Source organism: Aulostomus chinensis, chromosome 12 (assembly GCF_037954235.1).
Source record: "Aulostomus chinensis isolate RoL2024-O1b breed Wild chromosome 12, RoL_Achi_v1.0, whole genome shotgun sequence".
Lineage (NCBI taxonomy): Eukaryota > Metazoa > Chordata > Actinopteri > Syngnathiformes > Aulostomidae > Aulostomus > Aulostomus chinensis.
The window spans coordinates 9424652-9496740 of NC_141331.1; the positions used below are offsets into that span (position 1 = coordinate 9424652).

Below are 72089 nucleotides of genomic sequence, written 5' to 3' on the forward strand. Positions count from 1 at the left end.
GCATTTTCCTCCGTCTGCACCCACCCTCAGATCTCTCTCTCTCCTCTCCGTCTTCCACTGTGATTTTGTCTCATTTAACATTCTTACAGTTTCTCTGTTTGGCGGTAAAGCATCAGCGGTATGTAATAATGGATTTTCGGGGAACCAACAACAAGGACTGTTTGACTGTCTTTACAGTAAATTCATTCATGAACAAATACTCCCATAAATCAATGTGGTTACTTTACTGCTAAAAGTCGCTGTTGTGAGTGTGGTTCTCCTGTTTGTGGAGCATCTTCAGTGGTCCTTTAGCCATCCAAATGTTGATTATGTTGATCGGAGATACACTTATGGAATAAATTACCTTCTTCCTTTCTATTTCTTTGCTCTGGAGCTCATTGTAATATCTCTCCATTTATTCAACAACCACACAACCTTCCATCCATATCCATCATCGTTCCACCGCTCCGATGTTATTGTTATTGGGGGGAAGACTCCTCCTCCCCCCCCCCTTAAAGACTCATAAATCAGCTCTGTTTGTTCCTTCACATACATCAAATGCTCATCTGCCAATTTATTGCTTTTGTTCCTCCTCCCCATACTCGCCTGTTTATCCATGCAAACTTCAGTTTAATCCTCTTATCCTCTGCTAATCTTTCTTTTCACATTAGGTGAACTCACCTGCTGCAAGGGAAGGAGAGAATGTCATTAATCTTTGACACCTGAGGTGTGTCAGCAGGTTTGCCGTGCAGTCTGTTATTGCGCTGATTGCATTTGTGCAAAGTGCATGCATGTGTTGTGTTTGTCGTCCCAGAGGGAGCAGTCACAGCTCGTCTACAATTTATGTCTGTAATTACAAGGCGCACGGTGAGGAAACGCTGCACCAAGAGCGTTCGTGAATACTTTTGCATCAGTTTCAAAATATGACATTTACAGTTATTATATTAGGGACCATCTGGAACCCTGAACCACCCTAAAAGTCTGCTGCAGGATTGCATTAGTTGGTTTTAAAAGGCCCAGGTCCTAGAATGACACCTACTTTATTCTATCCGCTGAAAATTGAAGGGTTTCCCTTTAAACCGCTTGTGATGACAACGGCAGCACTCCCGGATTCCCAGGCACGCTTAGCGTCATCAATCCAAGACAACAACATAAGGCGAGGGGCGGTGGCTAATGTTGTTTTGTAATTGAGGAAACTTTATTGTATTTTAATCACTGCCAACAGCTTCGTGAAATAACAGTCGCTGCTGGAAATCATGGTTTATGATGTGTCGCCAGTTGCTAAGTGGCTAAGTTGGTGCACAAAGACACTTGGCTAAGGTTGGAAAATCACAGGATTTGAACGCCCGTCTCTCCTTTTCAAAGTGTGGTGTTTGCTGTGATCCACTGTACTCAGAATGAAACAACCCACAGACACAGAGAAGTGGAATAAACCTGATCCTGGTCACAGCAATGAGCCGACACGCCGGGACGTGCGAAGACCCGGTTGTGTTTTCCTGAGCCGATGCACCTGAACTCGCTGCAACTGATCATGTGACTATTGACTCCAAATTATTGACTTCTGACATGAGCTGCTCTACGATTTTGATTGTAATTCTTGAGTAAAAGACGACAAATTTGACAGCGGGGGCTCTAATTGTTATTATCGTTGTTGTTATTGGTAGTAGTAGTAGCAGTAGTGGTTTTGCTCAGGTTACTACAACTGCTGCAGTGATATCTTTACAACTGCTGCAGTGATATCTTTACTGTGAATTCTTTGGGCAAGGATGGCCATGAATATTGATAATCTGATACTGTGACACCCTGACTGGGATTTCTAATATCCTCCATGACATGACGCAATCAGCAAAGTATGAACTGTAACTGCCTTCGTGTATTCCCACACCCAGTTAACAGATTGTTTTAACATGAGAAATATATTTTAATAAATGCTCTGTGACTAGACCTTTTACTGGTAAATGACTTAGATCCATGGTATTTCCTTGACTTCCCCAAGTCTTCCTTGTTCGTCTAGTATGTGCGGTGGTGATTTCACTAGCGACAGCAACAGACTGCAGCGTCTGACGTCAAATGCTGTGGAGCTCAGGAGACTAACAACAGAGTTTTACACATCGCTTCAGGTGAAGTTTGTACCTACAATTAAATACCCGGCCAAAGCCTCTCGGGAGCTAAAACTCTTAATTGCAGAGGTGGAGAGATTTGTTCCTTTGCATCCTGTTTAAACATCTCTTAAAATGAGTTTTACCTTATCGAAACATCTGCAATTGGAGTGGTGGAGACATTGGAGTGTTTTTGCATGCGATGCTCCAAACTGGAGGATTATCATTCTGCTATATAAAACATTTGAGATGTTTAATCTTCCATATTGCAGCTTTGGGACTTTAGTTCAACCTACATTAAACACCCACGAATCTGTCCATTAGTCTTAGGACGTAGTGCAATACCTAATGAAGAGACGCTGCCAGTGGGAGGGTGTGATAGTTCAAGGCTTAATAACTAAATTCCCTAAGTTGTTTCCTTTGGAGAATAATATTTTGAATGTTTAATAAACTTTTTTTATTTTCAACTGACATCAAATGAAGGTGGTAGGTAAGTCTTGCTTTGGTCTTTGGAGCAGGGAGGTGTCATTAAATGTCATATTACAACAATTCGTTTTGAGGGCTGCTGATATTGGAGAAACCTGTCTGTTGTGCAGATGAGCTTTTAGCTTTCTGAGCTCTGTCCATCCATTTTTTTTTATTATTCATCCAATGGCATTTTGGGAATCTGGATTTTGAAAACAGAAATACATTTATGGGTCAATAATACATCAAACTACGGTATTGTTCACTGAGTTAATCTAACCTGTAGTTGAAGTAACCCTCAAACCCAAACAAGCTCATACACGGTCTGAACATGATTCCTAAATCACAGGTGGTAGATCTTGTGCCTTCCAACATGATTTAGAAGTGTTGGAAAAGTTAGTATTGTTGTGATGGTCCGACTTTTAACATACATGTACAGTAAGCACATTGACGTGGTACTTCTTGAAGCTGGGGTAACAAATTTAGATCACTGGTTTTAGGATTGTTTTACTGCGGCGTGTATGCACGCTGAACTTTTTTGGAATGTGATGCAAAAGGTGATGTACGTTGTTAAGGCTGATATTTTAATATGTTGTCAAAAACAGTCATGGCTGATTTTTTGTAGTAGTAGTCGTAGTAGTCGTAGTAGTAGTAGTAGTAGTAGTTATCCTCATCATTCGACTTCACCCTTGTCATATTTACTGCTGTCACTAGAGGGCATATGCCTCAAAGACGCTTGCTTTTACAACCTGTCCATGGGTTTTTCTTGAATGACAGTCTTATTTTGTGTCCCAGACCAAAATTCAGAATGAGATCATAAATTAACGGCCATATTTGTATTGAAAAAGACTCGTTAGTAGATTTATATCTTAATAAAGTCAAAATGTTCTCTCATAAGGAGTGACATTTCTACAGCAAAGACTTTGATTGAACTAGCCGTCACAATCTCCCATCATCCATGTATTTTATGCTATTAGGCACCCCTGTATGATGCGTGTGTGTGCGCGTGTGTGTGTGTGTTGCAAGTCCTGATGTGGTCCTGGTTTCTCGTCCCTGTAAAAGTAGGCCATCGAGTTAGCCCATGAGTCAGTCTTTTTTCTCCAGAGAACGGAGACTCCCTGACATGAGAGCATCATTAGCAGCTGGCTAACACACCCTGCAGAACACACACACACACACACACACACACACACACACACACACACACAGACACACACACACACTCACATTTGCACATGTAGGTACTACCACATGCACTACTGTCTCCATGACTACACAAACACATAAAGTATAAAACCACACACACGCACACACAGCTGACCTGCTGCATCTGCTTTAACACACCCAAAGTACGCTCTCAGCAGTATTTAGCGAGGGATACTGTAACCCCCCCCCCCCCCCCCCCCTCCCAGTGTAACAGTTGTGCTGCTGAGGTGATGCTGCTTAGTGGTGAGGTCACTGACTTTCACTTGAATTCAGATTAATGCTGACATGAACCGTGTTGAACTCCGTGAGACTGAACAGAACAAAGCTTTGTTTGTAATTAGATTTTTGTCTGTTTGTGTTTCATTTAAATTCAGTTGATGAAGAAAAAAAGGACCCAGAATGTGATGTAAAATATGTGATCATCGCTGGACGCAAATGCAGAGAACGTAGCATCCAAAAACAAGAATATCTGGTATGTTTCTTCCGAGATGAATCAAGATGGCGCACAAGAGGAGCAGTAGCAAGTCTACCGAACATTTTACATTCATTAGTGTGTATTTAAAATGATTCAAACACGGTTTCACCCTTTTGTGAATGACCTGAGTCTGATCCACACTGACAATAAGCGATGTCTTCTCCCATTAAGGGACGAAAACAGCTGGTTTATGAAATCATCTATCAAGAGAAAGAGGAGCATGAATGGATTGAAGCTCAGAGCAGATCAGTTCCATACACCACAGGCTGATGGATGCTCATGTCTGTCATTAAGAAACACCAGATTCTTGTGGTGATGAGTCCCTTAAAGGGCAAGTGCACCTGCACAATCTTTGAAAATGAATCGGTGGATATTTAGTCATGCGTTTACGATAAAACAAGACAATTTCTTGCTTTTTTTTCATGAAGTTATGACACTGCCCTCAGTGAGACACATCGCCCGTTTGAGTCATACACTGAACACATTTAATGATTTTTTTTTTAAGAGTAAAAACCTGTCTCATTTCATCGCATTTTTTTCATAAATAAAACATTTTATTCCAGTTTGCAGTTTGTCAACAAACACGCTTCCTTAAATATAGAAAAGCATTAAAAACAACCAAACTACGTGTAATTTTATTTTCTCTATACACTGCTGGAATCATCCAAAAAAAAAAAAAATCTAAGAGTTAAAGTAGGTCAAAAAAGTAATGTAGACACTGCCCTTTCTCTTAACACACACACACAAACACACTCACACACACACGCTAGCTACCATGAATCGCTAAGGCGTGAGTGTCAGCGCAGCCTGTTGAGGGAGGTGATACAACTGGGTGAAGTATGTGTGACTGGATGTGTTTGGAGTGATGGCTGCTGACAGAGAAGCTTTGAAGTTCCCCTCTACCGACAGCCGCTGAAGTGATTTTTACCGTCAACTCTTTTCAGCCGTGTCATCGTCTGTCTGCGTGTGACTTTGTGTGTGCTCATGTGAAGGTCCCGAACATTTCTTTTTCAGCTGCCGTCTAAGTTCCCAACCTAGCCCACGGATCCCGCGTGACGACTGAATCCATGGTAACAACACAGTCTTCCAAATAATTGCTTCAATATACCGACGCCTCCACAAAGCAGCTTAATTCCCCCCATTAGCTCGTTACTGCACAGGTTTGATCCTAAACAATACGCATCCAAGAAAAATAATTCCCCATCCATTTTGATAAATGCAGTGGAAATGAATCACATCTGAGGCTGATGTTGAAATGACTGAGCGATTAAAGGTGGATGTGCACAAGTGAAGTAATCGATAAAAGGTGTTGATAAAGGGAAGTGATGTAATGAGCCTGATGTCTCTGACACCATAGGTTACAGATGACATACGCCAATGTGTGGCGTCTCCCAAGGGCTCTTCCATGCAGGAATAATTTTCCAATTATTTCCAGTTACATTATCGTTACGACTGTGAAATGAAAGGCTTCAGTCCCTTTTCATATCGTCGTTAATGTTTCATTTAGAGCCGCAAAATTGGAAAAAAAATAGAGCACATTGGGAAAACATACTTATGATGGGTGGATGCAATGAGGCGTCGAGGCAAAATGTGTTTTTCACTTTCAAAGGTGACTGTTTTTGACTAAAGTAACATTGAGAATATGAAAGAACTAAAGAGACTTCTCAGTGGGTGCTGGACTACTTCAGTGCAATGAAATTACATGAGAATTCTTGAGAAATACAACGATAACATTAGCGATAACAGCTCCACATAATTGCTAACAGAGTACATCTTGAAATAAATCTTCCACTTGAGTGCATGTGGGTTTTTTGAAAATCATCCTGATCTTGTTTTGCACTGTAAAATACAAAATTGGGAGAAAAAAAAGAAAGAAAAAAAAGGTTTAGCCTGCATTTTACTTAAGCACAGAAGGATCAGTGCAGACAGAAACAGACGACGAGCTGTTTTCTGTCTTCTCACTGTAATGCAAGCATGAAAACTGGCTGGACGTTCACACGTGTCTTGTTGTCGCGCCAGATTTGTTGGCGTGACTAATCTGAGATAACGCCATCGATGTGAACTGAGCAAAATGTGAGCAGATGTAACAGCAAATGTTTGTTTTGTATAACAAATTACTCAGTTGAGTTTCCAGACAGGAGAGATTGTTTTTTAATTCTGGATCTGAAGTGTGCGTGCGTGTGTGTGTGTGTGTGTGTGTGTGTGTGTGTGTGTGTGTGTGTGTGTGTGTGTCTAACCCGAATTAGCATAAGTGCCTGTATCGATTTAAAGTGTTGGCTAAGATGTAGATCAATGTCAATAAATGCTTTAATCGATTGCCATCATCAAATAATTGATTTGCTGTGATGGCCGGTAGCACAGCCCAACATCATCTCTGCTAGTGTGACTGAAGCAGAGTGAATCTGACACACCGACACAATTCCTCCCCCGTGGCGTCAATACAGTCATCGTTATTGGCAGATATTGAAATCACTCATCAAATATCCCAGCACGTCGAGGGATGAAGGCAAAGTGACGTGCAAAATCAAATGCCTTTAAATTGCTTTTTATTTGTTTGTTATATGCTTGCACATTGAAATGCAAAACAAGGAGCCATGAAATCAGTGTGACACACTGACTGGAAACGCTCCAACATTTAATATAAGATTATTTAACCGAAAGAAAGAAAGAAAGAAAGAAAGAAAGAAAGAAAGAAAGAAAGAAAGAAAGAAAGAAAGAAAGAAAAAGAAAGAAAGAAAGAAATCTGGCCTCATACAATCTGGAGCAAGAAACATAAATATGCTACTGTGCCGGTACTTTAACTGAAGGCAGAATATATGCAAATAATGTGCAATTTTGCCCACTGGGTGGTAATGGTTTTAATTAACGCTGCCTTTGATGTACCAACAAATTCCGATATCCATGCTCTTCATCTCTGCAGGAATTGTTTTCATTGGTTGTTGTTATTAATAACTAGCTTCTTTTTTTTAATCACTTTGTAATTGTTTTTAAGTGTAACATAAATATATCCGTAACATCTTACTTATACGTCCTTGCTTGTGCTGGTTATTTGTCTTTTTTCCTCATAGCATTTTAATTACGCATATATCGTGAAAAATAAAGAAGAAGAGGGAACAAATACTGTGGAAGCTGAGGTCAGCGGCAATGGTTTGGGTATTTTGTTACAGGATACTCTATAAATCTGGCCCAAATATGACACAATAGGAAAAGTGGGAATTATAATTCACGCCGAGCCGAATTCGTGGCACCAGATGAAACTGTAGTAGGTCACCAAAGTCGTTTCTGGATGTCAGCGCCGTTGTTGAAGTCATGCTGCCGGATCGACTGACGGATGGTTGCTGCCATCCATGCTAAGCATGGCTAAAAAAAATGTAGCCAATACAATCTGACCTCAATTTCTCTGTCGGCGTTGGTGGTTGTCGTCTGTTATTACTGTGTAATCAGCTGATGACACTGACTTCATAGTCAAGGCTGAAGCACTGCACCATCACAGTTCATACATGTTGTGTATAATTAAAAAGTTATAAAATGCAGCTATTAAGTGGAGGTGTGAGTGAGCACATATAATGCGGCGTGTTTGTGTGTGTGTGTGTGTGTGTGTGTGTGTGCGCGCATTTGCTCTGCTGGCCCTGCAGGCAGTGAGTTTTATTGGGTTTCCCAGGGAGAAGCATATGATGTCATCAACATGTGTCTCATCTAGTTTAGACCTCCTTCCTGGTTTGACAGCTGAGAGAATTTCTCTTCTCATAATATACTCAAGGAAAAGTTTCTTGCCTCACTCTTGCACTATTTTAGCAGTTTCCTTTTCTCCCTCTGGCACTAAAACTGTACAGTAAAAAATGTGACATTTTAAGGAGGGAACATTTTTCATTCTTTCCCAATTTTATTTATAAAATGAAGCATATGACAATGTAGCAAGAATGCAAGGTTGGTTGAGACATCAAACATACATAATATTTCATAATTTCTCCCTTTATGACAAAGAAACACAAAACACAGGTCTAATAACTTTACAAGGCAAAAATAATAAAACAAATAATTTAAGGAAAACAAATGAAAGGGAACAGGATTGCTGTGAGCTTTGTGCTTGAGCCTTTAGGCCAGGCTCTGGAATCACACATACATATTTATACTTTTTTTTTTTTTTTTTTTTTTTTTTTTTTTACAATCACAATAAGTACAAACATCACTCTTCAAAGAATGCTTTCCATGATATCTCATTCCATCCCATCAATCGTGTGAAAATGCGAGATGCAGCCGAAGTTGTTTGTCACAGCGTAACGCTGCAGGTCTTTCTTTATCCGCCAATGAATTCATGAAATGTGCAGCCAATAAAAAGCGACTACGGCTGCCAGTGAAAGTTATGCTACGTATGCGCCACATGTCAAATGACAGAATCCAACACGCTTGGAATACGGTGTTTATGTCTGGAAAAAAAAAAACATGTGTGGCATTTGGATTGTAAATTAGGTCGAAATATCAAAAAATGATGATAAAAGACGTAAACAAACGTTAAATAGCTGTGATTGGTGTCCAAATGTTAGAGTAAGAAACTGCAAAATTTTAATAAGAGATCCTAAAAGCAGCGGGGTTTTCAAATAATGAGTATTAGCTAATTTTAAAAATCAGGTTATATGTTATTAGATGAGATAGAGATTCTGTCCATATTACTTTGTTTTTCAGTCAAAACAGGTAAAGAAAACCAGTGTCGCACACCCTAAAAAACAAAAACATGCACAAATGTGCAATTTAGTTGAGCACCATTCAAACCGTGTTTTTGGCCTCTCAGGAAGACAAGGCACAATAGGTAAATAGGTGTTGTATGTACATAAAAGACAAATCCTGAAACAAATATATATGCAGAGACAAATGTATACGAGTATCTTGGAATTCCTGAAACAAAAAATGTACAGTATTGAAACTTATTACAACAGAAAACACACACTTTAATGCCTACTGGTGGTGTGTTTTCTGAGCTTCAACAGTATCTCCTGGGTGGAGCTTTGCAGTTCCTTAGGGCATATTGAGTTTATTCTTCAGTGTGTGTGTGTGTGTGTGTGTGTGTGTGTGTGTGTGTGTGTGTGCGTGCGTGTGTGTGTGTGTGTGTGTGTGTGTGTGTGTGTGTGTGTGTGTGTGTGTGTGCGTGTGCGTCCGTCCATTATATTACATGCAGGTATGTTGCCTTGGTGTCCACTCCTACAACATTCTTGGCAGTGCACCGGTAAAATCCTGTATCCCTGCTTGTTGGGTTCTGGATCACCAAAGACCCCTGAGGACTAAGGTAGTGGTTACCATAGATACGAGCCTGCCCCATCACTCTCAGCTGAATCAGGTCAGGTGTTTCCCAGGTGATCGTGGCCCGGGGTGTTGCTGTTGTAAGGCAAGGCAGCTCCACAGCTACCCCTGGACGGGTGTAGGTCACAGGGGAGGGACCTGTTGTGATTCGTGGGGGGTAGGCGATGACGATGACGGGAACTGTGACGACTGAAACGGAGGTGGGGCTGGTGGATCTGCACATGTAGGTGCCTCGGTCAAACACAGATGCCTGTTGCACTACTAGTGTCCCGTCATCTTGAACTGAGTACCGGCCAGAGTCACCACTTTCACCCCTGGACACCACCTTGCTGCTAGGTAGGGTCCATGAGAGAGAGCCCTGGAAGTGTCCTGGGCAGGCCAGCCGAAGAGTTTCTCCATTAATGATGCTAACTAGGGAGGCGGTTTTGGTGCTCACTTGTGGCCCGGTTGAGGGTGGAGGTCCAACTGAATGAGGTGCAGTAAGTACAGATGGACCCAGATGCAAAGGCTTCTGAGTAACTGGAATTCCTTGATGGCTTATCTCTGGCCTTAACTGGGATGAAGCCAGAGGGGCTCCAGAGTGAGACCCCACAGATGAAAGGGGCCTGTTCTCTCCAAGTTTTTCAACACTTGATTCCCTCTTCCTGGCCTCTTCCTGTCTCTCAAAGACCTCCAGCTCCACCTGTATCCTGGTCTCTCCTCCCTCACCTCTCACTACACAAATCAATGTCCCACTATCACTCATCCGAACACCTCGCAGCTCCAGGGAGCCGTTTCGGTACACCGTGAGTCTGCTGCCGTAATACGGAGCTGGCAAGACCCCGTTACCAGGCAGAAGCCAGGTTAGAGGTGGAGATCCGTGGGAGGGACATGGCAAAAGAACAGTTTGGCCTTTCACCACTCGCTGCTTCGTCGTTACCACACCCACAACTCTGTTAGCAGGGTTATTAGCAGCTCGTGTACCAGTACTACTTACACCACCACTATTCCTGCTATTATCGTTGCTCACTCCTGTATTGCTACTGGCCCGGGCACTTACACCAGCACCAGCACCACTGCTTGTTAAAAGAGTTCTAGAGACGGCACCTACACTGCCATTGTCTCCACTGGTGTTTGCTTTTCCAACTTCATTATTGCTGGTTCCAGGACTCTTTTCACCAGCACCTCCTTCAACTGGATTCACTCTACTTATTACACCAGGTGAATTTCTGTTTATTCCAGTGTTATCTGCTTTAACACCAATATTCCCAGCCCCGTTCGCCCCTATGCTAATCACACTACCGAGCTGTGTTGTTACACCACTTACAGGCCTGTTGGATCCATGTCTGCTCTCGCTCCTGAGGGCAGGATTAAACCCACTGGTTGCTGCTACAGCGTTTCTTATCCTGCCGTTATTATCACTATAGCCGTTGTTGCTGCTGTCATTGCTGCTAATCTTGCTTGTGACTGCTCTGTTAAATCCATACAGGTTTCCACCTGCTTTATTATTGTGATCACTACCAGCACCATTGCTACTCCAACCTCTTCCCCCCACAAGTCCATGATTAGGGACCTCCAGCTCCAGGCCCACCACCTTGGTTTTCTCTCCAGCTGAGTTGGATGCTCGGCAGGTATAGTTTCCTGTGTCCATCTGTTGAAGCAAACGCACCTCCAGAGTTCCATCCGAAGCCACCGCAACCCGCTCGGAGGGGAAACGAGGACTCAGTGGGATGAGACGACGGGTAGGGGAAAACCACGTCACTGTTGGGGTGGGATTGCCTGTCGCCCTGCAGCGGATAGTTGCCGTCGCTCCCTGTCGTACTTTGATGACCTGATAGCTTCCATCATCAGTGAAGGTGGGAGGAGAAGTCATCATGACCTTAACCTTGACCTTGAAAAGACAGATGACATTATTAGATATAACGGAGTTGGATTAAGTTCATCTAAATTCATCGAAGACGTCACCTTACCTTCATGGTGTCTTGACCTCCTTGATTCTCAGCGTAACACGTATACACGCCTTCCTCTCCCATGCCCACTGCTGGAACCAGTAACGTCCCATTGTCAAACACAGTTAGCCTCCGTGCTCGCCCTCCTCTGTCTTCCCCTTGCAACACACTGTTCACCATGGTTCCGTCCGGCAGGCTCCAGTGGACAGCTGGGTCTGGTAGACCTGATGCCAAACAGTCCACCTCCGGAAGTAGGAACATTAATTAAATAACGTAGGATTTCTGTGCCTGTTAAGATGAAAGCTGAACTGCTGAGAAATAAATATTATTATATTACATCTCATATGGAGAAAAACATACTGTAATATATGGCAACGAGCATTTTAGAGCTATATTTGGTCCTTGACTTGCAGAAAATTCTCTATTAAAAGCACATGCCCTGAGATTCAAAACAAAGGGGAAACTTTATTTATTAGCAATATTACTGTGTCCTCTTGCTTGCAAATCACCCTACTGACAGCATCTTTCACTGATCTGTTAAATATTTATGTGTAAAATATAATTCCGTGAAGGTTGCTGTTGATGATGCAGCACAGCACTGATTCACCGGGCAAATCTTTTTTGAGCAAAAAAACACCACTGCCAAACAAAGCAAACTCCACACAAATCACAGCCTCACAAAATACAAAGCACTTAAAACATCAACAGTGAGGAGAAGAAGATGGACTGTAAACTTCATCTTCTTCTGTCTGATTTGGTGCAGGTTTCCAGAAGTGGGGCAGATTTATGAGTGCGATGCTGAAGAGAATTTACAGTAAAACACATTTTTGCAGCTCAAATTGGATGTTGATTTGAATCCTGACGAACGCCAAGAAAGTTGAGAACATTACGTTGATGCTTAAATCACTGCACTGGCTTCCAGTGTGTCATTTTTAAAATCGTTTTACTTGTCTATAAAACACTGAACGTTCTAGTGCCGAAACCTATTTCTGATTTACTTGTACCCTCCGAAGCGTTCGGATCCCTTCTATCATCAGAACACGTTCACTCTGAGTATCGGGCCCAAAAAAGGATAACCAGCTTTTATTTTCTCCTGTGTTCTCCTCGTGGAAGAAACTCCTTGAATACTTGAGGTCTGACGACTCTGTCAGCTCACGTAAATCAAGGATTCAACATGATTGTTTAACCTGGTTCTCCAGTAAATCAAAGGAACAGTGCGTGTATATATATATATATATATATATATATATATATATGTGTGTATGTATATATAAATATATATTATCCATTTGTCACTTCTGGACTTTTGACTGAGGTATGCTAACACTTACTACTCACTAGCATTCATTGTGCTAAGCTAACTAGCACTCAGCTGGTCTCTGTGGCATCTTTTGTATGCACAGAGGAAAGAAAGGTGTCCATCTTCTTGTCTGGCTCTGGAGAAGATGACAAAAAAGCTTATTTCCCCAAAAGCTGTACTTTTCCTTTAAATAAGTGACTTCTCTTGAATTATGCACCTGGCTGATTGTGCTTTTAATGTTTAGTGATATGAAATAATAATAAGTTGAGCCTTCAAACTGCTCAAATGTGTGAACTGATCATTTAACATGCTAGATTTAAACATTAGAAAGCTGGAGCAACTGGCATTATAATTATCTTCCAGTTCTTTTTCCGTGTGTTCCTGTTTTGGGATTATTAAACATCACTTTTGTACATAACGACACAAAAAAATCTCTTCCTTTTTCATTCAGCTTACCTTCAGAGGTTTGCCGAACGACACCATGTGATTGAGCGGCTGCTTGGGCTCAATCTTGGCAGGCTTGGAAACCACAGAAACACGCAGGAGACGATAGTCGTCTCCGACCTTGTTACGTGCAATACAAAGGTAGTCTCCAACATCCCTCTCTGTCACATCCTGGACTGACAAAGTGCCATTAGGATGCACCTTCAGACGTCGGTCAAAACTTTAATTGGAAGACAGACACAAATAGAGAATGAGACCCCATGTAATTACCCCAAGATATGATCATATTACAAAGTGACCCACCACTTAACCTCTGTACCTGAAGTGCATATCCACCAGTTTCCTGTTGGGGGTCCTCCAAATGATAATGGGGGATGGGTTCCCGCTTACAGAGCAGTGGAGCTGCAACTTCTCCCCGTAGGATGCAGTGGTGACGGAGGGTGAGGAGGAGACAATACGGGCTTTACTGAACGGAGAGACGGGCGAGGAGTGCAAAACAGCTGAGGGTCTACCTCTGTCTGACGAGGATGAAACAGTAACTCTGGTGTTGTTTACATACCCAGGTGGGACTATGTTGTTATTGGAGGGCAGAGAGGAGGGTTTTGTGTTCATATTGGTAATGTGTGGGGGTGAGGTAGTGTCAGTTTTGTTGATTTTGGCAAAGTTGTGTTGGTGAGGGGAGGAAGAGGAATGAGAAATGCTGGGGGTGAGCGGTAAAGTCTTGGATGTATCTGAGGGTGACGGAGGGGAGAATCTTGCAGAGTCCAGAGGCTTTGAAGGGTTGCTGGGACTGGACAAAGTGATTTCTTTCTGGACTGAAGATGAAGGAGAGAGTTTTTCAGTAGCCGCCCCTTCATTTTTTGCCACTCCCACTCTTCTCTCTCCTTCTGTTTCCTCTTTAACTTCTACTCTCACGGTCCTCTTATCGGCTCCGACAGCATTACTCGATGTGCATTCGTAATTCCCTGAGTCCTTTGGCCCGACTTTACGAATATGCAGAGTCCCATTGGGCAACACAAAGAGGTTGCCATGGAGAAACTGAGAAGGGCGAACCAGAGTGCCATCTGGGATACGCCAGCGTAGAGTTGGTGGTGGGGCACCTCGGGCAGAGCAGTGAGCATAAAGAGGCCTCCCTGGAGCCAAGAGCAGGTGTTCCTCTCTGGGTTGGTGAATCACCGGGGGTAGCGAGGACACGTGGACACGCACAGAGGAGCTGGCAGCACCTGCTGAGTTAGAGGCCACACAGCGATATATTCCCCGGTCACTAGGTAGAGTGACTGAGATATGAAGGGTTCCGTTTGTGTCCATAGTGATCCGATTGCTAGAGTTGACAGACGAAGTCAGGACGGAACGATCCGGCAGAACCCAAGAGAGCAGAGGTGTTGGAACACCATTCGCCTGGCACTCCAAGTGCACTTCTCCGCCTTGATGAATGGTGGCTTCTCTGTAGCTGGCCAGCTGCATTCGAGGGGGGCGTGTCCACACTTCTAGGGTGGTTAGCGACCTGTCATTGAAAAGCAAAACAAACTCCTGTAAAAAGTTTAAGCTTTTACAGTGGAAACAAACATAAAGCCACATGATTTATTTAGGAAACACACTTCATTACAAATATGTAACACACACCTATACTGGGTCACACATTCCCAACACTATAAGATAGTTCATTTCGGTAGAAATGCCTATGTTTTGTGGTGACTCATTAGTGTTACATTTTTTTAAATGATTTATTCCAGGGAACCTAGATTTGTCTTATATAGAATGTTCTCCATGTTTACAGCACGCCCACAACATTTACATGGAGAGAAATGTTGTTTTGAAGGTTCATAGCTGTGTTTGCGCTTGAGGGCTACTCGCGTTCTGATACTGAAAGAGAAAAATGGCAACACACGATATTTAATACTCATCTAGTGTAAATTTCGGTTCAGGCAGGTCACACAGGTCTGCTCTCATCACCTTCTATCAGCTGTTATGCAGCACTCTTGTCACCAACCACAGCTGCATCCAAATATACATTAAGAAGATGGGCTTTCACAGTCCACCTGGCCTTCTTTCCACTTGGTGAGCCTGTGCTTACACACCTCAGCTCCTGTATTACGTATGCCTTTTTATTTTTTCCCCCACAATAATCTTCATGTGTAAAAAGTAATAGTTGCAATGGGACTTTTTTTTTTTTACATTTTGCCTGTAAAATTAGTACGACACCTACTGTTGCTCCTGTCATTATAAATGAATGGTGTCCAGTGCTATTGATATTCATAACTGTTATCAGCAGTCTCACCTGTCACGACCCAGGAAACTGTGAGCACTGCAGATGTACGTGCCTCTGTCCTGCAGCTGAACATTCTGGATAACAAGAGTGCCATTTGGCAGAACCTCAAACCGCTGAGCCCTGGAGTGGATTGACATCACGGCTCCTAAGACAGACGGACGCAGATGGACGGACAGACACAGCAGCAATGAGGACAGATTTGGGCAAACAAAGAGACAAATTGAGAGCGAAAGAAAGAGAATGAGACGGAGAGTGAAATAGGAAAAGGAGTGTCAAGTAAAGTCAGTGATGCACTGCACAAAATGTTCCATTACTACCTTGCGGTATATCTTTCCCACAGGGCAAACTAGTGAAAAGCTTATTGTATGTATGCCAGTGTGCAAAGTTGAGTGTTAATAGGTTAAGCAAAGGTTGATCATAAAAAGCTGAAATTGATTTCCTTTCACATCCGCTACTTCAGAATATGAATACAAACCCTTAAGGGCAACATCAGCACTTGTTAACATATAAATGACGTTATATTCGTAACTATCCGGATTCAAAATCAGCAGGTTTCTGACCATAAAGGAAAATTGAAAACAACATTTTTTCTTGTAATTGGGTGTTCATATGATGTAAATAGAAGACTGAACCCTTGCCTCATTTACACCGTATAACCATGGAGCAAAGGGTGCCAAGCTTGATGAAATGAGTGCAGCACAGTGTTTACCTGTGGCCACCTTGGTCCATGTGATGGAAGGTTTCGGCTCCCCCTGAGCTTCACAAGCCAGCCTGGCGACGCTCTCTGCTGGGAACGACACTGTTCTGATGTGTGGGTCTGCAATCTTTGGTCTGGATCGAACAACTGGGGCCTGAGAAAAAAAGATTATAGTACCAAATAAAAGAATGAGTAATAGAATTCATGACTCTTAAAAACAGACATCTGCGAGATAAATTAACGAAAAACATGAAACCATTTAGTTTCCCATGCTTAGTTTCTCATATTTTAGCCAACTTGTTGTTTGGCTCATCGCAAAAAGACATCACAAAATCAACAGATCAGTCGTTGAGTTCTATTAGCATGACAAATGTCATGGAAATCTGACAAACAACAACAAAAACAGATGAATCACACTTATCATTATGGAAAGCTTTATCAGATAAATACCCATCTATGAAACTTGGGATGCACTGATATGAAGAGGTAATCCTCACTAAAATGTTTGGTTAAGCACTTATATGTTAAGATTTTAAGCATTATTGTGGAATATGATGACAATTCTCCATAGCATTACTGAGATGCCAGATTTGTAGATCCTAGTTGGTGGTGGACTCAGCGGTCTGACTTGCAGGGCTCTGGATGTGAATTAACGACTGATTATTTTAAATCCCACGGGATTAGACTCTACAAACACATAGCGTCGATTATGGAACATATGTTTTTCATCTCTTCTTCAGTGCTGACAGTGAATCTGGCAGAGCTCTGAAATATCCGTGAAATTGAAGAATTGTCATAAATATCCGGTGGGTTTAATAGCAGGTCATGTGGATACAGATTAGACTATTTTCAGATCTATTATGCATTTTCTGCTAAGCTTTAGCCCAAGGGCCTGCACGCTGGGGTGTTCAGTGAGTGTATGCATGTGTCTGAGGATGCTATTTTCTGGGCCAGCACTCACTTAATGGCTTCACACACACACACACACACACACACACACATATATATATATATAAAATATATAAAACTGCAAATTACATTCAAGAGTGCACTTACAGAAAAAAATGAGCAGAAACATAAGAAAACAATTTAGCTTTAATTTAACAAAAAAATAAAGTTTTATTTTATTATATAAAACAAATTTGTGTCCAAAAAAATGTTTTAATCCATTTAGACTCACCCCAGGAGCTGCAGGAAGTGAAGGAGATGGTGGCCTGTGTGGCCTGCTGCTGTGTGAGTCTGGGATAAAATTAACTCCAGGGTTTTTCCAGTCAGTAGAGGGTCGACTCTGGTTTGGAGCACCAGAAACAGGCTTCCCTCTGGGGTCAACCTGGCTGAGGCTTGGCGTCTCTCTGGATGATGTTCTTGTGGTTGTGTATTTTATTGTTGTGGTGGTAGCAGAGGACGTTAGAAGAGCAGTTGTCATTGTAGTAGATGGAAGAGTTGTGGCTAAGGAAGAGCTTATAGTACTAGGAGTAGTTTCAGGAGTGGTTGTGGGGCTTGTAGTTGTGGGAATGGCTTTGAGTGTGATTACAGCACTAGTAGCAGTACTGGGTAATGAAGTAGTGGAGGATGCAGTTGAAGAAGTAGAGGGAGTACTAGATGTAACAGTGGGAACTGTAGTGGTAGTAGTAGAGGTGATAGTTGTTGCAGGCCTTCTAGTGGCGCTATATATTGGAGTCTTTACAGTAGTTGTAGTAGATGAGATGGGATTTGTAATCATGGGAGTATTTGCAGTTGTAAGAGTGTCATCACTAGATGCAGTAGTAGATGTACTCGTAGGGATTTCAGCAGAAGTACTAAAATGATCTCTCTTGAGAACGGTTGAAGGAGTCGAGGAAGATGAGAGAGAGGTGGAGGATTGATATTCATACCGTAAACCTGACAAATTCCCCTCCGGGTCCTTGCCTGGGGGTCTATCATCATGTTTGCCTAAGGCTGTGTGTGTTTCTGTGCCGTGTGCCTTGTGTGTTCCAGCTTTCAAAGGTGGATGTGTTGTTACAATATCAGAATGACTGGAGGCTCGTCCATTAAAGGTGGTGGACACCAGGGCATCTGGTATGTTGACTAAGTGAGTCATTGTGTCCGTGAGTGTGTTTGTGTAAGAGGGGGGAAACGAGCTTGGGGAGGAGGGAGTGAGTGAGGGGAAGTCAGATTCTGAAATGGGGATACCAGGAGTAATTGAAACAGAGGGAGACAGAGGATTTACTGTCATAGCATCTGTAGAAGTATTAAGAGTCTTAATATACTCGCTGTGTGTCAGTAAAGTAGCTGGTGATTTTGTTGTTTTTGCCAGCAACAACAAATTCATTTGATTTGTGGAAGTATCGGGTGTCACACTTTGTGACCTTGGGTTCACAGGGTCAGGGAGAGGTTGGGGTGGGGACAAGGGTCGTCCCCTTGGCCTGTTGATGACTCGTCTGCGCTGTCCGATCCTCCTGCGAGAGTTCCAGGGGCTTTGAGGCCGCGAGTTTGGAACTAAATTAGGGAAGAGTCCAAAATGGGGTTTCTGAGGTCTGGCTCTCGATGAAGTGGGTTTTGCTTCTTGTCCCTCCTCTTCAGCAGGCTGTGGGACAATTTCATTAGTTCCAGTGACAGGCTTGGAGGTGACTGGAACTATCTGAGTCTCTGAATCTGTCGTTCTCTCCATCTCTGGACCTTTCTGTGTGTGTGTGTGAGTCTCATCTTCCAAATTTGTCTGTTTTTCTGTTGATCCTATCTGTGTATCTGCGTCAGTGCTTGTCTGTGGTCTCGTGTGAAGGTGGTAAACAGGCTGTAGATTTTCTTCCTGTAGCTCAGCATTATCATCAGATGACCCTTCAGTTTCTGATCCTTGTGCCTTGCTTCTCTGTGCACCCCCACCTCCCCCTTGTCTTTCTGTGCCTCTCGTCGCTGGTTCAGCTGTGGTCCTTCCTGCTGTGATGGGCTGGCTGTTATTCGAGAGAGCGGTCTTTTGGCGGATCTTAGCCAGTATGTCAGCCCATTTCTGAGGGTCTATCCTTTGTTTGTTTGCAGTTACTCTGTGTCTGTTGTCATAGCGGTTCCTTCTGTGATCAGAGGAGGATAAAGGCCCTCCTCCTCCTCCTCTTCTCCCTTCTCTCAAAGGCCCACGTCTTATGGGTTTACCGTTAGGATAACGCCTCTTTTGGGGTGGCTGAAGAGGTCTGGGGTGCTTCCTGTTCACAATAAACGTTTTCTCTTCAGCATCTTCTTCATCTCCTGATCCTTCCTCCACCTGATTAAATAATGGTGCTCGTATCTTAGTTGAGCGGCCAGAAGCCGACTGTGGCTCTCTAGGGAATGACGTTCTCAGTGACAGTGGATGTGGGTTCATTTCCAGCTGCATGGACAAAGAGGCACTTCCATACTGGTTCACAGCAACACAGCGGTAATGACCAGCATCTCGAAGAGAGGGTTGACGTAGCGTGAGAGTCCCATTCGATTGTACCGTGAGTCTCCCTGATACAGCTAATCCACTCCATATTATATTTCCATCTGGCAAAACCCAACTCATGCCAGGTGCTGGTGAACCAGATGCCTTACAGGACAGCCTGACAGGCTGGCCAACTGTTCCTGTCACAGGAGGTCCCACTTGCTCCCCCGATGGCGGAACAGAGGATTCCTCAACTGCCAGCCTGAGGGGGAGGACATCTGTATCCTTGCCAGCCTTGGCTACGCAGTAGTAGACTCCTGCATCTGAGAGCCTCACTTTTTGTAAAACTAACCCAGAGACTGAAGCTCGCAGTCTTCCATCTTGACTGCTTGAGGGGGAGGTGAGCTTGGATCCATCTGGGAGAATCCACTCTACTTTTGGGTTACCAGAACCCCTTATGGGGCAGGAGAGTTCCACCATAGTTCCTGCTGTAGCTGCCAGTGCTGTGGTGCTACGGTTAGCTGAAATGAGAACCCATGGGTGAGGGGAGGAAGACGAGGGATAAACAGTAGGATCAGGACGAGCAGACACTCTTGTTGAATATACAAGACTAACTTTGTGTCTGTTAGATTGTGCTCTGTTGAGCTGAATGCCAATGGCTGGCTGCAGTAACCATTGTGGTCTGGCTTGAACAGAGGCTTTGACTCCAGTGTTATAATATCCCTCTGCCTCGGCTGCCTGCCTGTAGCGGTAGGCCAGCACTGGGTGTTTACTCAGCATGATCTCCCTCTCAAGATGAACTGCAGTCTCACTGTAGTAAGCCAGGATCCGCCAGAGACCCTCATAGCTCTCCCTCTCCACGGGGCATTCGAGCGAGACTGAAAGAGCGAGGGCGATTGGAGAGGAGGCGGAAAGGGAGAGATCTGGAGGAGGTGAAATATCCTGAGAATCAGCAGATCGAGTGATGTAGCATGTCAGATCAACACGGTTTTCTTGATGGTCAGATAATCCCAGGGAGACGGTGCCTACAGGCTCTCGGAAAGATTCAGTTGGTTGGATCTCACCAAGTTCTGTTTCTGAGGGTGTGTCTCCTCCCGGTGAAGTGATAACTGGAGAGGTGCAGGGCAGTTCAGTCTGCTCAAGCATGGCCTGCCCTTCAAGGCCATTCAGTGAGCTGCATACTGGACACAGAGGACTTGTGGGACATTTCATTATGTCTAATTGAAAGAGAGAGACAAAGAAAATGATGTCATAAAGGGCACCCTTGCCATTTATCTATTTGTGGTGTCATTTATTTGTCATGCCAGCTCTTCCTCAGTGTTAATTTCACTTTATATCTCTCATGAATTAGGTATGGTTACTTCTACTCTATAAATCTGAATATGCATCACATCTGTATTATAGAGCAATGGTTCAGCTGCCTGCACACATCAATGCTGTCATCATGGATTAGTCATGGAAGATTAAGTCTGGCATATCAATGAGAGACACTTCACATTCCTGCCGCCATTTACATCTCAATAACAACCGTAAAATAGACTAGAAGACGTATGGATAATGACTGAAAAAGATGAGCAGAGCATAACCAGATGTAAATATAACCTGTACTTCTATTCTATATCAGTGGTTTTCAAACTTTTCTTATGTCCTGTGCCCCCTGGAAAGTCCTGTCATGTACCCCCTGAAACATCTACAGACAGACAATCCAAAAGATGTTATATCTGAACATATTAAGATGCAACAAAAAATAAGTACATCACCCCCCCCCCAAAAAAAAAGACTTATTCTATGAAGACATGACTGTCTTGTGAACAGTTTTCACAGGATTTGGAGAGGATACTACAGACTATTTCTGCGTACCCCCTGACTTAACTCTGGGTATATGTGCCCCGGCCTGTGAATCACGGCTCTGGCTGGATTTGGCGCATAATACTGCAGAGTTACAAAACAAATACCAGACTGCATGAATCTGTTCTCCTGGGGGCATCAGCTCATCAGTCAAGCAACCCACATGTTGCATTAACTTTTCTTTTTTTTTTGTATATATGTTTGAATTTGTCTCAGGAGCGGCACAAATTGTGAACAGACTCCAGATGTAAGCAAAACAATACGGGAAAACAAATGCTATTTTACATATGGTGGTACCTGGCCGAACCCGACTCCAAGTGAGGAACCAGTTCATCCTGCAGTCACAACTCCAGGGATTAGCCTGCAGCACAAGAGTTTCCAGCAGAGGTGCAGTCTGTAAAGTTTCACTGGGCAGAGTGGTGAGGCTGTTGTTGGACAAGTCTAGGTGTCTACAGAGAGAGAAGGCAATGATAAAGGATTGAGAGGAAGACGGGGAGGGAGGAGGCTGAGTCAAAGTCATAGAGGAGAGATGAACAAGTGGGAGTGGCAGCGCGACGTAAGCGTTGAGAAAAATCGTCCATCAATTTTATCATTTACATCATCACCTTTATATTCAGAAAGTTATGTAGCCTATTATTCTCTGCAGTAATACCGGTACTACAAGTGGATCTGAAAAAGGGTAAAGAGAGAAAAGTGGGAGGTTCATTAGTCTGAAGGAAAATACTCCGGGATTGAAATGGGATTATTGGTGTTCTGTGAGATGTCTGGCAAATATCAGAGGATTATAATCACTAGAGCTTGAGCAAGAGAAATCCAAATTAGTCAATATCCTTTTTGCAGTTATCCCCCCAAATGTAGTTTAAAAACTTCACAAATATGTGCAGAGGCAGGGTATTTGGCTATTAAAAATCAACTTTTTATAAATGACATCAGTGCAGAGAAACAATAAACTTCCCTGGAAATTTGGTCATCGAAAAACACTCCAATTGTCTTTATTCAAGTCTGAATTATAGTCTGTAAAAAAAATGTTTTTTCATTTCGGCACATACCTGACAACAAATAGACTGACAGCAATGATTGGCCAATATTACTGGCCAAACAGATATATCAGTCAGGCTGTAGGAACAATAACACCCTTTGCAGATGAGGGAAGGTTAACATTTTCCTCTCTATTTATTTTCAGAACCAGTCTTTGCCTCAAGTGTTCTGGCTCACCTGAGTGTTGAAAAGTAATATGTATTCAGGAGGGAGAGCGTGCACAATGTGTTGGGATGCAGCTGATGCAGCCGGTTCCCCTGCAGACGTAGCAGCCTGAGGCTAGGCAGCTGGAGCAGCGCCCGGGGGTGGATGTGCTGGAGGAGGTTGTGATCCAAGTACAGACGCAGCAATGAGGTCAGGCCAGAGAAGGTCAGAGATGAAGAGATCTCTCTCAGCTTGTTGTAGCTTAACTTTAATATCTGTGGGGAACAGAGGAGGAAGACAAGCAAAAGAAATGATCCTGAATCTTAAAACACCACATACTTATTGAAATATGACAAATGATTGGGGTGGGGGTGATCTTAACCAGAAACGACTAACGGCACCTTGTGTAAATTGACACAACAGCCCACAGCACATAAGAAACCCATATATTCCTGCTGTTCATTTATCAGGTCAAAGCACAGAAAGATATTCTAGCAATGGGGGTCCTCAACTTCTCCAATAAAAAGGGTGGCCTTTGATCCGAAGCAGAAGACTTGAGGGGATCTATTGCTATTCCAGTCATGTGTGAGGAACCCACCATGATTTAAGAAGGCGCACCATGAAAACCAAGTTGTGGAATTGCGTCTCAGCGCGGCTTATGATAAATCTGCTCTCCAGGGAGGCTACTTAGCTGGCTGGAAAAGTTCCAGCTGCTGACAGCACGTGAAGATGTCAGCACATGGAAATATGGATCCAATTATCACAAAAAAAGGCAAATATATCAGCACCTGGGAGATGGACGGAACAAACGCTTGTTGAGTAATATCACCTCCCCGTGGACTGCTAACTCTGCCCTGAGGTCCCAACTAAAATGTCCAGCGTGTTTCTTGTCACCGGGCAGTTAAAGTGGATGGAACATAAAACACGAAATAATTGGGCGTGATTCTTTTATGGATCCGTTTGTAATTACAGGTATGTTTGCAAGTCTACAGCACATTTATTATTTCATAAAAAGTGTATGATAATTTAATTTAACAGCTGAGTATAATAAGATATATTTGAAATGGTCCAGAAGTCCCTGCCTGAAGCAGAGGAGGGACGAAATTACATTTAGTGGTCACTCTCCTCCTGAGAACAACGACCAGATTGGTCGATACAAGTGGCGAAAATGACCTATATGCACATTTACAGGAAGTGACAGATACCATCTAGTGGCTGTAACAACTGATACCACAGGAAATCAGATGGCATCGATATAAAGCCAGTGCAAAGCCCATGTCAGCTAGGATTCAGTGTACGCCGCACTCATCACGTCACAGAATGCTGCGCCCAAATTAAATATCTTTCAACTTGCAACATGCAGAGTGACCCTGGTGTTGCGCTCGTCTCTGTGCAGTGGAGATATGCTCTCTTGTTGCACTTCTCACAGGCAGTGAATGGGTTTGACAGTGTGGGACACCGTATCTTATCTGGAGCAGGCTTAAGAAGACAGGTTGGGGTGGCGGATCAGCGCAAGAGACCCAGGTTGGATCCTTTTTTGCTAACGGCGAATGGAGAATGCTATTTTGACGACTGCTGCTGATGAAGGAAACTGCTGATCGTTTCCTGTTGCCGATGGTGAGTGGATACCTTTGTCGTTGCTTCTTGTTTTCAAGTCAAAACAGAGTTTTAAGAAACCACAATTGCACCTTAACCTTGACCACGGTGTTTATATAAAACCAAACCATTATCTTTTCCTCCTTAAACCAATTGTTTTTGTGCCTAAACCCAACCACACCTTAACACGGCGTTGACACATCATAAAAGGTCATTATTGACTGGCGTGGAAACGTGCGTATGTGTTACACCAGAGGCTTGGAACAAAGCTTTTATACAGCTGCTTGTGTTGGAGGTCTTGTTGTTTGTTTCTGCCTGGTTCGAGTTCTACGTCTGCAAAAACCTTCCAGTCCAACGAGTCCAAATTTAAGACCTGAAGAAACGCCAGTTAATTTCCCTCAATATACAATTATGCATGTTATGAACCAGCAGCGATAGTTTGGTTTGGCAAAAGGAAACTCGGGACGGATCAGTGTTAGTTTAGCTGCCTGGGAAATTGGTCTGTTCCCTGAAGAAGAGGTATAAAACAAGAGGAGTCAAATACTGTTTTTGCATCATCTTGTGAATACAAGCTTGCATTTGAGTAGGTGCCTTACTTTCCAGTCCCAATCTTGTTCTAACAACCGCTTCATGCATGTTGACTGTCTTCCCGTTTACCTGCAGTGACTTCATGTCTCGGAACAGTGCGTCCGGAAGGTGGTGGATGTCGTTGCTGTGAAGCATCAGAAGCTCTAACCTCTTCAGCCCAGCCAGGGAACTCTCCTGGATCCTGCTGATGCTGTTGAACCTTTGGGGGCACAGAAACGTCACCATCAACCCACCGTCTCAGTCGACAGATATTCCTCACCACCGCGCTTTTTAACCGTGATATGACAACTGCTCCCAAATAGTTTGTTTGCAAATTAACCCCCCCCCCCCCCCCCAAAAAAAGTGTTTAAATGTGTGCATGTGTACTTCCTTTTACCCTAGGTTTATACGGCGTGTGTGTGCAGGCAACCCAGGAGGTATGGTGAGCAAGGAACGGAAAGTACAGTGGACTTCGCTGGCCTGGTAGCAGTTACAGCTTCTGGGACAAGCCTGGGCCCTAGGCACCACAGGTGTCAGTGCCAGTAGGACCAGCACCACCCACACACCCCCATACATCTTCAGTCCACAAGAGGAGGAGCAAGCAAATCCAGAGTTATCACTGCCAGAGAGAGAGAGAGAAGGGGGGGGGGGGGGGGAGAGCAGACAAAGTGTGTAGAAAAGAGCAACACTGTGAGATTTTTTTTACACACTCACACAAGTCAAGATTTTTTTTTCTTTTTAATGCTGACCCCCTCCCCCCAAAAAACTTCTCTTTCTGCAAGTCTTTGCACCTGCCTCAGACAAACCAGAACTTTGTGCCGTCTAAAGACGCGCATGCGCACTCCTACCCCAGCGGATCGAATGAATGACAGATCAAAGCTCAGGTTAAAACACAAAGTCGGTGATAAATACAGAATGATGCAAAAATCAAACCTGGCACGAACCGGCGCGTGCTCTGGTCTAACCTCGCACACGCCATCAACCTCACCAACTGCCGAGCGACGCTTCCTGCAGCTTTTCAATTCAAATGTATGAATCAAAGTAAATAACCTGTAGCGAGAGGCTTTCCAGATGAATAAAAGAAGCCTACACTTTAATGCACAGTCATTTTACTCACCGTGAAATCCTTCGGTCCAGAGGAGTGACTTATTTCACTGAATAATTCATTTTCCCGAGCAAATGCTTGTTTTTAATCCAACTGCGCGGTTCGTTAATTTTATACGCAATTAATCCGTTTATTCAGCCATTAGGTCCGTGTTTGGTGGATTGAAGTTCCCCCCCTCCAGGAATGATTCACTTATATGAGCCAAACATGTACATATATAAAAAAATATATTTAATTTTTTTAAAAAAAGTACAGCCAAACAAACGCTGGTAGAAACATCCAACTGGTCTTCTTGAGCGTCTCCTGAAAAGTTGTTCTGGACGCTGCAGGCGGGGACTGCTGCGCGTCTGGCGCTCTCCTATAGTTGTGCGTGTGTGTGTGCGTGTGCGTGTGTGTGTGTGTGTGTGTGTGTGTGTGTGTGTGTGTGTGTGTGTGTGTGTACGTATTTGAGTTCAGGAAAGGAGAACTGGACTGAAGTGAACTTCGAGCACCAGAAGGGTCTGTCAAAGGAGGGGCTTCCTTTGTGGAACCGCGGAGGTAACAAGTTAGTGCGCTTCAGGCGTCTTCTCCACATCCACATCGTCAACTGCGAGCGTGTGAAGTCATTCAGATACTTTCATACCATCTGTCTCAATTCCTGCAAAACGCCTTTTATAACTTTTCTGAGGGATCTTTCTGTTTTATGATTCAGTTAAGCTGGATTCACCTCGTCAGGGTAATTCAATAATACATGGAAAACTCCTTTTTTTAATTTATATTTTGCATTTCTTTTCAATGGAAGTTCCTGCAGGACTTGAGAGAGACACTGTAAAAGCCAGTGAGGCAAAAAAAAAAAAAAAAAAAATTCCCTCCCACTCCGATCAGCCCTGGAAATTATGTGGAATAACAGTCTGATGATAGAATCAGTATCTGCTAATATTCATCCATTAGTTTAACTCATTTGGATCACGTTTTCTCGCAAACTCACAAACCGGCAGTTTAAAAACTCTCAAATACTGAATTCCTTCACTTGAATTAATTGAATTGCAATTGAATATTTACTCACAAACATGAATTCATTTCAATTTCAGTGGCAAAAAAAAAGAAAAAAGAAGAAGCTTAAAATGCATGTACGATTGCGGAATATGAACCCAAACGAATCCTCAGGCCGTTTGAACAAAATAACAACAACAACAACAACAACAACAACACACTTGGAGCAAAACCAAGGCTTTTATTCGCGTTCTAAACTTCAGCCGTCGAAATTCAGCGTCACCCTGACGCCGTTTATTGTAACATTTTTCATCCGGTGAATCCGTGTGGTAACTCCTCTCTCGCTCCCTCTCTCTCGTGTGAGTTGGGACGTCTCAGATTGAGAGGCACCCCCTAATGATCGCGCCTCCTTCTGACAGACCAAATGAGGGGACAACAAAAATAGACTGGTGTCCCTCAGCTGTTGTCTCCTGTAAGCACAGTCATCCACCACCCACACCCCCCTTTTAAGGGTCCACCTTGGTAAGTATGAGTTAACAAGCCCGTGGCCCTCTTCTACCTCCAACTGGTTTATTCACGTGGATGTTTGAAACATCAGGAAATCCCACTTGGAGTCTTTTCCTGCACCATCTAATTGAAAACGTTTTTTTGTTGTTGTTGTTTTTTTTCTAAATCTTCTCCCCGTGGCTGACAGCAGCAGATGTGAGAATAAGGTCACCTCTGAAGAGGGGCGTCATGAATTCTCACATCAGATGCTTGAAAAATTGACTGCAACATTTAACTTGAAGGGCTGATTATCCTCACAGCCTGAGGCGTGACATGTGAATATCTACAAATATCTTTAAAAGAAGAGATTTTGATGCTCTACATTCACAGGATGATTCTCAGCATTGATGTTATTCTCCATTTCCACCACCCTATGACTCTATAACCCCCCCCCCCCCCCCCCCAAAAAAAACAATGCTGGTGGATGAGAGTTTGACAGTTTCTATGTTGTACCAACTCCCTGTAGCTGTGAAATGACTGCAGAAAGCATTAGGCCCCATCCCAGCTCAATACTCATCACTGGAATATACTGGAGCGTAATGGCTGAATTTGTCTGTCTGGAGGGAGGGGCGGGGTCCCCGGGGAGAAGGCAATTAATCCATCTATCGATGAGCGGATGGCTTTCCTGCTGACTAACTGTCGCAACACTCACTTACACTAACGCCGCATAACCGCAAAAGAAGTGAATTTCCATTTCCTCCCATTTCCTGTTTGTACATCCAGAAAATCAGGATGTCCCATCGAGGTTTTAAAAGGTACATAAACTTCTCTGGTCATCACTGCTCTCTGGTGCTATCTAGGTCAACTCTTAAGACTGCTGAGTCATGAAATGAGCAAGTACATACCTCTAAGATGAGGCCACTTTCCTGATGCCAAATTATTTTGATATAACTACAATGTGTGAATAACCGCCCCCCTCTAATACAAATTTTCAAACAATTTAATAACCTCTTGTAACTTGTGGGCATTGTGCTTCTGTTCATACGTTGTTGTTTTTATACTACATTTCCATTTGTTCCCATTCTGTCAGTAAAGCTAAAATGGTAAAATAAGCGGTGGCAGAGGTACTACCAATATATTATATTTAATCACATCGCTGCCAAGAAAACAAAATTAATACCATTTTAGAAAATAACCGTTAATCATCAGTTGGGAACCACCTAAGTCGACTGAGATTCTTCAAGTCAAACTCATAGTGTTCCAGAAAAGAGGCAAGGAATATTGCTGCTGTTGTACTACTACTGTTTATGCACATTTTAAATCAATAATATATCAATTTTAATCTGTGATATCTAGATAAAGCTTACAGTTTACCTACCTGATGTTAAACTGTTATGGCCGTGGACTGTGAGGGCTAGCCTGTCACAGCTGTGATGAGTGGAGAAGCGAGAGCGTTAGCTCACCACTCACTAGACCTCACGCCTCTGACAACATCTCGTGTTTAACCACCACAAGCCAGCCACAAATTTAAATGACCCACATCAGGCTATTCTTGGCTGCAGGCCAACCGTTGTCAAAAAACAAAACTGGCCCACGCTCCCAACAAGCGGGGACTATAACGTTAGCTTGTCCTGCTAGCGTGCTCCCACAGCCCTGTGTTTTCCACGTTTTCTTTGATATGATCGTCCTTAAAAGAATAGTTTCTTTTTAAGCCATTATGGACTGTGGATAGTTGCAACTTTTCCATGTTTTTTGTGTAATGTTATCCTTTTCTAGAGAAAATACCATGAGTGTATAAACCTCTCAGCTGTATTTGATTGATTTTCCTTTTTTTTGTTGGGGGGGGGCAGCAGTATTTGAAGTATCAGACTGAACAGTCAAATCCAAGCTGACTAGAAATTCTGATTTAGGTAGATCCCTAAGTGGAATATAAACATCATGAAGAATGTATTTTGCTTTTGATACTTAGGTAAACAGAATATCAATATCAACTTTTACAAAAGTACAAATTTAGATGGAGACTTTCACACTTGTGATGCAGTAAAGGAACAACATATTTCTTCCACAACTGCACCTATATAAGCCCCCGCTCAAGTGTCAAGGTCACTCCAAAAAGTGAAAACAGGAATAGAGGGACCAGAAAAAGCAGGAAGCCCAGAGCTATCCTTAGAAAAACCAGGACCCTCAATTACGTTCCTGGTGACCTCAGGGCTCCAAGAAGGTTGAGGCTCTGTGCTCATAAAGTGCCGCTTAAAAACAGCAGGGACAGGTTGTCCTCCAGCAGCCCTGACAGGACGGCACCCTCACCGAAATCAGCATTCTTGAATGGTGTTAACATTGATGTTTAATATGACATTACTGTTATATTTTATAATACAAAATTGAATTTTCAGCAAACTGGGATTTTTTTTGGTCATGTTTAGTGTGTGAAAGGTGACATAAATTTTTTTAACTGTGTGTATGTATACGACCAGCATTATTTATGCTCCCAATCCATGAATTTAAGTGTTTATTATAGTGCTTAAATTCACTCTGACTAACTAACAGGCACATCTTATTTAAGATTTACAGCTCTACTGACAGCAAACCTTTCTGAAGTTTGAGGTGTTCTCACAAACAAGTTGGGGCTAGAGGGCCAGGACCTTGAGGTCCATTATTGATTCAAGGCTGCAGGACTCCACGAGGTCAAGTCTTTAGATGGGCAAAGCATGGACCCACTGAGTCGATGGAGGATGGTCACAAGGACACTTTCTTACAATGCGCTACATGTGCTGTGCTGGGTAAATCGTCAGGATGGTGAAATGTAACATGAATATTTATGCATTGTAAGTGCATTCTTGCATAAAGTAAGTGTAAGGGAACAAAAACACCTGCAGAAGATGAGAATTCAAAACAAATGCTCTATTTTTAGGGTTGTAATCCTTGTGGGTTTGCAGTATACACTGTAAAGCTCCACAGCTAACTGATGAGTAAAGTTATGTCAGGACACTGGCCAGCAGCCCATCTGTTGAAGCCGTACAAGGACTTAGATGTGTGCTCATGGTGCGAGGATCAACATGGACTACATGCTTAGATGATTTGTACAAGATTTAGAGAAGATTTGCAGGGTTTTTATGTGACACTGTAGAGGAGCGATCACATTTGTGTTCAGAAACTATGTTTATAGTTCTCCACACTACTGATAATAATACTTATACATTTACAGCTCCACAGTTTTAGTCTAGGCTTTTCCTGTATGATTGGGAAGGATGTTTTAATGGATCTAAAAGGAAAAAAAACACCCACTGAATCAGTCACGTGCACTGTTCTAGACAATTTCAACGCTTGACAATTGGATTTACAAGACATGGCGCCATTTAGAGTGCCATTTTGAGGTTTAAATTCATTCCAGGAAAAAAAAAACAATTCAAAACAGAGCCATTACAAGATTAAAAAACATTAACTAATTATCGGAATTTATTGATTGATTTTGAATCAAGGAGAATCGCAAATGTGATCTGAATCAATTTGCACCATCCCCGCGAGTGAAGTGCCACCCAAAAACAGAAGCCTCGATGAGCGTGCAACTCGTCTTCAGCGACAGACCTATTTCTCCGAATCATGAAGACGCTCCAAAACGTTAAACTTTGAGTAGCCCCGTCGTCCCGTTCCTTGTCAAAGAAAAGTGGTCCAAATTAATCAATTCACAGAGAGAGGCTATATCTCTTAACCACAAAATGTTCATATTTTTTGTCTGTCCATGGCCATAAAACAAGAAAAAGTCTTCTGGCTACTCAAGGACTCTGTAATCCAGATGTATTCTGAGAGCAGGAGATTGAATGAGCCCCTGTGACAACAGTGTCAACCGTTGTAGTTGTTTTTGCACACGGATGTTTCCACCCAGCACATGCATACCTCAGTGTTTGCAACGATAGCTTAATAGTTTAATATGAAAATATGACATAGTAACATTGCATGATAATGAGTGAAACCCTTGAAAAGGTTAAAACGGCATTCTGTTGTGTATGGATTCTCTAACAAGATCATGTTGACAGAAAACAAAATGAAAGTTTCAATATACTAAGCAACTCAAGATGTAATTTTTGGCTTGCGGTGTAGGCTCTGATGGACTTTATCATCCCCAAGGGGAAATTCATTTAGAGGGTAGGTATGATGTCAGCACTCACAAACAAGCAGTGGGTGATGAGCTCTCTGGAGTAACATAACCCAGCTCCACACCAGTTTTAATACATCACATGTAAAAACCAGCGAGAGGTTTTGAACGATTACACACGACCCACGCGGGGACCAGCCTGATGAAAACATCCTCTCCGAGCAATCATGCTAGCAGGCTTAGCCGTTGGAGAGGACATGCAAATAGAAAATTAAAAGATGCAAACAAAAAAAAAACCCCACACTGAGCATGAGTCGTAACCTTAGCCAAGGATTTAGTTTCTATCCCAGCCAAAGCAAAGGAATTCATCAGGTTAGGTGGAATGATGAGGTGATATTATATACCCCCCCCCCCCCCCCCCCCCATGGAGAATCAGAAATGCTGTTATTGTTTTGGACGGACAACACAGAGAGATCTGGCTACTTGTTTCATTTGAGAAAACAGAGTTGGATGGATCAGGCTGGAGGGTTCCAACTACAAATGCGCACACTTGGGGAAAAAAAAAAAAAAATCAATCACAGTTTGTGTTAAGCCAGGAATGTCCTTCAGATGTTATAAATTAGACTTCACATCGACTTTGGCAGAAAAGAGGGTCACTGAAAATGAGAAAATTAACAGGAAAGAGGGATTAAGTGGCAAACGGGGAATGAGGAGAAAGACATGGTTATGGATGTGATAGGGAGGTGACTTAAGAGGCCAGGTAGGCAGTGGGGGGTCAAAAGTGGCTGAGGAAGTCAATAAGTAGGCAGCGTGGTTTCTAGAGGTGGGGGTGCTGCAGTGGTGGGGATCCTGGAGGCGTGACGTCTGATAGCCTGCGGTCCTATAGATATGCACCCAATAACAGGGGCTTTAAATCAGCATGAAACACCAGCACACAAAATAACAAAAGGTGGAGCATTCCTTTCTTATCTGCACCCCAACTCTCTCTCTCTCTCTCCTGCTCCTCTTCCTCTCCTCGGCGTCACTCTCCTCCTAAGTATCTCTGCAGCTCATTAGCAGGATTACACATGATTTCATACCGTAACAGACACAAACAACATAAATAATTTAACACTGTGTCAACTTGCTCTAATTAGATCCATAATTAAATCATCTTTCAACTTCACTTCGCTACTTCATGAAAGATGATTCCATACATGGAGAGAACTTAACTGGATGACAACTATGGATGCTATAAATGTGGGCAGACTAATGAGCTTGTTCAGTGTTTCATCACACAGTAGCAACCATCGTTTTCACTGGTTATAACATGGAGATGTCACCGATCTCTGCCGAGGAGGTCGTGGGACCACAGGCGTTGATTTGTTAGCAGGATAACTCCAAAAGTTATGGATGGAGTTTGGACTCAGTTTGATTGGATGATAGAGTCACCCAGATTTACAGTCTAGCTGTGTGCTGTTACTGCCTGTGCCTTCAACTCTGCCATTCATCTTTTTTGGAAATGTATTTTATGTAATTTGCCAGGGGCACCATTTTATTTTCCACAATCTCTGCATGAATTAGGGTCCTCCTGTCTTCAAGAGTTGGTAGCCCACTCACGCCAGGACCAGACGGCAAAGATCCATACAAGAAAGCTACGCCACAAACTGTGGAAAGTGTTGGGGAGTTTGTTCCTGATCCGTTTCTAAAACATCCCGAAAATTTCCCACTTTTCACGTCTGACAAAATACGGCAGACTGTTGCATTTCTGTTACAGTTCTCAGCGCAAGTGTTTCCTCATTAGGGAGCAGAGAAATCCCAAGGGGCCTCTTTCTGGTGGCCCCTCAAGCTCAGCAATTGGTTTTATTGAATCTAGGTCCCAGGGTGAGACGACTAATTCCCCTCAGTTTGCCTTGAAACAGTCAGGGAACCCCCTGGTCTAAACAAATACATGTGTCTTTTTAATGTGACTCTATCTGAGCTGCAGCTATTTAGTCAGTCATTTACTTCAATTGGTGCAGCTCAGCACTCGGGTCCATAAAGTCCATTCACATGTAGGTGCGAGTGAGCTGTTGTGCTAAATAGCTCAAACTCTTGAGGATTTTTTTGGGAGGTTTTCTTGGCTCCTTCGTCTCCCTTGGGCCTTGTTTCCTATAGTTGTCCTGGCCCTCAAATGAATGCAAACTGCCAGGTTCTTTAGACTAATTTAACTTGAAAGTTGACATTCAAGACTCAGGGACAACATCTGAGGAAATGCTAAAAGAAATGTCACACTGACTGTAATTGGCTCTGGCATTGCATAATTGGGACTAAATAAAACATGGCCACAAAGACACACTCGTGTCTTGACTCCCCAGCAAAGCATGATTCTCGCAAGATGTTTTATTTTTAACTGCTGAAATATATTTTGTTTCTGTTTCTCTTCTGTCAGTCCCTCCAGATTTCTGTAATGAATACTGCCTTCAGGGTGTTTACCGATGTGGCATTAAATCTGGTCATCTGGTTTAAAGACAATTCCTACTTCTAAGAATTTGTATGACGTGTTTGACAAATCAAATTAAAGTAGGCGAATAGAAAACAGAATTATTTAAACTTAATCTTGGATTCCCTCCTAAATATTGTGCCGTGTATTTAGAAAAAGCATCTTTATGAAGAAGATTCTGTCTTCAATCACAAACACAATTTAATGTGACGGGTGCAAAAAAACAGATATTCCATAGGAGAGAAATGTTTGAAATATTCTTTCTATTTACAGTTTTCCACAATAATTAACTGGTTTTCCTAAAACTTGTGAATGCACCAGCTCATTAGAGTTTATTTATTACCGTGGAAACAGCTAGTCCACCTGGAAAACAATAAGGTATTACAGCAAATTCTTCATAAAAATATATATATATAGCATCCCAGATATGTTCTCACTATATTCATCCCTGTGCTCTTGTAACCACATTTTTTTTGTGGTTATGTTGTTACATGACTTCCTCCGGGGAAGAGTGTAACAGATACTGACAGCTGGAGTATCAAGAAAACATTATCAATGTGTGTTTGTGCTGTGCAGAACTACAAGCTAACAAAAAAACGTTTTGTCAATAGAGTGAGACGTTTCTAGGCTGATTGATCCTCTAAATTGAGCGTAGGCGTGGCTGTGAGCGTGAATGGTTGTCTGTCTATATGTGCATTGGACTGGTGACCTGTCCAGGGTGAACCCCGCCTCACGCCGAAAGCTGCTGGGATAGGCTCCACCCCCTCTTGACCCTTAACCCTCTATGGCATGAATTTTTATTTTAGGGGGAAAAAAATATTTCACCCTAGTTTTTGGGAGCCTGGGGGTCCCTGATAATGTATCAATAATAAAATGTGCCCCCCCCGCCCCCAGATTTTGGTTTGTTGCCTCAGGGCAACAACATGCTATACCGGTACTAAAACACCAAGGTTTTCTATATTGGTGAAATGAAGAACAAACAGGCAATAAATACATTATAAGAAAGTTTCCTTCTTTTTAAGAACAAGAATAGGAACAACAAATCTTAAATCAATTATTGCAGTTATTTCATGAACATCAGCAATTAAGTTGAACAATTTTGTCAGCCGTAAATTGTTGTGAGTTGACCAGTCCAATTGATTTTATGCATTCATCTTCGGGTTTCACAAAGCTATCTGCTTCATTCTGTATGGAACCGTAGAAAGCAGTTGCTGGTGGCGGTGAAACAGAGGTGGGCGTTACATTTTTGGCACTTCGCTGTAGGTGTACCTTTGCATCCTGGTACCTTGCACCTCCCTTTCTTTTCGTCCATCACCATCCAGTGAGCAGTGGCATCCAGACGCACATCAGGGACTGGAATGGGTGTAGCAGGTCCCCTTCTCCTCTTTTCTTCAAACTCCCCAGCAATTGTGGTGCTGGGACGTCCTCTCTTGCGCTCCAGATTCTTGCCACATTTGCACAAGCTTTCTGCAATATATGACTTGAATGTATAGAGCTTCATGCTTTCAGCTTTTCTCATCCCTGCACTGCTGCAGTCTCTTTTGTAGAGAAGCCAGGCAGTCACGACGGTCATATCAACAAAGTGGAACATCAGCCGATGGTACCACTTCTTCGATCTAATTTTGTTGCGGCACAGTGCAATTAGAGAGTCCAGCAGATCCACCCCACCCATATTCTTATTGTACTCTCTCACCATGGCTGGACAGGGGACTTTGATGAGCTGCTTTTTTTTTTGCCATCCCACCTATCAACCTCAGTGACTGGGTGTGCACCAATGTAATTGCTGAGAAGACTGACTGAACGGTTATCATACCACTTCACAGCATGCAAGTTGGTTTCTCCAACCATGGCCATCTTCTCCTCAAAAGATCCACGTCCAGTTCTCTTCAACTCAGCATCACACTTCAAGTTGACACCTGGTAGTCTGTTGCTACGAACAGTCCCAGCACAGTTAATTCCCTGCTGAGCAAGTGTGAGTATGAGAGGGACACTCGTGAACCAGTTGTCAAAGAACAACTTGTAGTTCTGCTGCACAGGTATTGGCTGGGCCAGGCGGAGGACAACATTCCCACTTGCTCCTACATCTGGCAGCTCAGGGGGTTGCACAACCCTCCCTGTATAAATCTCGAAGTTGTGTGGGACTCCATCAGAACCAGCCAAGACGAGTATCTTGTAGCCCCATTTGTTTGGTTTTGCTGGAAGGTACTGTTTGAGTCGATTTCTTCCCTTGAAAGGGACCATCTGCTCATCTGCAGCCCGCTTCTCACTCATTGGGATTGCCTGCAGTTTGGAGATCAGATGGGTGACCAGGGGTCGGATTTTATGTAGTGGATCTTCACCTTGTCTCACTTCGTTGTTATTTTTTATAAATTCCCATCTGTTCAGTGCCATGGTGTCAGCTACTTGGGGCACACGGGTAGCTTTGTTCCAAAACATACGAGTGCCGGGCAATCCATACAGTGACATATATACTGATGTACCAATGAACTGCTCCAGCTCTTCGGTAGTAAGATGAAGGGATTTATTGGGGTCACACTGGATGGCGTATAAATTGGACTGCTCGACTACTGTCTCCAGAATGTCTTCAGAAAAAAACATCCTGAAATGTTCATACGGGGATCTAATGTCGTCAGATTCTGGTAGGCTGGCCTGCCATTTGGAGTAATCAAGGCTGTTGGTGCTGTGGGGTGTTCTCCACCGGGGAAAGCGTTGAACAGTTTCATCATCGTTGTCATCATTATCTTGACTTTGCTCCTCAGATTCAAGAGACTCATTGTGAGCAGACAAGCAATCTGTTTTCAAAGGAAGGATGCATGAAATTAGAATTGGACATATACCTCTACATACTCAGTAATGGACAGACACAGGATGGCACGCGCGCGCGCACACACACACACACAGGCAAGCAGGCACCCACACACATGCACACAGACAGGAACAGACTTCCTTCATAAAGTATGTTAGTCTACTAACTGAAATCTGACTGCCTAACTCTCCCTCAAACCTGATTCTGGGGTCCACTCTTCCTCACTGTCACTCTCCTCTAGCTCGCTGTCCTCACTGTCTGTTGGAATCAGCCTAACTGCTTGATCATGGAGCTTACATCCATAAAATGTTCTTGCATCCATTTCCTGTGAGTGATATTAGAAAGCTCAGCAAAACAATAAGATGGCTGTACACATCCATATATGAGCATGGTATAGTTAAAAGTGGTCTAATTGCGCAATGTTGCCCTGAGGCAACGAATGAAAAACTACCATTTTAGTATATAAATAAAGACAAAAAGTGTATTTACTCAATCAAATATAATTCTTCACATATTCATGCACATCACAGATATTTTTTGAACAACAATATTTAATTTTAAACATGTTAAAAAGTGAAATATATCTTACCTTCTGCTAGCAGTGTGATCCTGGCCTGGCTTCGTCTCCAAAAGGAATTTTCCCGCCCAAAAGAAAGGTCAAATACATGATAACCTCAAATTTTATTGGTCACAGACTTGTCATGTGACTTATTGATACTTTTTTTTAAAAAATAAATAAAGGGGGGCTGTGGGGGCCAAAAGGTGGTTTGTTGCCTGAGGGCAACAACATGCCATAGAGGGTTAACAGGATAAGGAGAAGAAAATGGAAATGAGGTTTTTTTTTAAGTGTATTTACCCTTCAAGAACTAAAAAATAGGTATCTGGAGGGTAGAAATATCTTTTTCCCTTCTTCATTGCTTCTTTGGGACTCCAGAATGCAGTTAGAGCCAGACACATGTGATTAGCTTAAAGCTAAAGGCCACTGACAGCTAACAACCGCTACAGCAACAAAAATACCCCAAAAAAGTCAGTTTCCAAACTCTAAAGTGCATCGTCTGGCATAACCCGTCAGCCGTAATCCACAAACACTTTGATTTGAGCCCTAAACAAACCAACTATTTACAGTAGCAGAGTGCAACCAGCTGGCGTATTAAATTGAACCATTGGCGTTAATAGCAGCAAACCAGAAGGGTTGTAATATTTTGTTGTTGTTTATTAACTCAATTGAAAGTGTTTGCGGATTACGATGGATTCAGCAATTCAGCGGATTGAATTTTGTACTTGTTGGCTGTTGTTAGCTGTCAGCCACCGTTAGCTTCAAGTTAAGTTTATGTGTCTGGCTGTTTGTGCAGTCTGGAGTCAAAAAGAAGTGAATCGGGGGGGGGGGGGAACGCCTTTGTGATCTTGAAAGACTTACTTGTGAGATGTTGAACGTCAAAAAAACATGTTCTGGGGTCTGAGTCTTAGGCCTCAAATTTGTTCATCTGATCCTTCTTTGACATTTACACGTCGCTAGATCACCCACGACTCTGTTCCCACTCTCTCTGCTTCTCAAGAGATGAACTCACATCCACATCAGCATCTGAAGGCACAAAACCACAGACACAATCACATCCTGCAGGTTAGACAGATAGAATCTGTAATCATCTAATTGGAACTCTCTGACGTTTGCATCGAACCTTCACACAGGAACCTCAGCCTTCTTACGTAATAGCGAGCTGTGATTGGAAACATGGTGACAAACGCTAATTAAATACATTTCTCACAGATGTGGCTCATTTATCAGTTTCCTGACGAGGTTTCTTGCATAACAGACGGCTGGCGGTGCTGTCACTGCGCTATTAATCTTGCTCTTGTAAAAAGTCAAATGAGAGGTCATGCTGTGAGACAACCTATATTTTAATGGGCGGTTTGGTATACACAGCCTGCACCGTGTTCGCCAAACAATTCAGTCCCACATCTGCATCATAGCACCGTATGTCTCCGCACCACATTTATTCACAATAACCGGCTCGAAATGTATTTGCATTTAAAGGAAGTCCTATCGCGAGCCATAATGCAGAAATGAAAACGTAAGAGCAGGAGGTGACTCACGGCTCGGTTTATTAAAGTTACATGTGTTTGATCGCTTTTTGTTAAGGGACGAAACGTCTCTTTATAGGTAGGGATGCTCCATTCTTGTTATACCACTTCCTTACTCAAGAGATGGCACGGAGGAGCCACGCGGCTCCATTAACATTTGTCCGGTGCCTTTGGAGCCCATCTTAAGCTTTTCAACCGCTGATGGAGGGGCGATACCTAAGCAGTGATGGATCCCCCCCCCCCCAAAAAAATAGCATTGTGATCTAGAAGCAGTCCAGACCCTCTGATTAACCGCAGAATCGCAGTGAGCTAGTTTCTTTTAGTCTCCGACCGAAGCTCGTGAGGTTAAAAGAAGGTTGGGATGTAAATCCACACCGAAAGTGCTGCCCCCTCTTGACATGAAGTGTGTAACGTGACGTACGACCTTGTTCAAGTCAGCTGCACTTTAAAAAGAGTCGTCAGCGATTCTCAATGATACACTGGCACATTCGGCAAGTATCAAACACAAGAGGTAACATTTCCACGTTTTGGGCACGCTGATAAGTGTTTGGTGATGTATCATCTGTTGCTTTAACAGACATTTTAGGAAGGCCCTCTGTGGAATTTATACAACATGTAGGAAGAATTCAACACCCCCCCCCCCCAAAAAAAAACCCAAACAAACATAAAGAGACCACAGTCTCAAATTATTTTCAGAGTGAAATAGAAATACAGCCTTGGTGATGTCACAGTGACTTTGACCTTTGACCACCAAAATCTTCCCAGTTCATCCTTGAGTCCCAGCGACTGCTGGACAACCTGAAAACATAAAACCACTGAGCTAGTCTGAGGCTGACACTGGAGCTCAGGCCTGGCTGGGTTCTGCTTAGATGTGTTTGGTGGGTTAAGTCGTTTTGTGTTCCTTTTGCTTTTTTTCAGCCAGCGTCAACAACAACAGGATAACCCGTAACAGAGAGAGCTTCTGCAGGAGCGCTGATGGGAGGGGTAAATGTGTTAGGCTGTATCTGCAATCTCTCTCCAAAATCAATGAGTCCACCTTTAATTAAACCTACATGTAGTTTGGAGGAGTCACGCCAAGGTGAGGGGTTTGTAAACAATTAATTCCTTCGAATCAGCGCTCGTACATTCTTACCATTAGGGAGCTGAATAACTCAGCCTAATTCTCTCCGAGTTGAAATATAATCCTTCATCTTCTACAAGAGCTTGTCCTTTGAATTAAATGTGACCAAAATGAAGGAAGCTGATTAAACTCACTCTGGCGAAAATACTATCCTTCACATACTTCAGGAGCTTGTATTTCTAATTACTTCAGACGATAAGTTGCCCATCCATCATGCTGGAAGGTGCTGCACTCAGGTTAGCCTCAAGGCAGAAGAGAGAATCACCCTGGGAGGAAGTTAATAACTTTGCAAACTGCACTGAAGCTTGCTAGCAACATGTTTTGGTATATAGAGCCATACCGCCATACACACACTTGGAAGACACAGGTTCTTCTACACAGACCTACGGCCTTTAATTTGATCCTCATGAGCTCAATTAACAAAATCTGTTGCATGCCAGATGTTAATGTAGACGGGGGGATTGTTGGCGCTTAATGTGGTGGCCTTCCTTCATTAGTCAAAGTATGAAATGAGTCAGACACGAGTTTTACAGAAAATGTGGTTTGATATTGTCTTCTCATTATACTCGCTTTACAGGTCGGCTGATGACATACTAGTAAGAGCACTAAATAACACTTGTATACCATATGATAACTTGAAAGAGGGCAAATACCGCTAATAGCTCAGGCTGTTCTCATTCAATCATCATACTTACCGCCATTAAGTAATGCAATATAAAAGAAGAGTTCAACCCACATTATCATTAGACGGGAGTGAGATGTCAAGACGTTTAAAGCCATTTTTATTATTTATCTATTTATGTTTTCAATAAAAACAACTGGTTTTCTGCCTAACATGGCCAGACCATACCAGCAGCGCTGTCACGATTATCTTGAAATACTGCATCAATTGTACAGCAATATTGTAATGTCGTGGTCTACTGCGTTGCTTAGCAACATTAGGGCCACTGATTTGGTTCCTTGTGTTGCCCTCGGCTTGGTTCTGGTGATGCAACTGACCATATCTATGGTTGGGATTCTGGATGATGCAGTAGCGCCTCCTCTGGTCAGTCTACACACCTGTTCGGTAGTCAGAAGCGGTAGTCCCGTTCCTGAGAGCAGGGTCAGGACAACTCTCATACTTTAAAAATATTTTAAATATAAACAGATTTTAAAAAAGAAAAGTCTTTAATTTAGGTTGAGGGGGTACCGATAGGGGGCTGCACGGTGGTGCAGTGGTCAGCACTGTTGCCTCACAGCAAGAAGGTTCCGGGTTCAAGTCCCGGCTCCATCACGGGATCTTTCTGTGTGAGTCTGCATGTTCTCCCTGTTCCTGTGTGGGTTCTCTCTGGTACTCCAGCTTCCTCCCACAGTCCAAAGACATCAAGAGGGGACGAGGCTGATTGATACTCTAAATTGACCGTAGGTGTGGCTGTGAGTGTGAATGGTTGTTTGTCTGTATGTGTTGGCCCTGCGATGGACTGGCGACCTGTCCAGGGTGAACCCCGCCTCTCGCCTGTAGCCGCTGGGATAGGCTCCAGCCCCCCGCCCCCAACCCTTAATGTAGGAAAAAGCGGAAGACGATGGATGGATGGGGGCTCATTAAGACACGTTGTATATATTCTTCTTCTCATTCCTTGTAATATCACCTACCTGTCCACCATGCATGCATGGTAGTGATCACATGACGTCCTTGGCAGAGGTGACAACTGTGGGAGCCCACAAGCACAGATCCACATTCTATCCTTCTCACTTGCCTGCCATCCCACCTTTCCAATGATTCAATCAATCAATCTTTATTTGTACAGCGCCAAATCACAACAAAAGCCATCCCCAGGCACTTTACACAAAGAGCGGGTCTAGAGCCTGACTCTTTAATTCACTATGACTTACTTTTCCCTACTCTGTCACAACCAACCAGAACATAAACCATCCTCTTTCCCTCAAGTTATTGGTGAGGTCATCAAAAGCGCTACTTACCAGTCTTAGCACAATCATACAGTAAGACTTCATGCTCTTATTTAATATTGTACAACACTTTTTTTCTGGATGATAATTAGGGTGGCTGTAACATTTGTTCAGGGACTGCAGATGAAAAAGGTTTGGTGCAGTAGTCTGTCATCTGGCTCGTGCTCTGTCTAATTAACCAATGAACAGATAAATAAATAACTAGAAACAGAGAGAATATCAGATCAAAAAGTAGGAAGACAGCCTCTTTAAAAGACGGCTGAGAGAGTTTTGTGAGTGGGACCCTGAGGAGAAGAGTCCTCATCACAGCAGTACTCCTCCTTCGCCTTAATATGACACAAATCTCCATTCTGAGGAGACAAATATGTGTTCTGAGTAACGACAGGCCAACAGTAGGATGATGTGGTACTGCCATTAACCCTGCGACTCCGCCCTCATTCCTCAAGTCTTCTCCTGTCGGCGGCGCATGTGTGTGTGTGTCCCAGCCCACCGCCAGATGTCAGGGGGCAGGAGGACTGCAGATGGTTGTCATTCCCCCCTGACAGCGACAGGAAGAGAGAGATTGAGAGAGAAGACAGAGATGGAGAAAGAGAAGAAGAAGGTAGATATGGACAGAGAGAGGGAGGAAAAAACAGAGTGATACAAGACAGGTTCCTAACATTGAAATTTCTCTCTGCTCAAGGGGATTTTCTGAAGGAGGAAGCGATTGAGTGGAACCACCTCAGACTTCTTTAAACTTGTACGTCAGTAGAGCTTCTTTGCTCTCATAAATCTCTATTCCAAATGTTGAAAGGGAAATTGTTGAGGTGACTGATTAACTCGTTTTTATGCACTTGTTCCAAGATTATTAAGGCAGACATTTTACTCTTTCGTGGCATCTCATTTTTAAGCTAAATTCTGTTCTTTCATTCTCAATTTAAATGAAAGTGCAAGGTACTTTTCAATAATAGAAAGCCTTCAGTAGAAGGCTAGCTAGTGTCGACAGATTTTTATAAAAAAACAACAACAACATATTGCTAAAATGTTTTACATAATAAGAGATGTGGACTTTTCTTCAGTGCCGTGTGCGGTATCTCGCCTCTAGAAATATCAGGATATCAAAAAGGGAATCTTTCACATGTGATATATTAACTGATACAATAGCAAGTAAGTAACGTTTGTTTATAAAGCACATTAACACAGCTTGAGACTGTCTTGAAAGTCTGGGAACAATTCCTTACAGCAGCTGGTTCCACAGTCATGGAGCAGCAAGTGTGCCACTGCAGGCCAGACAAACCTCCACACCCTACAGAGACGAGCTGCTAACCGAAGGCTGGCGTGTCCATCTCCTACGGTGTGGTAAGCAGTTCGAATCCCGGCCTGAGCGGCGCTTGGCTACACAAGTGCAAAGGTTCTTTTAGTTTTGGATGAGGCATGAGCTTGTTTTGATTCCAGGTTGAAAAGTAACATTTTGTCATAGGTCCTCGGAGGTGACGTTCAAGACACCCATCCGATGATGTGATAAACCTGTGGCTGCCAGTGGGAACTAAACGTCGTCTCCTGCTGCACAGGTGTTGACCCGTCCGCCGCCCGCCTCCTGTCACAGACATGACACATCAGAGGTCAAGTTCATCTGACATAGATGTGAGTGGGTTGTTGGACTTACTTGATAGTCTTGCACCTCGTGTGTTGCTATACAATGGAAAGGGAATGTGAAAGTCTTGTTTTTTTTTAATATCTTTAGTTTGGTTTATCATCCTTTTGGTCAGGTAGAATAAATAGTTAAAGAAGAACCAGCTAATTTGCAGTTCCTGGGCAGGAAAAAAAAACGATAAAGAACAATACAAACTATTAACATAATTACATCCATTTTATCACATACAGAACAGTCACCACAGTCATGGAATGAGAACGGGACATCAGGAGAAATGATGACTGGGACCCGAGTGAAACGATCAACAAGGATTTAGAGGACCTCTAGCAGGGAGGCAACCAGGAGAAATGGAGCACGCTTTTGAATGCCAGTCAACATCCTTGCAGCTGCACTATGGACCATCTGCAGGTGAGTTAATGGAGACTGGGGAAGGCCTCAGTAAAGGGAGTTGCAATAGCCCAGTGTTGATGTAATAAAGGCATGAGTGACTTTTTCCATACAGGGCTGCTTTGTTTACCGAGACGAAGCTCAGAACCTAAGATAACACCCAGATTTTTTACATGTGACTTCACATATGGGATGAGGAGGCCTCGCTCACTGGCAAGATGTCTTCAATAAATAACTTAGACGTGCTGTATGTGTTATACATTTATATGTGTGTATATATATATATGTATATACATATGCAATGACCCCTTTTTCTTGTAGATGGGACATATGTTCCTGCAATCCATTTGTAATGAGTATGTTCATAATCACCTTGTGAGAGTTTAGGGAAGAGGACTTTCCTCTGCTCCTCATGGAATGTTATGGTGGTTAAAAAAAGAGTGGAAAGATAAAGAGAAGGTTAATGAGGAGTCTGACGCCCCAGGGAACCTTTCCGTGGCTCCAGACATACATACAAATGAACACATACAACAACTAAACCCCGTGGTAAAACCCCAGTAAAAGCTGTTAGCCCGTATCTTGGTTCATCAACAGGCCCGACAACACAGGAAGGCTGCGTCATTAACGCACGTAAATATACTCACAACACTGGAACAAGACAACAGCCTCTTTTCTAGAATGAGAGCAGACCTACAAACAAATCATCCCAAGGCACCTTCGCGACATCACATGCACGTAGCAGGTCCCAAAGCTACCTGATGTAACTGATAATGAAAAAGAAATTTTAAAAATTACATTACAGGGCAGCTGGTTCTGGTGAGTGCAATTACCTAGCACACCTGGATCAAATGGAGTGTTTTAGTGTGATGGAGGGGAAAAAAAGGAATTTTATGTTGCAAATTTCGGAGCTATTAAAAAAAATGCTGCTTCGAAGTGTAGCGTTGACATGGAAGCCTGAGATGGTTTGAACTGTAGAACTGTTATGTGAATTGGTGGATTTGAAGTGGTTTCCTACTGTGTTGAATACAGGCCAAAGAGAGCCCAAATTATGTCTCTATTTGCAGTGAATACCTCCAGGAGGAAGAGTGTTCTGTTATATTTCAGGGATTTTCATTTGTTTTTATCCATATCCATCGTACAGTTTTTTGTCCTTCTTCTTTTTAAAAAACTGCAAGTTTTTGCTGTCTAAAACTATCACGACTCCTCAGTTTTAACACATCAGCTGTGGGTCCAGATGTTGCCGGTCACAGTAATGAGATCCATCATGAAGCGTGATGGATGTCACTGTAGACCCAAACATCCTTTCACTTCCCATTTAACCTTGTTCCCATTCCTCTTGGTTTTGCAGTCTTGTTGTCAAAATCATTTGTTTCACTTCAAATCTGGTTAAGTCAAGTTAACGCTACATGACAACTCATCAGATGACTGTTCTCACGACACAACTCGCTGTCTCGAGTCGGAAATTGTTACTACACTACATAACTGAGACCTTGACGAGTGGCAGAACATCATGTTGTCGCAGAAACCCAAACAAGAGGGGACACGGGGAATACGTGACACAGGATCTTTTGTTCCAAAAAAAAGATGTCCCCGAGAAATAAGTGATGTAAGTTGTTTGTGCTCTGGTTTGCAGTGAGCCCCCCTAAAAAAGAAGAAAAAGAAAAGAGCACTGGAAAGTGAATGAATCGGAATGTTGTTGCTGGTGGTGGTGGTGTGTAGTCTTTTTCCAAATGTGTGTGTTGTTTTTGTCCCCAGTGTACGACAAGAACAGCGTTCCATGCTGCAAATGCACTTACAAGCATCGGGAGCATCACTTCCTTTTCTTACCCTTCCATAATGTCTGGCACACTCATTAGTTGTGTTCCCATGTTTTTGTCATTCAAATCAAAAGCAAACTTTAGAAATGACGCAAAAATGGAAATGCAAATTAGCCTCATTTCCATAGATTTGTAGACGACGAAGATGGTGTTGCAGGCAATGTCACTCCCGGCTGTGACAGAGTAGGAGAGGTTTCCTTGCTTCATTGAGAAATGGAGAGGCGTCTCAAGGAGTTGCTGTAGTTGCGTAAATATCGGCCATGTCGCATGCTGTCCAGAGACAAAGTTTGTCTGGGATGATGGTGGCAGCGGGAAACGCTGTGACATGAGTGAAAGATTTGTTAACGTCAGAGCTCAGTCAAAAAACAGGTTTGCATCTGCATTTTGCAGTTGATCATGGAGTTCATATTTGGTTTTACAATGGTGCAGTAACCCCATCTTCTCTTATTCGCAGAGTGGAATGCACCAGCGTCCTGTACTTGACCACTTCTATCAGTAGAGGTCGCTGCTGCTTAGCAAAACTATGAAACGCTGCTTTAAAGGCAGAAAAACAGAAATATTGAATGAACAATATTACTCGTACTTAATGGCTGTGAAGGCCGAATCTATCATTACTGCGTCGTCTTGTTTCTAACTGAACCTAAACTTCACATGCTCACGTTCACTTGGTCAGTGAAACACGCAGTGAGATGAGGCATCTTACTAACACCCTTGCAGAGCAGAACTCCGCCTTCAGTCTCTCTATGTCCTTGCGCTTTCTCAGGTTAACTGGAGTTCCTCAAGCGAACTGTAATTCAGTGAGGAAATCTTGTCCAATTTTTTAGCGAAAGAGGGGAATTAGTGTGAATGGCTTTCATCTGATCTGCCCCACAGCCTTTAATAAGTGACCACATTCTTTACCTGATTTTTTTTTTTTTTTTTTGGTCAGGCACAGTTATATAATAACAAAGAGCATAGCTGAAGAAGCTATCATTGCTTTGTAGTTTAACCTTGCAAAATGAATCTTTCATGCTTCCTGTATTTGGTCTCAGAACCTTTGATCATCACTGATTGTCTCCATCTTCCTGTCCTCAGACCTTTCCTGCAACATGCATAATAAAGGCTTTATTCAGCGCGCTGCATTTGGAGGCAGACTGTGAACTGAGAGAGTGTGTGGGTGTGTGTAAGTAGTCACGATGGGTGTGGGTACTGTGTGTGTGTGTGTGTGCGTGTGAGTTGATGGAATCTGAGCCCTGTAATCTTTGACCAGCTGGAGTGAAGAGTGGAGTGTTATGGCATTCTGGTGTGAAGTGATTGGTGTGAAAAACACACACAAACACGCATTCATGGACACGGTACATATGACTGACCCAACAAAACATACCAACAAAAGTAAATACGGAGAGTAGAGCTGAGTAGAAATCATGAAACACTGAAGAAGAAAACAGAATAAATCCAAATCTGTGGTTCTTGAGAATTAATCAGCTTTCATTTAAGAAGCAGAATTTGAAACTAAAACAAGCATTTGAGACCATTTAGAATGAATCCCCGTCCATACTGACACGAGGCAAGGGCACGTTCGAGCTGGTGTAAACTAGAAACAGACTACTTTGTGGTCAGTTGCATAAAATAATTTGGAATAACAGTGATGAAAATTAAAAACAGAGTTTTCTTTGCTTGGACTGAAGACAAAGTGGAAAAGCCACTAAAAGCAGGGCGAGTGGAAGTCATTCAAGGCAGCAAAAACAGAGTGGTAGTTGTTCAGATGAAATGCATCGAGCGTAAGCCGTCACTGAAGGAAGCCCTGACAATGGGAAAGAAGTGTGCACACAATAGGGACGAAATTACAAAAGACATTGTGTCATAATGTTTTTTTGTTAGAAAATGACGACAACAAGATTCTTCACTTAGAGCTCTGAACTCTCTGCTGGGATGTCATCTTGAAATCTTTGTTAGACCAACAGACACCCTCATATTTGTTGTCCCTCAGATTTCTTCTTTCACTGGGGTTGAACGTGGCTATTCTGGAAATCTGAATGTTTCCTCGCCATTCTCCTGGAACGACAGCTCCACCGATGACCCCCAAAGAAAACAAGGTCAGCAACACCTGTAGATAGCCAGGTTGAATTCAACTGGGGCAGTCCAGGGTGATGTTGATCTTTTTTTATGTTGTTTGATTTGGGTTTTGTTTTTTGTTTTTTTTTTTAATAGAAAGGGTCCCATGATAGGCAAATCAGAGAAGGCCGCTCGGTGACAGCCCTGGCCCAATCAGGAGGCCATGTCGGATTCGGAAGGATGAACCACCTGCCTGTCTTTGTCTATCACAGCTTCAAACAGTCAGGTTGATGAACTGACATCAAAGTCAAAGCCAGTTGGTAAAGTTAAGATATCTTCTCAACAGAGGAAAACCTTCAGTTTTATTCTTTGTGCTTCCTTGAAATAATAAGGCCTGATAAAAGTGATGCTATTGCAGCATCCATGCCAACACCCAGTTGCACCACTATTGTTACACCTGCAGCCTGGTGAGATGAATCCTCATGTAATCTAGCAAATCCCTCTCAAGGTAGGCACATTTGGACGATGCAACCAAAGTCCCTGGATAAAGGAACAAATACATGTTTTCTTGAATGAGAACCAACAAATCCCATGAGTTTAGCTGCAATCCCTTCAACTCTATGGCGGTCCTTTGGGATAAAGATAACAAGCAGTGTCCTCGGAGGGTGCTTCGGAAAACCAACCAGAGAGCTACAAGCAGAGGGGCAAACGTAGGGCGGATAACAAAGCAAAGGCCAATCAATTTAACACATAGAGAAATCCATAACTGACATTCCATGTCTTCAAACTATTTTCGAGAGGGTTCTCCCTGTTCTACGGGTGACGTGCTGTGTCAAATCATAAAACGTGACAAGGGATTTTGCCGAGGCCAGAGCGATTCCAAGATTGAGAGGGAAGTGGATTTGCATGACATGGATGAGATTGACCAAGAACTGGAAGCAGGACAAGGAAAAAGGTTTATGGGTGAAAGAGGCCTTAAAGAAAGTTGAAAGGATGAGAGCTTGAAAAGGATGAAAAGGAAGGTCTATGTAATTCTTTATAGGGATTAGTACTATCTTTGGTAGTTTTTGGTTAAGCTCACACACTTAAAACACAATCATAGGCTCAGGAGCATGCGCACACACATCCAGGATTATCCTCATCCAGGAATAATCGCCTCACATCTGATGCTCCCTGCCTGACTTCTGGCAATATTCATACTAGCAGTGTGTGTGCGCGTGTGTGTGTGTGTGTGTGTGTGTGTGCGCGTGTGTACATGTGTGTGCGCGCGTGCATTTGCTGCAAGATAAAACAGCCTAATCCTGATGGAATGGAACATCTTCTATCTTTCATCCTTCTTTCTTTTTCACAACATTAAAGGACAATGTAAAGCCCCCCCAAGTCTTGTAGGAGAGAGGGCAGGAGATGGAGGGAAAAAAGAGGGCAGAGCTAAAGAGTAACAGAGATGAAAAGATTAAGAACGAAGGGGAGGGAGGGAGGATTTAGCAGAGAAGAATGTCACTTCCAGGTATTATCTTGTCTCTTCTTATGTCTTCTTTTCTTTTGGCCATCTTGTCTCTACATAATTCTCTATCTCAGCGTGAATGCTAATTGATAATTATGAAAATATTCTCAAAGCTTGCTGTATTATGTCAGAATGCACTAAAAGAAAATGAAGCAATGGGTTTACTGTACTGGCATCTTCTGTCTCAGCCTTACTTTCAACTTGACGAGGGTCACTGCCACCAGCACCATTTAGACAGAGACCCCTTCCCCCCAGTCAGGTGGGCTTCCAACATCAAACAGGCCAACACTATTTTTCCCACTCTTTATTTCTCTCATTTCTAGTAGCAGCAGCCTCGCGGTCATCTTACTAACGATGCCGGCATCTGTGGCATTTGCCAGGACTGGCAGTCGGCCAGTCCAAGCCTGCTTAAATGTGATACAGTTTAAGGTCAGTGTGTGTGTGTGTGTTTGTTTTTGTGTGTTTAATAGGAAGCCTTTGTTTTGTTTATACGCAGGTGATACAATGCAAAACACTGCCAGCAGTTGATACAAGGGACGGTAGGAAATGCTGAGGCGTGCCAGCACAAGCAAAGAAGACTAAGCAAACATAAATAAAGCTGCAACTCTGGACAGTTCTCATGGAATCAGGTCCAGTTGCCCTTTCATACACGTAGCACACAACAGGGGATTGTCTGTGTCATTTTGTGATTAGGTCGTAAACAACTTAGCGTTCCCTGGATTTGGTTTCAGCATCACTTCCTCCTGAGTCTTCTCTCTCCAGTTACCCATTTTTAATGAGTGTCTTAGTGTAAATAACCCTTTTTTTCTTCCTCGGATTCAGACTTTAAGTAGACACATTGTTTACAAGAAAACTCCACATGGTCCCTTTAACAAGCACTGTAATGGTGTGAAATGGTTTGGATAACAAATCAAAAAGGAGTAATTAGATTTTAAACTGATTTACTTCAATTTAAGTTGTTTTTTGACATTGTGTGACATTTACCAGTTGAGGCTCTGTATATTGTTTTCACCTGTTTTCACTCTGCGTGTGTGTTTGCGTGTGTGTGTGTTTGTTTGTGTGTGTGTGTGTGTCATCAAGACAAACTGTTGTCCTGAGGATATAAGACAGTGACCAAAGAGGAGGTTTTGAATAAATTTCAAAAATAAAAAAATAATCAGCCTTTGTCTGCCTGTCACACACAAGTAGTTGAAATAAAATTGAACACAGAGTTTCAAAGATGGCCGCTGGGAACAATTATGACGACTAGGTTCATCATGTTGACGGCTTCATGGCTGGTGTGCTTCTGAGTTTGGATTTTGGTATTTGATTTTTTTTTCTTTTTCTTGACATGAGCGTGAACTTTGTGTCTTATTTTGAGAACGTCATCCTTCCCCTTTGTATTTGAGGGGACTTTGGGCTTTTACTCTGACACTTAAATTGAAATATTGCATACTTTTTACTCCCCTATATTTTATCTGTACACGTCAGCTACCATTTGCTTTTGAGAAAATGGTTTTGCATTGAAAATGCACTAAAACTTGATGTTTTTTCAAAGGTGAAGCGTGCAAACTTCAGGGGAACAAAATCAGAGTTGCACAACTGGAACACTCACCACTTGAACACGAGGTTTAGAGTTTAATCACTCTGTTATTGAGCCCTACCAAGCACCTGAATACACAAATGTCACGAAGATTGTACTTGTGACACTTCAGTGAACTTGATACTTTTACTTCAGTAGAATTTTAAATAGTCTTTCTTCTTTTTGATGACTATTTAATCTGTGTATTTCAAATTTTACTTAGGGAACAGTGTACTCCCTCAAACACTGTGCACCTCATGTTGTCTGTTTACTCTCGAGGTTGCCAGGTTTGTTTTCCATCCGTCTCAATGCCCAAACTGTGACGTCTTTCTCAGTTGTTCACAGGGCCTCGATAATTGCCACAAGGTACTATGACTTAATTCTCAATAATTGAAGTTTACCTGAAGTTTTTGCTGTGGATACGTGATGGTTGGTGTGTTCTTTCCCCCCTCTGGCTATAATGTCGTTGCTCAAGCCTGTCTGAGCGTTGAGCTGAGCTTGGCTACACTTCTGCATCTTTGCCTGTTGAAAATCACATGTGTATCCAGTTACTGTGTAGCTTTTACAATGGGAGAGGGACAGCCAAGCTCAAAATGAAAGGCAGAGCAAACCCAAAAACCTCCATAAAACACACATGCACGCACACACACACGCGCACACACACACACACACACAACTATTTATCCACAAGCATACAAACACCTAGGCATCTACTGATGAGTGTGCATGCACATGTAAGACACTAATATATCAGGTTTTCTGCAGGACACATGCCTCGGCTGCTGATGTGTTCATAGTGCAAATGAAACAGGAAATTCTTCAGGATTTCCCAAAGATTGCCTATCTGCTATGTGATGAAGAGTCGGAGAGCCTGTAGCTCAGGTCTGGCTCCAAATATGTAAAAATACAGAGAGAGAGAGACAGACACAGAGAGAGAGAGAGAGAGAGACAGAGAGAGTAATACATGCTCTGATTATATTTCAGGAAACAAAAATTGCATGAAATTAGTTGTTATATGTGTGTGTGTCATGTAATTTTTATGGAATACTCGATGATGTATCAGTTTACCAACCTGGATTAGTCAAATCACTCGCGTAAGATAAGATAAGATAAAAGATAAGATAAACCTTTAATCGTCCCACAGTGGGGAAATTTACAAACCCACCCATCCCACACGTCCACACCCTCCCTGAACGCAGCGCCGTCAGCGTATGACGTGGAGATACTTTAGTATCTGTGTTGTACAATCCAAAAGTTTGAAATTCCAATCAGGTTTTTGCATTTTCTTGCTGTTGTGCTGACTCCTGTGGGCCAGAAATATGGACATTGAGGGGTCATAATTACAAACAAAAATGTCATATTAATAAATGGTTAATGACTAATGAATCGTAAATATCTGCAGATAAACCATCTTTATAATTCAATAGTTTTCCTCTTTAGTCAGTGTTTTGATGAAATCTGAATGATGAATCTGTGTGATTGCGTAATGAAGATACGAAATGAACTCCATGCAACCTTAATACAAAGTTTACAGTATAACTAGTAAATGAGTATAAGTACTTTTCATGTATATGTGCACACAAACGGATCTGCCAAAATGCAATTAGTAGATCTCAGTAATCCAAGAAGTTTGGTTATCAGGTTGATTCCAAATTTTGTCAGAAGTTAATTCCTTTTTTTTTTTTTTTTTAAATATGTGGCTTCTGTGTTTGAGTCTATATGTAAGACTTTTGCTGGTGAGCTCATTAATCCTAAGGCTTACACGTGGACTGAAAACACTTTTCCAAAGCACCATCCAATACGCAGGGTAACCAACTGACTTTCCTGATTTCTTCAGGCCACTGCAGCTGGAATAAGACACATATACGTGTGCTTTGTACAGAGATTTCTTTGTCTATAGATGTGCTGATTTTTCCTTGCTAAAATCTTGTGTTGGAAATGTATTTGGAGCAAATGTGAATGTGTTTATGCTTCCAAATGCAGTCACACAGATTCTTTGTCCTACATTTAAACAGCTGGCCTGGATATTAGGATTGAAATGATTAAGTTGCATATATTCTAATGAGCCAATTAGATTAGATCCAATTACTGATTGATCCATTTGTGCGTGTTATCAGGCCTTTTCCCATTCTTGCAGTGTGATACGCATGCTGCATGTTAAGTTATCTTGCCTGCTGATGTAGTCTTGCTTTCCTAGAATCTTGATCTTTGCCTCTGCTACGTTGCAGTGAACGAAGAGAAAATATCTGCTCATGTAAAATCAACTTTATTGTAGTTTTAACAGATGACTCTAGAGTAGAGGTCGACCGATATGGGTTTTTCTACAGCCGATGCCGATACCGATATTTAGAAGTCAGAGTCAGCCGATGGCCGATATGAGCTGCCGATTTTTTTGGGCCGATATGCTATCGTATTGTCCTTAATTGGCATGCTAAAATATCATACTAATAAGAGGACGCGCGGCGCATGGCCCGCTACTTCTTATAATGCGCGTTGTTTGGGGGGGGCTTTATTCATTATAATGAGGGGGCGGGCGGCGACCGAGGCAATGTTTCTGTTCATTACACGGACCGCAGACTAGATACTCCGCCCTGGCTACTGCTGGTGGTAATTCTCGCGAGGCTAGTGACAGAATTCAGTTTGGAGAGACACTAGAATGTTTTTATTTTTAATAATACGGGAGATTTACGGGAAAATACTAATACGGGAGGAGGGCGGGAAAGAGGGGTGAAATACGGTAGTTTCCCGGCCAAAACGGGAGACTTGACAGCTATGAGCTAGCAACGTTTCATTTTGAGCAGAAAATGCTATTTGTTTTTACTTTCGCTAAATGAAGCAACAGATTACAACTTATAATGAGAGCAAATATATGACTTTAGGACATTGGAATATAAGAATTGAAGCCTTACCTGTTGGCCCTCTGGTTCTGAATGAACAGCGCTGCGCCGGGTCGTAAATAGCTGCCCGCAGATGTGCCTGACTGAAAATCGGCGCGACCAAATTAAATAATCGGCCGATGCTGATTTACTAAAAAATAGCAAAAATCGTCCGATTTAATCGGCCGGCCGATCGATCGGTCGACCATTACTCTAGAGTAGAGACACATATCCAGGTTTAGTCCTCAGTCACTGACCCAAAGTGGATTTGAAGGTTGATGGAACCAGAAAAAGATTGACCTAAGATGAGCTGCGCTAAAGTAACATGAAAGACTTGAAAATAGCAACTGATTAGCACCATCTTGACCAGCTTTTTTGTTCCAGGTAAGATTTCTGAACGCTCTCATCATCCGGCAAGGTGGAACAGGATTTGATTGAAATGTAAGAATTTAGGGAGAAAATCTTATTTTGTCACTAACATTTACTCTGCCCGGTAGTGTGAGTAATCCTTCACCTAAGCAATAACAGGTCATGTAAACGTAATATATTCTCTCAAATGGGAGTCAATACCTGTTACACACCTACAAGGAAACAAACTGCTAAGACGAAAGACTAAAAATGTAAACAGGAACATTCTTTCGTTCTGTGGCTGTTGGATGCGATAACTCAAACACACCAGTGTTCCCTTCCCGCCTTACATTACAAACCTCACCTCACATGCTCCCAAAACAACAGCAGTGGGCATGATTTATGACATCACTCCAATACCCTGCAGAAACACATATGATGTGGAAATCAGGGTTAAAGCCCACGGGAATTCCTTAGACATTTATGAGTTGAAGTCTTCAGAATCAACATTATAAAAAAAGTAGTGACCAGTTGTCAAACTTGATAAGTGAAAACTATAATTCTGGATTTTATTGTGGTATATTATATATATATATATATATATATATATATATATATATATATATATATATATATATATATACAGTATATATATATAAAATTTCTGCAAAAACACATGACTGTATATGTGTATTTTTGGATGTCGAGATCTTTAGAAACCCAAACATGTTTTCCCTAGAGCTGTGATTCCCAAACTGGGCATCCCCAGGGATACGCTCAATAACATTGGCAGATGCATCTCTTAATACCTTCCATTATAAATAAACTAGCCTTTTTATTTTTTAGCTACCTAGATTCAGCACTTATACCCTTGATTGGCTCTGATCGATCCCTTTCAAGGCACCAAGTGGCCAATCAGAGGCAGAGCAGAGCCACAGGTGGGTCTCCCGGGGCCACACACCCAGCATTAAGGCCATTTAGCACCTAATATGCTACCTAAATGTTAGAATACGGATAAACCATCTCACGTGGAAGCTGAAGATCGAGTGCAGCAGTACCAAGTCTGGCAGAGCTAGCATTTACATTAGCAGCGCTAGCTTAGCCATTGGGGGTTGTTAGTGACATTGTTGGGAGTAAAGGGATATCCAGCAGGATATTTCAGAGGGTAAAGGCCTGTTACTACTGCCCTTGAGACGCAGAAACTTTATTTAAGATGGATAAGCTTCACATAACGAGACCCCCTTCTGTTATAATCAGTATGGAAATCTACTGAATTTCATCGGCATTAGTTGTCACTTGGTTCCATCTCTCTCCACTTCATAACTGATCTGAATGTCAACCGTTGGCTCCTTCACGTGGTCGTTTCACAGGAGCGGTGAGCGACATCAGCCTGGATTATTGTAATGAGGACAGTCAGGAGGCTTTCTCGAGTATCTTTTCTGGTAATTTATTTAAATGACTTCCTCATCTTTGTGCCCCCAGAGACGATGTTCAAAGTTCCTAATACTACCGACCAGACTACGAGGGGCACAAGCAGCTCCAAAGACCAGCGCACTCTCCGCTTCATGAAATCTGCTTAGTTTTGCACAAAGACTGGAGGTTTTTTTGGTTTTTTTTTTCCCTCTCTGACTCCTCAGCTTAGCTCTGGAGGCCATACGCACTTTTTTTCTGTCTCAACATCTTTTTAAATAACTGCAGCTTCCTAACTTCCCCTGGCTATATTTTTTCAAGGTAACATTCACATATTATGATTCATGGGAAACAGCTGCTGGTGCCATCTTCATAGTCACCCGATATACTGAACATAACATGGGTGCTGATTTTCTTCACTAAAGCGATTATCAGGTTTCAAAAAATGTCCAGCAATTAAACCCAATAACTTGTGACTACGTACATCATGAAAAGACTTACCCATCTCTGAAGGTATATTGATGTTATTTAAACATTAGATTCAATTCTTCCCCCAAAAACTTTATGTTTTCAGTACATATTTATTTATCCTGGGATATGAGTCATGCCAGTAATGGCATGTGCATTTTAATATTTGAATATAAATTGTTGTTCAAATGTTTTAACCAATTCCTTTGGTATCACTTGGTGTTCGATGTATTGTGTCTGCGCGCTTCACTAGACTGTATGCTGATGTGAATTGTGACCATAATTACTGTTTGGGGTTTTTAAGGCACTATTTTCTTATTTCCATTGTTCTATTACTGTAAAAATATCCATGAAATACTGTACAACTGTCTCCATGCAGGACTTCACTTGGACTTCATTAAGCGTCGTGAGACTCCTCAAGCCTAAAATGTGCTGCAGACAGGGTCAACAGCGTCGAAGTACAGACGCAACACGGAAAACCGTACCCACAGCCCCAGTGTTGGTGGGCAACATAGCAGACTGCTGCAATACCTTTGCACTCTCACTACTCATTTTTACAATTTTGACATGCCTCATTTTGACTACATGGGAGTGAGTACTGTGAGTACAGAGCAGTGACACTCAGGCTATTCTTCAGTCTTTCTTGACTTGAAACTCGCTTTAGACTCGCAAAACAATGACCTGGTCCCACCTCTGCTCTCTGCACCAAAAGCAAGACCATGTAAGCCAGTCAGCACAGTGACTGTCTACCGGGCTCTATGCACTGACCTATTAGGTCACCTTTAAGACTCAACACTGCCCGAACACATCCTGTCCGAAATAGCGCTGCTGCTCTGCTAACGTGCTGCTGATGTTTTCGTTGTTGACACGGTGTTAGCTGTTTATTCATGCCAATTCTAAGATGTGTGACCCAACAACATTAATTAAACCGAATACATTTGAGTAATCTTCAACAGATTTTGCTCTTGGTTTTATGAGATCATCAAAGCTCTGCGTCCACTGAGTCATAGTCTCCTGCCCCTCTGATAAAGAGCATACTTCCCTCCAATCTGTTCTCAAAGAATGACCTTTCAGAAAGCATGTGGAAAACTCCCTGTGGCAAAAGCATGTTTAAATCTAACTAATGCCTGTGATAGGAGCGTCCACTCTGACAAACAAGCAGCAGATTCTCGACCAGACCATCAAATACCTTGTGATTACTTTCAGTGCAGGCTCGGGAAGAATACTTTCAACATGTCACTGCTAAACCTTCATACTGTTGTCTCATTACGCGATTTAAATGGAATTTCTGCAGGATAAATCCAAATTTGCATCATATTTGTCACCACAAACCACTCATGAACTAATGAACACAATAGTAAATGTGGTTTGTGTGTGTGTGTGTGTGTGGGGGGGGGGACTGGAATATATAAATAAATATTAGGGACATCTCATTGATCAAATCAAATACATATGAAATATTCATGAATTAATGAGCGGAGTCAGTTTAAGCAGCTTTCCGTCTGTGTGAAAATAAAACCAGAGGATCATTAATCCCAAACACACACCCTGGATGGTAAAATCATTGAAAATGTAAGAGCTTCTCTCAAGCTAATTCCATGTTGCTATGACGACCGCCACTGAATTGATGAGTAAAACACTGGACTTAGGTTGTGGTTATGTAACTATCATGAGTCGCTCAACCTGTCTGGATGCTGACAGGCTTTCATGCATCAGATGATACGATCTATTCAGACTGGATCAACACAACATTCTGACCAAATAATCCTTTTTTTAAATTGAAAAAGAAGCATGTTGTTCTTTGGTTAGATGGCCAAAGATCCTTGATGCCAGAAGACATCATGAATAAGGACAATTTGTTGGGTTTTTTTTCTGTTTTTGTGTTTTGTTTTGTTTTTTGTCTACTGTGGGAGGAGGGAGTGAGACCGACATGATAAACGAAAAAGGTCAATGTAAAATAAAAAGGAGCATAAATGAACAGAAGAATGTTAGCTTGCAAGGTAGCTGATCTCACAACAGCCTGACGTTGCAGCGCCACACAGGAAAACCCTCTCGTCGTGATTCACGTTATGGGTTGTGTCTGACCCACCAGACCAATCAGCAACCTTTGAGGAGATATGGGCGTGTTTTAGGTGAAATGACAGTGAGACCAAACCAAAACAATAATGGCGGCCCCTGACTGAGATGAGATGCTGCTGTAGCATCAGTTATACCAGAGCTGGAGGAGCAAAGAACAGTTCTGAAGCTTTTTCTCAACAGTTTCTCTCTTCATAGACGGTGATAGAGGGACGGTTCCTCTGATCACCTGCCGAGTACTTTTTGAAATCCCTTTTCCAACAGTTTTGAGAGACTTTTCTGATGTCGTTTTGAGAAGCAAACCATCTGATGCATCAGGTTAAAAGAAAGTTATGACAAATGCTTCCACCAATTAGAGGTGAAGAGATATTATCAAGTGCTTGAAAAAGCTATTTAACATGAAAGATACAAAGCACTGCAAGTTAGGAAAAAATAACTCTCATTTGTATAACTCTTTTTCAGTATGAAAGAGTTCAGTGTTCGTCTGTTTGCTGCTGGCAGCAACAACACTGATCCCTGATCCCCTGGTACCAGAACTGCCTGCCAGTCCCTGGCCTGGACACACACACACACGCACACACCTCATACAAGTAAATTAGAACTACCACAAACAAAGTTACAATCAGAGGCACATACATCAACTGGAAGTGCACCAGAGGAGCGTTTATACCTTTACCGATGAGGTTAGTGCAAAACTTATGGGATCTGCCCCAAAGTTTAATAGGTTTTTCATTGGTCCATGCTTCTTCCAGCCTCCGCACACACACACACACACATTGGTCCGAATAGTTTTCTCCTAATCCTTCCGACAGACAGACAGACACGGGTGAAAACTTACCCTGCTTGGCGGAGGTAAGGAAAAAGTTACTTCAAGTTAAATGAAATAAATTCTGGCGCACACATCTTGATCCACTGATGACCACAACACACACACACACACACACACACACACACACACACACACACACACACACACAGGTAGGGTTAAACACAAAGTCATGCAGGTATTAATTGCTCCCTCTGGCCATGTAACCACCAACAGACTGTCATATGGAAACACTTACACTGAGGGAACATGGTACTATACACACAAACTATACAACCTTAAGTGTACATGTGCAAACACTTTTGCGTACTAAACTCACACATACTAATCTTCTGCATTTGTGACACACAATATGCACATTCCACCCCGCACACACACACCTAGGCTACTTAATCCTGTTTGCTTTCTCTTGGTGTGGTCAGGTTTGGTTTGGTATCCGACAAACAAGCAGAGAAAAATCTTTTAATTACTTTGACTCTTAAACCTGATCCTTTAAACAAAATACCACGAAATGTTATTAATAATATAATAATAGCAGTAAATGTCAAGAGCACATATTACTTTTTCCAATTTATTTTACAGAACACAATGAATAAAGCAAAGGTCTCCAATGGAAACTATTGGACACACCCGTTGCTGTGTGTGTGTGTGTGTGTGAGAATACAACTGCACGGATTTGCTTGACACCAAGTTGGAGCGACGCCTGAGCTGCAGGGTGAGACACAGCCAAGTATTCAGTTCACATTAACACCCGTCCTGCCTCAACACTCTTTTAGTTTGTAAAAGATTTCATGCAATTTAAGGTCAAATAATATTGGAAATCAGCATCATCTGATCCAGCGCGCACCTCCAGAGATTACCGACCAGTTTATTGTTCGTGCTGTGTTGAGGAAAAATACCAGTGAATTATGATACCAACCTTGACTCACTGAATCAGTGTATTGTACGTTTTTCGTGGACTGTTTTTGCTGTCCTGTGTGAGACATTTGTATGCATGTGACAACTTAAATTGTACAGCAGTTTGGTTGATTGATGGAAGGTCAGACTAAAAGAGAGCAAGTTCACCTCCACAGTCAGCCTTTATCTTGGCATCAACTTTCACCCATCACATGTGAACTTTGGCCTAAACCAGTCATACACTCACATGGAGGACATCTACCACACCCTTGGATGGATCTGGAAGATATATTATAAATACTTTAGCTTTGCTTTTTAACGTTTTTTTTTTTTTATAATGTTTTAATTAAAAAGAACATTTATATCAGTAATGCCTGTGTAACTTTATTTGGTGTACCTCAAAAACTTGTTGTTTAATTGTCACATTTGTTTTTTTCGTCTTCTTTGAAAGGTAAATGCCTCCATACATTAACAAAAAGTACACTAGTAAAATATTGTAAAAACCACAAAGCACTTGGAAAAGGTCAAGGACTTGAAGAGAATATGCATATCATATCATCAAAATCAGTTCATAAATTTTCCTACCCACCGCAATAACATAGGTCTTCCAGTTCAATGACCCAGAAAACAACTTCAACAATCTCTTCTAACATAAAGTGATACTTCACCCAGGAAGTGCATTTTGCCTTTCAATTACTCACCAACTGGTGTCTTGTACCATGACAACATCTTTTCCCCTGCTGTACCACTTATTTGTGACTCCAGAATGCAGAAAGAACCAGCAACATACTGTATTAGCTCGAAGCTAACGGTGCCTCATGGCCGCTAACCACAAACAACAGCAAAACTGTCAAAAAGCAACCGTTTATAACCTCCAAAGGGCATCAACCATCTAAACATGCTTGTCGAGGCGAAAAAATATCTTTGTAAGCTCAAGATACATATTTGTGACTACTTGAAAGGCAAAATACAGTTTTTTGGTGAGCATCACTAAAATATTTGCCCATCTAAACTATGAATCCAAGGAAACAAGCACCTTGGTACAATTTTGAAACCAGATAGCTGAAACAAAAAAACTCACAAACTGGAGAGAATATGGCGCTCCTCCAAACTGGAGGGGTCACAACATAGCCTTAAAAGGTATAGGAAAGCCCTTCGTAAAACTAGAGCAGCCTACTACTCAGCTTTAATCGAAGAACGCAAGAACAACCCCAGGTTCCTCTGTACTGTACTGTAGCCAGACTAACCGAGAGCCACAGCTCTATTGAGCCAAGTATTCCTGTTTCCCTGGATAGCAAGGATTTCATGCACTTCTTTGACAAAATTCTACCTATTCGAAAAAAAATTCTCCTCCTCCTGTCATCAGCTGACAACCCCGCACCTATAACCCCAGAAACCTTAGAGGCAGCTGGAGGACCAAACATACACTTTGATAGTTTTTCTCCCATTAACCTTCATCAGTTTAGTACAATAATTTCCTCCTCTAAACCGTCCACCTGTCTTCTAGACCCCATCCCAACTAAGCTGCTTAAAGACTCTCTACCCCTCGTTAGCGCCTCTCTCTTAGATACGATCAGTGTGTCGCTGTTATCTGGTTACGTCCCACAGTCCTTTAAAGTAGAAGTAATTAAACTCCTTCTCAAAAAAACCCCCACAAAAAACAAAACTCCACCCCTGGATCCAGAAGTTTTGGCCAACTACAGACCAATATCAAGTCTTCCTTGTCCCTCCAAAATTCTGGAGAAAGCAGTTGCTAAACAGCTCTGTGACTTTCTCCACAGCAACAGCCTATTAGAGGATTTCCAGTCAGGGTTCAGGGTTCATCATAGCACAGAAACAGCACGAGTCAAAGTTACCAATGACCTCCTACTGGCATCAGATGAGGGACTGGTCTCTGTGCTGATCTTATTAGATCTCAGTGCAGCTTTTGATACCATTGACCACCATATCCTTCTATGGAGACTGGAACATGTCACTAAATTGGTTAAGGTCATATTTACTAAGTCGATCTCAGTTTGTACTCACTAATGATAATCCTTCTGAAACCACTACAGTCAGTTATGGAGTTCCACAAGGGTCTGTGCTTGGACCAGTCCTCTTCACCCTATACCTGCTTCCTCTATGTCACATTATTAGGAAACACTCAATTAACTTTCACTGTTATGCAGACGATATGCAGCTGTACTTATCAATGCATCCACATGGAACAAATCAGCTGGGTAAACTGGAGGCCTGTCTAAAGGAGATAAAAACATGGATGACCCTTAATTTCCTTTTATTAAACTCTGACAAAACTGAATTTGTTGCGCTGGGCCCAAAACACCTTAGAAACACCTTATCTAATGAGATAAGTACCCTTGATGGCATCACCCTGGCCCCCAGCACAACCGTAAGGAACCTAGGAGTTCTCTTTGATCAGGATCTTTTCTTAAACTCTCACATTAAGCAAACCTCTAGGACTGCTTTCTTTCATTTACATAACATTGCTAAGATCGGACACATCCTGTCTCAAAAACATGCAGAAAAACTAGTCCGTGCTTTTGTCACTTCCAGGCTAGATTACTGCAATTCTCTCCCATTAGGCTGCACCAATAAATCCCTAAAGACTCTCCAGCTGGTCCAAAATGCTGCTGCCCACATGTTGATGAGAACTGGTAGAAGAGACCATGTCTCTCCTGTACTGGCTTCTCTCTAGTGGCTCCCTGTCAAATTCATAACAGAATTTCAAATTCTTCTTCTAACATACAAAGTCCTCAACAATCAGGCACCTTCATATTTGACAGAGCTCATAGTCCCGTATTATCCAGCTCGAACCCTTTGCTCCCAGGATGCAGGGTTACTTGTGGTCCCTAGAGTCTCTAAAAGTAGAATGGGAGCCAGAGCCTTCAGCTATCAAGCTTCCCTTCCGTGGAACCGTCTCTCAGTTTCGGTCCGGGATGCAGACACCCTCTCTACCTGTAAGAGCAGACTTAAGACCTTCCTTTTTGATCAGGCTTATAGTTAGGGCTGCTTAGGCTGGCCCTTAGATATGCTGCTATAGGCTTACACTGCTGGGGGATCTCCCATGGTGCACTGGGCTTTTCTCTCCTCCTCTCGGTCCTCCTGTATGTGTCACATATAAATCATAGTCATATGTGTCACTAACTCATCTTCTTCTCTAGAGCCTTAGGGCTCCCCTCATCCCAGATCCTGGGTGCTGCTGGAGGAGGCTACAGACCTGAAGAGGCTCAAGCTGCCACCCATAGCACAACCTGCTCACGTCCCCGTCTGTCCATCAGTCTCTTCCCTTTTCCTCTCTCTCTTTATCTCTGTACCTCTCTTTCCTTAAAATACATCGTCTTAAAAAATTTCATCAAGTATTTCTTGGGGATTTCCAAAAGTTGTATAGTTTTTCTTTTGACCTTTTCACATGGACTGAAGGAACCTGAAGGATTTTTTTTTAATGACATGTCCAGAAAAATACAGCTAATAGCCACATCCTGCCATTCCGTGGAGCGGTGGTCTGGATCCAGGATCCACGGTTTGACCCTCAAAATTAATAATCCTTGTCATATTTCCTGTCTTTCCACCAGTTTAATCAAAATCCCTCTACTAGATTTGAGATATCCTGCTTGAAAAACAAACACAAACCTGTGATCACCTCACCTAATCCCCTAATTATTACCTGGGTGGAGGTAATAATTTAAAAAAAAAAAGGCGTAGCCACATTTAATCTGTAAGAAAAGATTACAGAATAAAGTGTTTTCTAAACAAGAGACTCAGCTGAACTACACGCAAGCTTTCGCTGTGCTATTATTGTCAGATTTAACCACATATACGCTATTAATATTAATCACTGAAAGCCACTGATGTGAGTGCAGCAGAGTGCACCGTTGCCTAATCATATTACATGTATGACCGTATGCTTGACTACATCTGGAATTAAATGTGCCAATTCTAATTCTTTCTTTCTGGAGTGGTTATTCAAGCTGTTTCCTCTGTTCCTGAATGACTGGATGGTGGGCGAAGGAGCCATCTGGAGAAGAGTTGATGTACAATAATCAGAGCCAAGGTTACCGTCAGTTATTCCATAAATCATTAGCCAAAGAGCTGCCATGAGAATAGAAATGAGAGGTGGTTCAGTGGTGCTGAGGAAGAGGAGACATGAGATCACATTCTGTCTGTGACATTTAGAAAGAGTTCACCTGCTTCTGAAACGCTGAGTGTGATGTTGATATGGAAGTAATTATTTTAATCTGATGTCAATAATGTTAACAAGCGTAATTATACAACACTTGATGTTACGATAAATGATTGACCTTTTTTAATTACTAGGTCTGGTGTTGAGAGCGAGGAGAGGAAGTCTGTGGCACAACTACGACGCAAAGTGTCTTTCTATTTTAAAATCTATCTCCAAAAGTTTTTTTTTTATCTCTTTCAGTTAAAATATTGCAGCCATATTTTTTGTGACAGAGGGAATTGCAACCTGGGTTTAAATTCTACATCGCTGAAGATGAAACTGAGGTGAAGGGTAGTGATTCTGAGTTGGCCATTGATCAGAGTAAGAGACAAAACTTCCTCTGCAGAGCTTTGTGTTTGAGTGCGGTTTCTCAGTTAGCAGACATCAAACCACCCATGAATGTAAGTCACATACAAAGGAAGCCTGGTTTCTGTCTGAATGTTACACGATGGCTGAAATTAGTGCTGCGTTCACAGACCCGTGGCTTTTCCAGCGCTTGAATATTTGTATGCACACACACAAACACACACACACACACACACACACACACACACACACACACACACACAAAAGCATGCAAAATGGCAGATAAATGCCCACAAGCTGCATGCAGAAGCACAGTTGCAGATTTATTGGCAGCAGAAGTAGTAGTTTGTTCTTTGAGGGGCACTTTGAGAGTCGCTAATGTCAGAGCTAAAACTTAAAACACAGCCTGCGGTCAAACACACACCCAGACTGGCTGTGGCACACACTCTTACAAGCATGGTTTCTTGCATACACACCTGTTTGAAAGCATTGGCCTTGTCTCTGCTGGCCGTGACACACCTGCAAAGTGTGTGAGTGTGTGTGCGATTGTGCATGCATGCACACGTTGAGACGGGGCTTTAAGTGGGAGTCCATCACGTCTGACCACACACGTCCACAGTGTGTGTGCGTGTGTGCATGTAAACAAGACAACAGAACAGTGAGTTGCTGTTTTTTAAGTGAATTGTAACTTTGTAAAGCAAGTTGCTTATTAGGTTCACCTGTGTGGTTCCAGAGGTGTAAACGCATTTCTAATCTCCACAGAGGTTTTTTATTATGAACCCTCATGTCACAACCATCTGAGGCAGACTCACTATGAGCTGGGAGGTTTTATGGTATCAACCTTAAGAGAAACATATTTTAGAATACACTACCTAATTTCCTAAAGAGTAACTGCAATGCCTCTGATTGGCTGTTGCCATAGAAATAATTACTGCACTGGTGCCCTTCCATTTTGGGTTCAAGGAGTTTCCCTGAGAGCTTCATGAATGTACTTTTTACTCTTTCTATAAACAAGAGCTCCCAATATTTAGATATTATATACTTATTGACATAAGTGACAAGTTAGCCAGCTAAAGTAGCAACACTAAAAAAGGTGGGTTGGTCATGAAATGTGGTTATTTCAAAAAAATGATCATTTCATATGAATATTTACAATGTCTTGTTCGATAAGTAGTCCCATTGGTCTTAAAGTAACTAGAAACATGCGTTTTTTTCCCCATTTTTATTCATTTTGTTTTATTGTTCAATCCAAATCAACTATTTTATGGTCCTGATTGATAAAGTAGCTGGTTGGGTTGACAACAGACTTAATACCATTTATATAAGCATTTTCTGAGACATTGATAGAAAAAAATGAATTGGAAATCCACAGCTGTTTCAAAAAGTAGGTGTTCAATCTGGGGGAAATGGCCTTTGCTGTGTGTGCTGGTGAAATGATCTGCTTCATCTGAGAGGAAAAACACTACACTGACAGCAGATATTGAACTCCAACAGACTGTTTATAAAATCGAGATCTCACTTCTCTACAAATCCCACACAATAAGCCATCAGCTCCTCTTAATAGTCAGGGAGGCTGAGGAGATCATTCCCACCCCCCCACCCCGAAAAACCCTGGACATATGGGCATTCAAAGCAGAAAATATTGGTTCCGTGAAGCTGTCTGGTTGGAGGAGAGGATGAGCGAAGGGGAGAGGGAGAAAGCAGGCAATAAAGCAGGCCAGTCAGACAGGAAGAATGGTGCAGAGAGAACAGAACAGTCGGAGGGGCAACGAGGGCAGCAAGATGGGAGATGAAAAATTGTCATTCTGCTTGTGTGCTGTGGCAGAAGCAACAGGCGGCGGTGGGAGGAGGAAGCAGAGGAGGAGGTGGAGGAGGAGGAGGAGGAAAGCATCTTGACATCAAAGAAGAGGAGAATATGGGTTTGACCCCGGCAAGAGAGGCCACCGGGGTTTGACCCCTGACATCTGTAAAGATACAGTTACTCACAATAACACGCTCTTGAACACAGTGTGGACCAAGAACTGGTGCTTTATTTGACTTCTTTCCCCAGTTTTCAGCCTTCCTAATACTTGACTCTCATTTCCTCAGATGAGGTAAAGTGGACACTGGCATGTGTGTCAGTTTGTTTAGCAGGAGCTCTCAAAAAATAATAATGTTTTGAGGCGATCTGGATCAAATTGTAGATCCTGGAGACGGTTCTGGGTCACTAGCAGCATATAGCTAATAGTGGTATTTCTGGATGCATCCTAGACAAATTTCAATCAAATTCCTTGGCAATGCATAATCCGGAAGAACCATTTTTGGCAGTGCTGAATAAAATTTATGACCGGGTTGTGGTTATACTATGTTCATATTCTATATCCACGCAGGCTCCTTGGTGGAGGAATGTGAGTGATTTCTAGCTTCATCTTTATCTCCCCTCTGTATCATCCAACACTTTTCTCCACATATATCCAGTCAGCCCAGGGTCAGCTTTTTCGATCATTTCCGCCTTTCACCACAAACGCGCACACACACACACACACACACACACACACACACACACACACACACACACACACACACACACACACACACACACACACACACACACACACACAAATAAACATGCATACGTGTTGTGAATGAGTTCTAAACAGTGCAAAAGCTTAGACTTACTCCTATGGACAACAACGGGCCTCTCTTATCTTCCTAAATCATCAAGTGAAGGCAAAATAGAAAATACCACAGCACAATATGCATAAGTGCGTGCGCAACCTGTTTGTTTTAATGAAGCATTAGTATTCTGGTGCTGAATGTGCACACTGGTAAGAAGACGTATCATCATAGCCCTCACCTGTGGAGCAGAATACAAAATTGTCCTTGGCAGCACCAACAAAGCCGGTCAGTATTGTCACGGTGGAAATTGAATTTAACATCTGCAATGAAAGACAGCTCCGTATGACCTCACATAAATTAAGAATTCCACAAAATTTTGGGGGAAATACAAGCACTGTCCATCACCTGTAGTAAAGACAGGCAGATAAATACTTGGCTCTCCTCCCCTTGTTCGTTACAAAGCTCCAAACATACACAGGATGGCTAACTGCTAAGCTTCTGCTTCTAATCTACTAAATTCCTGCTAGCTTAGCATCAGTGAATATTAGCAATGCTGCTCTGAAGGGTGACACCAAAAAAAAAAAAAAAAACAACCTTCTATATTTTAGAGAAAAGTAGAGTACTGGGAGTAGAATTTCCTGTCTTTGGACATACTCAACCATTAAGTTCCTAAGAGTAAATCATTGCAACTTGATTTCGTCTGAAATTTCCAACAGCTTTAAGTAAGACGCAGGCACATGCTAGCTTGTGGTTGATCTCGAGCTAGTTAGCTAGCAAGTTTGTGGGAAGTGTCAGCATACCAGCATACAGTATGTGTAGGTAGACATATTGTAGATCTTTAATGGTAATCAAAGATGAATTACGTGCAACCTTTTTTCAAATTATTCACAAAAAAAAGAATATCAAGTTGTTGTTTTTTTTTAACGTTATAAAGATGCATGTCTAGATGTGAACGTGAAGATTTGACATTATTTTTCACATTTACAACAACAAAAAAAATGTGAGTCATGACCAAAGGAGCAATTGCAGATGTGACTTTTGGTAAGTCATATTTTCTGACCCAAAAGAATTAAAAACAAAATCAGAACAAATGACGTAATGGCATAACAGAGACATAAACACCTAATAATTTATCACATACACACACACACACACACACACACACACACGCACACACACAGCACTTGTTTAACATACCTAGATTATATTTAATCAATTAATGTGGCTGTTTTGAAACCAAACTACCCACATACAGGAGCTGCAAATTAGCTTCACTTCTCAATACTGTATGCTACATCTGTTTTATAGCTTACCTGTATGAAACAGATTGAACTTTATGGCTGTAACTGCTGGAAAAACCTGTTTTCTCATCATTTCCTCCAGACACAAGAAAAAGCTGAGTCACCTTTTGTTGTTTTGGCACGATGGTTTGTAATTTCTTGGTAATTAAGTCTACCAAATTCAAACTTTTGATGCCCTTTGGAGCTGCCAAATACACATAATTGTATCAAGAAACACTGGCTGTATCTTATTAGTCTAAACAAATGACGTGGTTTTCATTTCCTAACCAACTTTAACCTTAATGGAAAACAGCACGAGGTCAAGAGAACATGATGGAGAATTTGTAAGGAGTTAAAATAACATCTGTTTTCTTTCAAATTCAGTTTAGGGTCACCGTATTCTACACATTCTGACAGCATCGTGATTCTATCAGCTTGTCTCAGCTCTTCATTGCAGTTGTTTGGTGTTTGAACCGTATGGAATAATCCAACCTTAGAGTCCATGTTTATGTCTGCTGATTCCATCAAATGGAGAAAAAAAAAATCTAGGTGTGCTGTGCACTGTTTCATACACGTTTCTGCATAATTCAACACTGCAACATTTACTTATTTCGAATCTTTGTGATTCTGAGTAAAATCTATAATAGTTACCAGTGGGATTTGTGTCTTTCTGATGAGAGTCAGATTAATTAATGTTATGACTGCAACAGATTCTTTCTTTTGAGACCAAAAATAACCTTGGTTGTTGTTTTTTGGACCATCAGAGCTATCTAGTATGTACAGGGAGAGTGACTGAACATGGCTCATTTGTCGATATACCTATAATTAGACAGCTAATGGCTTGACCACTGACCGGTATACCCAAAATAATCAAGGCCAATTTTCCAGGTTTCCTGAAATGACTTTTTACTGCATCAAGGTCAAATAGGAATGCTGGTCAGAGATAATCATCTTATCTAAGAACACATCCGGAGGGTGCGGCGTCTATCGACCGAATTAAACACACACACACACACACACACACACACACACACACACACACACTCACCTGGTAGCTATCTGCTGCTAACATGAGTTACATCACAGCTCAGAGAGACACCTGGGTGTACATTACATAACCACCCCCAAACACAGAAACAGACACAACCATGCACCCGTCTTCGTAAAAGCGCATAAACATGCATGGACACAAAGATGTAAATGTCTCTGTCTCGGCGGCCTGTCGCTGTGCTTCTGACAGCTGTAGTGCGGTACCTGGCCAGCTGGATAAGTAATTCTGTTTTTATCATCTCTCTACATGACCAGACTGAAGTCAGAGCTGTTCCCCATCTTGGCTGGAAATGCTGTCACAGAGTGATTTACAAAATGTCACTTCAGTTCAGGGGCTAAAGAATCGAATACACGTCGGTGAAAACATGACACCAGCTTGCATAATGTGGCATCTTCCGAAGTTACGGGATCTTTATTTATATATATCTAAAGGCTATTTGATGCTCCTTTTGAGTACGAAAACAAATGTGTCCGCTTCAATTCAATGCATTCATTGCACTGGCATGGGTGTTACACAATACATGCGCTCAGATACTCTCACTCAGATCTCCACTTTTCCTTAGATGCCGTCACATTCTATTCCTGTCCAACCTCCCCCCAGCTGTTGTCTGTGTCCAGCTGATGTAACATACAAATTTGTCTATAAATTAGTTTAAATTTTCAGCAGGAGAGGACTGTGTCCTTGCAAAAACAAGCTAACAGGCTATAAGTTAGCTAATAGGTGACTGCTACCTGTGCCCCTATTTCTATAGTGTTCCAGGTACACATTCTGCATGTGTAAGAACAAATATCATCATGAGCAGATGCCCACGTGGGTTCATATCCTGTATTTTATATGAAATTATGAACTCCTCAAATGCACAAACGAGGCATGAAATTTACAAAGCACAGAAAGAAGATGTTTGTATCTAAGCATAAATGAACCTTTTGCTGGTCTCAAAGGATCTCAAAAACTAAAGTAATTAAAAACTAAGTATGATCATAAAAAGATAGAATAACAAACTGAGACTTAGGAGACCAACAGTATCCCAGCCTGGCCCTAAACACCACCAGTGTGGCTGTCAGGGCGATGGAGAACATACAAGATAAAGCTTTTAATCAAAAACTTGCAGCAACCTTGAACGGAACAAGTCACTAATCCAGTCGCTGAGACAGCAAAACACGGCTGGATGAAATTAAATGAGCACGGACAATAACAATGAGAAGTTTTCTGCATTCATTTACTTCTCCCAGTGATTCAGCTAATTTTAATATAGCAAGCGCTTGAAAATATATAAATGAGGCCCACTGGGAATGCAGAGATATGCTGCATTCTTAAACAAACATCAGCAACCAGAATAAGCACAGAGCACAGTTGGTTTTAGCGTGACACCAATTAGGCCAGTTTATAGGTGATTTGAAGGCATGTTTTGGTGTAAAGCAGCGGTACAAGAACTCCAGTGAGTACTTCAACTCACTGAAAGGAGGTAGAAATGATTAAAGTTTTCTGCCAGTAAAGGAACAAGCAGGAATGCCGCAGGGTGTGAAGTGATCTGATTTTATCTTCACATGCCTTTCACACCCTGGTAATTGGTCTAATTTGTCTGTGTGTTTATGTACTTCTACTACGAATACAACTGAAACACAGTCGCGGCAAGACCCTGTAGTGTCAGTCACATTTAATGTTGGAGCAACGTTGGAATTAAGCTTGTTGTGCTTATCGTTAAGGCAAGGGGAAGGTCCAGGGAAATGTGTGTGTGTGTGTGTGTGTGTGTGTGGCGGTCAAGGTGGGGGTGTGTGGCGGTCAAGGTGGGGGTGGGGGGGGGCGGGTTTGGTGTCTGTTTGGTCACAAAGTTTCTGCAGTGAGGAAAGTCAACGTTGAAAAACCCAACTTCCTTCCTGTCTGAGAGATCTCACAGGCCAACAATAACACTCACACACATGTACAAACACTTACTATTTTCAGCTGTCTCTCCACGTGACGGCAGTAAACAGACATCAGATCCGACATGGTCAGTGTAAGTAGCACACCCACACACACATACAGCCCTGGACATCCTGGGAATGGCTCACACGCTCCTCCATCCCTCCTTAGCAAGGGAAAGACAAAGCATTTATATCCACAGAGAATGCACGAGGCAAGACATCTTTGCAGTTTTTATACATTGATCTTGTTTAAAAATATGGAAATATTTGATTCCGACAGTAATAATGGTTTCGGTTTTACACCATCAGCTATCATGTCTTACAAGTTCTAATGATATCTTTCAAGAAAATGTTCAATCTAAAGCTGAAGGAATGTTTTTTTTTTTTTTTTAAAAGATGTTAAATCTTTTCAGATATCCTTCTGATTGTCAATTTTTCTTATAAGGTTAAATGTATTCTGGATAGCTGACCTCCAGAAAGACAGTCTTTCCATGCCTCCGCCCAGATGAGCAGGTAAGAGAGGATGCTCCACCTGCCAGGTTGAGACAAAACAAACCAGCAGAGGAGGAAGGGCTGTCACGCATCCTTGAAACGCTGTTTGAGTAAACCATTTTCTAAGACATTACTTGAAATTTGCAGTCATGTTATACAAGGATGTGGGAACGCTCCCACACTGCCACAATATGACACTGCTCCGATTGTGGTAGCTCAGTCATTTGAGTCAATGGAATGTTCCATCAATGCCACAAAACTTTTATATAATGCATGTCATCCTTTTCTAAAATCAGAACATTCTTGAAATACGACGAAAACTTGCTCCCTCAGACATCTTAGGAACTACAGGGTGTAGGATGACCCAGTGGCCTTGTGGTTCCAGTTCATACGTAGTGCACCAAACACCCGAGTCCCTGGTTGGCTGGACCTTTAACCGTCTTTCCTGTTTCATGTCTCTCTCCACTGAGGAAGGCTTAATACGCCCATAAATAGTATTTGGGGGGGGGGGGGGGGGAGGCATGCACTTCTAGAGTTGTTTTAAAGTCATCCTATAAATGAAAGAAAAAGCAAACAAAAAACTGAACCTTGCACGGTGACGTAGAAC

The 72089-nt window shown here is 42.3% G+C and overlaps 1 protein-coding gene and 1 long non-coding RNA gene across 5 annotated transcripts; one reads left to right on the top strand and one right to left on the bottom strand.

Annotated features, from left to right (window-relative positions):
• Positions 1–9268: 9268 nt before the first annotated feature.
• Positions 9269–28831, bottom strand: LOC147251939 (matrix-remodeling-associated protein 5-like). Of its 3 annotated transcripts, none has more exons than XM_086219964.1 (12): positions 28665–28831; positions 25121–25342; positions 24814–24943; positions 22594–22835; positions 21676–21827; positions 17338–20747; positions 16170–16311; positions 15470–15605; positions 13511–14695; positions 13204–13411; positions 11469–11690; positions 9269–11389 (listed from the first exon to the last, which is right to left on the bottom strand). In XM_086219964.1, the coding sequence occupies exons 2-12, from the start codon at positions 25297–25299 to the stop codon at positions 9383–9385; spliced, it is 8013 nt and encodes a 2670-aa protein (XP_086076090.1). In that variant the 5' UTR covers positions 25300–25342; positions 28665–28831; the 3' UTR covers positions 9269–9382. The 3 variants fall into 3 exon arrangements, with proteins under 3 accessions (XP_086076090.1, XP_086076091.1, XP_086076089.1); XM_086219965.1 differs by lacking the exon at positions 28665–28831 and adding an exon at positions 25841–26119 and having other exon boundaries at positions 25121–25299; XM_086219963.1 differs by lacking the exon at positions 28665–28831 and adding an exon at positions 25841–26119.
• A 14237-nt stretch (positions 28832–43068) lies between these two features.
• On the top strand, positions 43069–48290 carry LOC147251940 (uncharacterized). Of its 2 annotated transcripts, none has more exons than XR_015118817.1 (5): positions 43069–43185; positions 43255–43418; positions 43659–43836; positions 47602–47707; positions 47823–48290. It is a non-coding gene; the product is annotated as an uncharacterized LOC147251940 (long non-coding RNA). The 2 variants fall into 2 exon arrangements; XR_015118818.1 differs by having other exon boundaries at positions 43085–43133.
• The last annotated feature ends 23799 nt before the right edge of the window (positions 48291–72089 follow it).

Coding starts and splice junctions, on each gene's coding strand:
- LOC147251939 (XM_086219964.1), bottom strand. CDS start 25,299: ATGTATGGGGGTGTGTGGGTGGTGCTGGTCCTACTGGCACTGACACCT. Junction 11,691..13,203: donor CGTTCGGCAAACCTCTGAAG/GTAAGCTGAATG, acceptor CTACTTCCGGAG/GTGGACTGTTTGGCATCAGG. Junction 11,390..11,468: donor GAGGTCAAGACACCATGAAG/GTAAGGTGACGT, acceptor TGTCTTTTCAAG/GTCAAGGTTAAGGTCATGAT.